Genomic DNA, 72,089 nt, shown 5'->3' on the forward strand with positions numbered 1-72,089 from the left:
GGGTAGACCAGGAGGGAGATGGGGGATGCATATACATGACCTGCACCCCGGATGAGTACGCTAGGGCGGGAGAGAGCCTCTGGGGGGTATGTAGAGCCTGGATGCCAATTAAGAGAACACCAGCGTGAGACGAAGCAGTAGCGAATGAAAAGGAACACCAGAGGTTGGGTGAGCTACAATATTTGTTACTTAAGTAACAAACGTGGGGAAATGTATGGGAGACCCCCCTCCACCACATCCCTCTCCTACGTGAGGCTTATGACTCGTTGGCAGCCTCCTATGCACCTGGGCCCAGGATGCAGAATGGCTTCTGATCGACACGTGAGGCTACACAAATCATCTCGTAGCACAATTTAGACTCCATTTTATAATACACTTAAACTCCATTTTAAGTATGCTTAAAACCCAGGCCTATGTGGAACAATCCGCCTGCAGAAGTTGCAGCTCACCCCCCCACTCGATCGTCCACAGCAAGCCTGCACTTACCCCAGCCTCCTACCCATGGTAGCTCCGCTGAAGGCCCGTTCTCACAAGCAATTAGATGCAAACAAGTAACAGAAAAAACACTGTATCATTTACCTTCCGCAGTACATCATTGGCCTGGCGGTGACCAGACTTTTAGTTGGGGTCTGGCAAATAACAAAGTTGTCTCTATCAAGTATACCTTGACCCTCCACAGACCCCCACATCCATGATATATGGTGCTCATGACCCCCAACCCTGCCCCCCCAGCTGAAGTGCTAAACATGAATGTTATACCCCTGTGTCTCCCAGTTCCATTTATGCCGCTAAGCCTTGTGCGAAAAGGTTCAAAACCCATAATGCTGATTACTCATATTAAAATGATACGACCCTTGCCCACCCCAGTTCATCTCTGTGTAATGATGTCAAACGTATGCACACTCGAAACTGCCCCTTACTGACCAATGTTTGCTGCTATTGTAAAAAGGTTAAAGAAAAAGCAATGTGTAAAATGCTTGTGTGTGATGTGATTGAAAATGTTGTGACGCATGTGAGCCACTTAAGGTACTGAGCCACTTCTGCTGTGATTGAAATGTTAGCTGAACTCGTTGTTTCCTCGCTCTTGAGTATGTACACCAGCCTGATCGTAAGCATAATGTTGTTACTTGTCACTGAGATCAATGCATTCACCAACCTGGTTCTACCTCACGTTTTATGTTTATTTTCCTCATGGTCTTCAAGCAACAGACTGACAAACGTTATATAATGTAATATGAATGAAAACTTTCACTTTATCGATCCAGTAAACATGAGCACACGTGAATTGTAGAGATGTGTAATTTACATAATGCCCCCAAGTCCTAGCCACCCACCCCTATAATAGCATTTATAGTGCTCAGTAGACAGGGACCCATGAAAAGTTACAAGGCCATCTCTGCCTCCTCCCTCCAAGGCTCACCGGGGTTTGCTGTTGTTGGAATAGTACAGCTTCACTTCCCCGCATTCCTGCTGGGCCCACACCAAGTATTTACCTCCCCCCATGCCTTCGACACCAGATGCCATCATAAAATCACGGTGTACCGCCATGGCCAGGCCAAGAGAATTACGAGCTACCCAGTCCCAAATCCAAACTGCCTTTGAGGTGCCAGCTATGTGCCCCCACTGTCCCAATGGTATTTTAGTTTACCCTAAGCTTAGCGGGCCATGGAGGCAGTTATTCATCCCTGTACTAACATACCATAAAACTATCACTCACTTCATCTAACAGAATAGAATGATAAGAGTAGCCTAACCCGTGCCCCCAGATAAGACACCTGGACTCTGTTAATGGCACCTTTATGGTGATGTATTGAGGAAGCCTCATATTGCATACTGTTTTTCTGTGTCCCCTCCCTGGTATAAGATTGATGTGATGTAGGATTTATATGGTAACTTGTCTTAGTAGGTTGGGATGAATGAGCGAATGGTCACAAGGTCGAATTGTTAGCACCGCAGTAATGTGTCTACATGGACAGCTCGTGCCCTGACAACCCACCCTGATGAGCTTAGCTGACCCAAGCACTCCGTGATGCCACCACGTGGATCTCCGCTAATCATGGAGCACCGCACCTACAGAATACATAGTAGCTAGTCGTCGCCACCCAATCCCCAAGACTATGTGCCCCTATAGCGTATCTTGTGCATGATGTGTTTTTGTAATAAATATGACTGTCTTTGCTATTGTCAGACAGAGCACACTCAGAGTTTGCAGAGTCCTTTGCATGCCCTATATTGATTTAGATAAAACCTTTCATATCTCACCCGCACTTGGTCTTGGTCTCATTCCCTGCTGGGGTGTGTCCATTATTGCCTCGCATTGAAGGGGGTTAATTGCCTTATTGAGGGATGCTCACTTTCACTAGACAGTGGAGTCCACTTAAGTGAACAAGAAAAGAACGAAAACCATACCCCTTCATGGGCTCATGGACACCAGGGCACATGTAAAAGAGGTGGCATGGTTCTGCTGGGACAGCCATCCTGGGGTGGATCCTGGGATTGTGCCCTCTGACCATGCAGTGGCGAAGCCTGGTCTTCATTGGCTACGGGCATTTGTGATACAGAGGCATGCAGGAGGACCCGAGTTGCGACGAAGTCCCAATGATTTTTGAGTGGCCACAGAGTCAATATGCATGCTCCCTCGTGATGCATGAAACTGCAGGGAGAGAGGCTACCACAAGATCTCTATCTCTTCTCTGTGGAAGTTCCTTTTGGCCAACATCTCATCATGCAGCGACTTGACTGCTTCATGGTGTCTGTGTTTCGACGGTCGGATGCTCTAGATGCCTACATCTCCAGCTGCTGGCTTTTTTTTTCTTCTGGCCAACTGCGTCCCTTCGCAGTGATTCTGCCGTTATCTGCCTGCTGCTTTTTGATGTGGGCTTCCATGTCTAGATGGTGGGAGAGCCTTGAGGACTGCATCTCTACATGTGTTGTTTCTGTCAAGGTGTCCATCAACTGCTGCTGATGGTCACTAAAGGCAGAAACCTCTGCATCCCATGCAGCTGTTGAGGGGATGTAGTTCTCAATCAGATGATGCGCGTCCCTTGCGATGGAGGTCCCTGGCCATTTGCTGCAGGACCTCGCCATTGTGGGTGGTTGCTTCCATCATTTGCTGCTCCCACTCGGACTGTCTGGCAGACACACGTCTACCACATGTGCAGGGCCTACCAAAGCCGGATGCCGGAGTCCAGGCCCGTCGCAGTGGTTCCCCGATCATTGGCTGCTGGTATGCAACCCTCCATTTGACACCAACCCTGACTGCTGATTCCATCATGGGTGAAGGTAATCTTGCAGCCGTATCCACCATTGACGCAGGTCTTCCCACTGGCGAGACCTGGGTCTCCTGGCTCTCCATCTTGCACTTTGTCATCCAGACTACCAATTGGGGAACCCTCCATGTCTCTCAGTAAGTCTTCCAAATCTGGTTTGGCAGCTTCATCTGAAGAGTCTGCAGTCTTGCTGACAATTGACTGCAGCAGCAGGGGATTCTCATGGGGCACACCACCCCAGGCTGTACTGCACTGGTGGTGCATCCTCCTTTTACCCCTCCTCGACCTCCTCTTCCACCCCATCTGCGACATCATAACCTGCACAAAGACAGACAACAACATTCAGAGGTATGAGTACCTGGCACAACATGCATATGTGAATTACAATGCAAACAGACACAAAAAGGCCAACCACAATTGCATCACACATTGTAACTGAGCACACTGTGACATGTAAGGCACAGATGAATGGAATTTTATGACCTTTGCAACAATGTCAGGGCATATTAGGCCGTGCAACATGTCATGGTTTGTAGAATCAGGAGGACATACATGCACAGAGACATGATTGAGAGAGTGATTCCCACCAGTGGATGGGTGGAAGACCGTACATCTTCAGTGAGCCCCTACTCTAACCAACACTTGTATTCTCGAAACATGTGGAAGTCTGACCTGTACTTCTGCTGACAAGAACTGCACGCAGGCATATGTGTTGCCATGATATCCCTAACCCCCATTGCCACATTGACCTCAGTCAGAAATGTGGTCAGTCATGCTCACACAAATTGCAACCATGTGTGATGAGAGGGCAACATAGAAATGACCAGTACACGCTTGTATGGTCACTGCTCCATTGACACTCCAAATCAGAATGTAAATCACACAAACATCAATTGTCTATCCACTTCTACCCCTGTCTGGAAGACGGCCTGATGCATTTTTGCACCGACATTGTCGCCCAGGCATGTCCAACAGCAGACAGGGCAGGGGAATGGATGACTGTAACATCAATCACACCTTGCTATCATTCCCTGTGCGTCATGATTTACATTCAAAATGGACTATCCATATGCATGACACTGTGAATGTGTGCAATGAGATGTGTCTTGAATGCTATTGTCACACATCAGTGTATTGGCACAGCAGTGAAATCCTGTTTACAGTGATGTGCACTGTGGGATCAACATTAACCACACACGGACACCATGCAACCACCTCCCTGAATGCATATCATGTTATGGAAGTGTACACAGTAGCAATTCTGCAGTGCCCATGGATGACTGAGGAGGACTCCAGCCAACTCTACCACAACATTTGTGAGCATATCATGCAAAAATGGAATGCAGTATTGAAATACACACATAGCACACACCTGATGTGGCGGCATAGGTCTCCACGCCTCCCATTCGAACCACCTGGTCACTGCTGATCATTCCACTTGCAGCCTCTTTAAATGGAGTCAGCTTACCCAACGCATAATGCGCGTTTACAGCTTTGACTTGTTATCCTGGATCTGTAGAGGATTCACACATTTGCTCCAGCCTGGCAGTGTGGAATGGTTAAATTATGATTTGTTTACTCTCCAAGAGTGTTGGCTGTCAGAAGCACCTGTCATCGATGGGTACTCCGTTTTCCTAACCCCAGCCATTAGAGGCGAAAAAGGGGCACCCAGCAGAGGGGCTGTTGATTGCCGCCTCCAAGAATATTTGGTCGTAGATTGAGTTTCTGACCAGCCCTAACCCTTATTTGCAGGGATCTAAACTTGTTCGGAATAAGGATATGTTCCCGGGCCAAACTGATACCCTGTTGATAAATATACATTTCAACAACTTAAAAAATGGACAACAGGAGTTGCCGGAGGCAGTTGAAGAGTTCATGTTTGGCCAGGTTGGCAGATAATTAAACTCCACTATCATCTGTGGTGATTTAAATTGCAGATGCGTGGATTGGCCAGCCAATAAAATGCTCTCTTGCCTGGTAGGACCAGCAGGGCTAGGGGCAGGGTACAGGGTGATCTCATGGAGGAATGGGGGTTAATGATACTTAATGGGAATATCAAGGGGGACGAAGTACCATAAAACACATGGAAGAGGGGTGTCCAAGCTAATATTTTAGACTATGTATATGTTTCTAAGGACATCTACTCAGAATTGTAACTACTAATAATGGTGGAAACTTTGGCGAATGATCATCTGCCACTTAGCATTAAATGGTTAGGCCCCACATTGAAACAGAATCCCTGAGGTTATACCTTTGATTTGGAGGTGAACATGGGAGGTAATAAAATACGATGGAATGACTCTAGAATGACAGCCTTTAATAGAATCCTGGCTACCGGGGAATTTAACAGTTTCTTTGAGGAGCGGTTTGAAGGGAATGGTGTGTGCGTTGTTTGGGAACAGATCTTCAAATGTCTCCCGAAAAGAAACTTGGGTAAAGTGGTGCATAAAAATAAATTCAATAGTGCCATCCTATTTAAAAAGAGAGCGCTATGGAAAGCCCTAAAATCGCTTGCTAAAGTCTAGTAGGTCACGTTTGAAGACGACCTTCAAGCTGTGGTTACATCACTACCATCACCAATTGCTTCTGGGGGATGCCCGTAAAAAGCTGGAGGTCATGGAAATCAAGAACTCGCATGACTTCTGGAAATTACCAAAAGATGATGGTAATCTTTAAACGGGGTCCCTAATACATCTGATAACAGAAGCATGTTGGAGGTCCCACTTTACTGGTATCTATAAATCAGAAGGTGCCAATATGCAGACCTGGAATGGGGATTTGATAGAAAGGCTAGAGTGGGATTTAATTTGGGGTTTAGATGATTTATCCTACCTAATATCCAGGATTAAAAAAACAATGACCCCGGGTCCAGATGGACTGGCCATGTGTGTTCTAAAAAATAGCCTGGACACTTGAGTGGGTTTCCTCGATAGAATATTCAAAACCGTTCTTAGGGAGAACACGTTACCAGTTTCTTGGCAAACAGCTATTGTAGTTCCAATTTTTAAAAAGGGGTCCCGTTTCAGTACTTTGAACTACAGACCATTCTCCCTTTTGTATTCCTCAGCAAAGATCTTCATGTGTCTAGTTCTAAGATTCCTGCAAAAATGGGCAAACGAGAATGGAAGAATGGATATCTTCCAAATGGGGTTCTGCCAGGGAGTTGAAACCGAGATGAATGGTTTTATTTTGGAACTTTTTGAAAAGGGAACATTGAAAAATAACATTCCACTCTATGCAGTGTTCATATAATTTTCTATGGCCTTTGACACTCTGCCAAGAAATAAGTTATGGGCTAAATTAGACAAATGGGGTTGTCCTTCTGCTTTATTGCCAATCTTGATTGTGCTACACATGGACACCACTCTGTGTTTGGACAGAGAGGGGACCCCATCTGCACAGATCTATAAGGCCAGAGGATTAAAGCAAGGTTGTTTATTGGCCCCAATGTTGTTCCTCCTTTTTATTTCTGAGTTGAGGGATGCTTTTTCTAACATCAAATCGTTCCCCCAAAACTGCATGACCGAGTGATTAACTACCGATTGTAGGCTGATTACCTGATTCTACTGGATCATACGCATAATAGGGTTGCAGCATCAGTTGAAGCCCCTAGAGTTATACACCAATAAGAACATGTTATCGATGAGTGTCCCGAAATCAAACATCTTAACGCTGCATAAAGGCCCCGGAAAAGTAGGTGAACCATTTAAATGGTCTAAAGGAGGGTCTGCCTTTGAGAAAGTGGATTCCTTTGTGTATCTTGGTTTTCAAAATTTCCCTAAGGGAACTAAAACTAGGCTGCTGGTGGGGAAGAAATTGAAGATTAAGTGCCTGATTCATAGAATCCAGCACAGAAAAGGCGCAAGCGCCGCGTGCCGAGGAGGAGCATGTGCCAGCCATGGCGCAAAGAAACAATTGCGCGACACCCTTATTCATGTATTTCCCGAGGCATCACTAGCTGTGGCGCAAGGAACATCAAGCAGCACCAGTAACACCCCCAACACGCCCCACGCGCAGTAAAAAGCAAGTAAAATGCCAAACACATCACAAACCCCCGTTCCATCCCGGGACCAGCTTACAGCCCCCCCAGCCAAATCGCGTGAAATCTCAGTGCAGATGTGGTACGTGCTAAGTTTCGACGTGATTTTTTGGCATGCAGACAGGGTACACACTGAGTTTCCACATGATTTTCTGGGGTGTGGACGGGGTACACACTGAGTTTCCATGCGATTTGGCTGGGGTGCATGCAGGGTACGCACTGAGTTTTCACGCAATTTGGCTGGGGTGCAGACAGGGTACGTGCTGAGTATCCACATTATTTGGCTAGGGTGCGGATGGGATAATCGTGTGAAAAGTCAGTGCGTACCGCGTACTCACCCCAGCCAAATTGCATGGAAACTCAGCGCATACCCCATATGCACCCTACTCGGTCCGAAACAACACGCGACACCCGCACAAATTCACAGGAAGCAGACCCCTCCTGATGGGACACCCCAGCCCCCATCACCCGAGCCTGCAGGCAGCCCAGCCACATGGGACACCACAGCCCCATCACCACAGCCCGCAGGCAGCCCCCGCCACATGGAACACCCCCAACCCCCACACCAGAGCCCGCAAGCATCCCCTGCCACATGGGACACCCCAGCACCATCACCAAAGCATGCAGACAGGCCACAACATCTGTGACACCCCCAGCCCCATCACCACAGCCTGCATGCATCACCCGCCACATGGGACACCCCAGCCCCCATAAACCCAGCCCACAGACATCCTCCCCCACCACATGGGACACCCCAGCCCCATCACCCGAGCCCACAGGCAGCCCCACCACATAGGACACCCAGCTTCCATCACCTGAGCCAGCAGGCAGCCCCCACCATATGGGAGACCCCAGCCCCATCACCCCAGCCTGCAGGCAGCCCCCGCCACAAGGGACACCCCCAACCCCCATCACCACAGCCCGCAGGCATCCCCTGTCACATGGAACACCCCAGCCCCATCACCACAGCCCACAGGCAGCCCACAACACCTGTGACATCCCCAGCCCCCATCACCACAGCCTGCAGGCATCCCCCGCCACATGGAACACCCCAGCCCCCATCACCAATGGTAGAAACCTGCAGGCAGCCCCCTCCAGACTGGGCATCACCTGCATGCTGGATGCTGAAATAGTGACACACGTTCACTCCGTCGATGGCGTGTTCAGGAACTAGCTTTCTGCATAGTGACAGCACTCTTAGCCTCCTGTTCACAAAATATCCTGCAAACACCAAAAAAACATACACCTTGCCCACAAGCTTCAGTGTCCCAGCTGATCATACGCAATTGCTGACTGCAACCATATCCCAACATACACATCACAAAAGTGTATGTCAAAGTGAGGCCCTGCATGCCATGTGCCAAAGTAATATCAACAATCCACATGTACAAATAATCACACAGTGACAGAATGCAAAGCACCCTTGATTTGCGTCACATGAAGAGACATTGGCCTGGCGTATTACGGTATGAGCCTCAATTAGTACACATCACCTGAACAGATAACCTCATAAACACACGAGTGACCCTCCCATGTGTGAAGGACATGACATGACATACAACCAAATGACCTGTCATTCTGAATACACGTGTACACAAGTGTCAAAAGGGCCAAAGATTCCCAGGAGGGGGATGAGTGTGAAGACAGGCACAGGAAACGTGCTAGGACAGGTGACATTGAGACGGTGCCACTGCATGGGAAGTGGTAATTGATGAAATGTGTTTGCAGAGGTGCCAGTTCAGCACATGTGCAGGACATCATAACAAATACACCCAAAAAGCCAACAAAGAAAGTCTGCCCAGCCGCTGCCAATTTCAAGCCTAAGTGCAGTCATGAGGTGCAAACTGTTGGTAGTTGTCTGCTGGCATACATAAAAACAGTCTAAGGATTTTGCATGCCAGGGAGCCAGTGCAGGTGTGCAAGTGGCGTGCGAGGGGACCTTTTGTTCGGGAGAATTCTCCAAAATGGCTAATTTCCCTTACCTACTGAGTCCCTCAGCAGTTTTGCTGGATTTCTAGGATTTATTTGTTTCACCTGGTAAGCATGTGAGCCTTTTTCCCACTCTTACATGTGTTTTGCTGTGTGTTGTACATTTTGTGCTCATGGACTATGGAGTCTCACCTACTCCATAGGCATCATCTTTGTACTGTGCGTTACACAGCACCTTTAGTGCAGTGACACAGGGTTGTCTTTTTAGACTTCCCACTTTAAACTCCATTTTCGGGGGCTGACTACTATCTCCCAGAACATGTAAAGTTGCCATTGACTTTACTAGTCTTTTTAAACTTACAGACCCAGTACAACCTATCTTCCTATAGAGTACTGGAAGGGTTAATAGTTATCCCTTTTTGTCTGTTTCTCATGGAACATTATTTCGTTCCACTTTTCACACATTTGGCTGATGGCAGTGGTATCTACCATTTTCATTCTACCGCAAACTGTGAAAATAGCTTCAGTACTGTTAGGGGCTATGGTGGTAGCCTCAAACTCTAACCCGCTGGACCCCATTTAATTTTATTTGGCTCTGGTCAAATTTATTCGCCATTTCTTTTTGTAAATGTCTTTCTCATGTTTTACTCTGTGCACCAAACCAGGTTTGGTTCCTTTGTTCGATGTCCTTTGGCGGGCTTCTGCACAGAAGCCCTCCTTAGGTGCCTGAGTGTCTGGGTGGACAGGATGTGAGGGAGGGGTTTGAGCCCCCTGCACAGGGTCTCCTTGGAGACCCAAGTCACACTCTAGTTTGATTGGCTAGGTGGCTGTCCTGCCAGGACAGCCACCCTGCTGTGTGATTGACAGCTAGGCTGTGTGAATGGGGGGATACTGCTTATAAGCAGCTCTCTGCGACTTGGAAGGCAGAGTGGCCACTCAAACGAGAGAACCAATGAGGAGCTGAGGGAAGACGACTGCTGCAACTACTGGACATCCCGTGAAGCGCTACCGCAGGTTCAAATCACCCGAAACTCCGACGACATAGAAGATCTGCAAGGAATCTTCTTCCCTTGAGCTTGGTGGGACCAACCAGCTCACCAAACACCAAACGCCAGCCTTCCTCTCCTGGTCGAATTTGCTGTGCCTCGCTGCAGTGAACCGGATAGCCAGGAGGAACAGAACCTGTTTGGGTTTTAAGGAGCGCACCTTTTAGTCAACACTTTGCTCTGCTGCTGGCTTCTTCCCTGGGCAGTGCAGGACCCTCCAGTCTTCCTCCTAATTGTCACCATGGCAGTCGCTTCAGGATCCGTGAGCCTGCAGGAACTGCCAGGAACAACCGCCTCAGCTACTGCATTCTTCTTCATTTAAGGTACTGTGGTGAAAGTGTTTGAAATCTATCGCCTCTCCGAAGGCTTGTCCTTCTCTTCTCCTCTGAATAACTTTTCTTCCAACCAACTTCGTTTTGAACTCTTGGCAAAGACTTAACCGCCAACTACTCTGAACTGTGTGATCCTCTCCAAAGGCTCTGAACCATTAACATTGGCCCAGGCCTATTGATTTGAATCATAGTTGTAGTAAGCCTTTTCTAGATTGCCCTGCCTATTAGTTGTTGGTGCTGCTTGATTGTTGATAACCTTGTCTTTTCCTCCCTTTAAATTGCTGGGTTGCCATTTTGCTCACACTTCATTTTTAGCCTAACTTGTCCAGAATTGATTGGGGGTCATTATAGTGTATTAAGATTGTGATTTTCTGCTGCTTTATATTAGTGAACTGTTTTATAACTGATGGTGTAAATAAATGTATATTATTTTACTCAGAAACCTTGAATCAGTGTTTGCTTGAACCATAGTAATAGTTGTCCTTTGTGTAACTTCTGATACTGCTCACTTTACTCTTGAGATAAGTCTGGCTGCTCAGCCATTGCTACCACCTAACTGTGTAGTACAGGCTTGTACCAAAGGTGAATTTGTACTTACACTTGTAGTCTTAATTGTGTGTGGTGTTCCCAAAGGGTACTGCATATGATTCTGACTAACACCTTTTTCCAAGTTCACAGTGTAGCAAACTGACCATAGTAGAATCAGGGCAGAGGAGTACCAAAAGCACAAGCACAGAAGAAGACTCAAGTCATGATTGAGTACATGTCAATCATACTGTGCCATATCCACCAATACTGCAGCGTTTTTCTGTCCATGTCTGAAACCATAGCAATTGAAAAAAGGTATTGCAAAGTAAGATGGCCAACTACATGAGAGACCATGAAATAAGCACAAAGAAATGCTGTTGAAGGGCAAAGCAAAGCATGTGCGTTACACTGCATCAACCAAGTCCTGACCCAAAATTGAAAAAAGTTTACACTCCCATCACTCACCCCACCCACCACCCTCCCAAACACAGTGAGGAACAATATACATTGTGTTGCATATGTGAAAACAAATGCCACTATACCGTGCACACTCCAACTCCAACTTGATACCCATCCACTGTTCATGCAAGCCAGAACATTCCCCATGCAAATGGATGTCAAACATGACACAAGCATGCAAGTGTGTACACACATGACCAACAGTGGTCCTTAGCAGGAACACCTAACAGAGTAAGGAAGTGTCACACTTTGAAAAAATAAAAGATCAAACATCACTGGTAGTAAAATAAATGAAATATATTTAAAAGTAGTATTACGTCATGTATTTAAAAAAAAATAAATAAAAAGGTGCAAGAAACAAATAAATAAAATGTAAGAATGTCCAAATGAAAATCCAGTGTACGTAAAAAAAAGATGGAAAATTCACAAATAAAGTCTATGTCCATAAATGATTTCTAGAAAGCAAATCCAAATGAAAATAAATCACTCCACCGTGGTGAACACAAAAGTAGGGAAGTAAATGAGAATTATGTATAAATGAAAGAGGTCCAATGTCCCGAATGCACACCAAACCAGGAAATAAAAATCCACAAAATGACACACAAAAATAACTATGTACAAAAAGCGTAGCACAGTCCAAACACTCAAAAAGAAAGGATGAAATGAAAAGGAAACTTATACCTAAAGAACTATATACAATGGCAGCGGGCTAGTCCTTCTCCTCACCATGCTCCTTCAATGTCTTGACCAGGGCATCATCGAACACTTCATCTAATTCCCCTAGGTGGGCCTCCGCTCTCACCTCGAGGGCTTGCAGGGACTCCAACATGCTGGTCTCCCACTCCCTGCAAGTCTCCTCGAGGATCTCAGCCAGCCTGTCTGCCCGACGCAGTGAAATCTCCTCCCTGGCCATGGTGAATCTTGCCTCCTGAGTCTGCTGCCGCTTTGCCCCGATCTGCTGCCCCAAATGCCCCAACACGGAAGACATCCTTTGGGTAGGGTCCACGTTTGCCTCCTGCCTGATGGCCGATACCTGCCTCCCTGAGATGCCATGCCCCGAATACTATTGCCTACTACTCCAAGCCTGCTGCTGACGAATAGTCTGGTGCCTGCTCCTTAAGGCCAGCCTCCGTGATGATGACAACCCCCAGGGGCTGACGTGCACATGCCTTGCTCCTAGGTGCCTGCTCTCCCTCCATTTCCACAGTTCCCGTTGACGGCTGAATCTGCGTGGCGACCACTTCGGATGATCAAACTACTTTCACTCCAGACTCTGGCAGGGATGTGATCTCCACAAGACTGGCTGCCGGGGTTGGGACAGGTACACAGGGGGCCCTTGTGGTATCTGGGCTGGAAGGCGGCAGGGAGGACGACTGGCGCACAGAGGAGGAAGATGAGGAGGGGGTCACAGAAGTAGCCAGGAAATGTGCTAGCCAGTTCACACAACGCTAGACCTCTTCATGATGATATGCAAGCCCCCGATTGGAAGCCTGCACATCATCAAGAATGGTGCCTGTGCGCCTCATGATACCGGCTAGCAATGGTTCCACCCTGTCCCGAATGGTGACATCCACAGGTATGGGTGTTTCCATTTCTGTGGAAACATCTGCCACCTGCGGATGGGTCCGGCCTGGGGCATGTCCGCAGGTGCATACTGGTGCAGTCGCAGTACCAGGGGCAGGAATAGGCACAGGCACCTCCACAGCAACCTGCACTGCCTCCTGCCCTAGAGTCTGGACTACACCAGTCACACCCACCTCATCACCCCCACCAGGCACCATGGACTGGGCTGATGCGGCCATCCTGGTTGCCTCTCCACTGTCTTCTGCATTGGATTGCCCCTGTGCGACCTCACCTGTCACTCCCACTGCTGAGGAGTCCACAACCACCTTCGGCCTCTGCGACCATTGTCTCTGATGTGGCACCAGTCTCCTCGCTTACCAAAGAAGAAATAATCTGGGAGCATGACTGGGCCTTGCGTCTGTGACTGGTGGAGGCATCCCCGCTGCCTTGCTCTACAGAACCTTCTCCGCACTCTTCTTCCAACGTCACTGTGGATTGGGAGACATAGAAAGAAATACATCACCATACTGGAAATGTATGTGTATGGCACAAAACATATGCACATGAATTGCATTGGCAAAGGCCACACATATCATCACCCTCCACAACACACTGGTATGTGCAATTAACACACAAGCACATACATGACTGTCCTTCACAACAGTCCATCACATCCTTGGACAAGGCACTGTCAGCACCTACAAATTGTACATGCCCGTCACATGCATAATGGGAGATACACATGTCATTCACACACATCACCTGACAGTCCTGAGGCAGGTCATGGAGCCATCACATCAGAGTACACTCAATGTCAATTTGCTAGCAAGAGTCAATAACACATTCAAATGCTCTAGTAACATCCATCCAGGAGTGTTGGGCAGTCACACACTCACTTCTCAGAAACATGCACATGTGCACCATCCATGTCCATGATGTTGCCAACAGCACTGATGTGTCACACTTCTCACACGGCCACATCCATACACATGTATGCAACCATGTGCACTTCGTTACATACTGCAGTGCATCACACATTGCAACTAAACCACTGTTGATGTCACACATGCTTGAATGGACACACATGCAGCACTGAATGGGATATGCACACATACATCTGTACAAGAGGCATGCCTGACATAAGATCAAGGTGCACACTCCAAACATACATCAACATGCACATGCACTGTGGAGGACAACAACACGGGAGGATAGCTCAGTGGCAATTTGCTCACTTTGGAAACAAGATGACACGAAGCAACACAGGTTCGATCCTCGGGTCCGTGCTTTGAAACCTCGGCGTAATAAGCGTGTTATAAATACGCAAATAATACATATTCCTGTAACACCGCTTCGATGACCCAGGGATGTGTGAGCACTTTAAAAAAGGCAATAAATAAATAAATAAACACATGGACACTTACCAGTCTACTCCAAACAGAGCTGCAAATCCATGACCTGGGTGTGCTGCGCTGGTTAGAAATTCTCCAGGACCTGCATGTTGTCGTTGTTCAACCAGCGCCCCCCTTGGTTCACACTAGCCTGGAGGAAGCACTGGGCCTTGTTGTGGGTCCTGCTTTGAAGTCCTCGCAGTGGTTGTGGACATGGCGGAAGTCCCCAGGTGCCAGGCCCTCCGTGTTTATGGCACCCATACCGTCCTTCCTTGCCGACTTGGGTTGCACCATGGAAGAAGGCATCATATTGCTGCAGGACTTGCTCCACCAGGATGTCAAATTCCCTTGTAGTGAAGCTGACAGCCCTCTGCCTCACTGTTGGGTGGTTGCCACTTGCCTCTGATAATGTTGGTTCAGATATGGCAACCGCTGAGGCATTGGTGGGCAAGGTGGTCCGGCTGCTGGGCTCTGGAGCGGTGGTCTGGCACGTTGGGAGTCTTCTGGATCAGCAGAGGTGGTCACAGGTCTGACAAGAGGAGCACTGGCAATGGCACCAAAATTGCAGGGCACGTGGGCAGCAGGCACACAGTGGGCAGGCAGCAGCAGATGGCTCGTAGGAGGCAGCTCGGGGCACTTGGAGGCAGGTAAATTGGCTGGTAGGGAGGAGCGTGTGTCTTCCGTGTTATGCGCGTGGGCAGCCCGGAGACAGAGTGGCTCTGCCATTGCGTAAACAGTGCATTAGCGTGAAATCAGAGGAAAGGGCCTACGCATGTAAATTACATGACACAGCGTTCAGGATCGTCAGAGACCATCACACGCTTGTGCGAGTTATAGCGGATGTACGTATGGACTTCGTTTCCACGCAATCTCTTCACTACTGCGTCCATGCAAGTCTCTTGGTGGGGGATTGCCTCTATGCACATGCACATGTACTTTTGAGGCTGATGGTGAGTTGCGTACTCATTTTGCATTCTGTGTGTGCCCTTGTGTGTCATGTAACCCCTTATTATTTCACATCACAGTAGCTTACGCGTCCTTCGCGTACATATTTTTGGTGTTGCTGGGAGCCACATGTGGGCTACTGAGGGGTCCCGTACACGTATTTTTCATTTTCGAGGGGCCTGTGCATTACACGGCCCATTTTTTTTCCCCAGGGGATACATTGAGCTTTGCTGGGGTACACCTGTACGTTTAACATCACATACACTGACCCCTCACTCAAATTGCCTAGGACAATTGAAAGCTGCACCACCCATTGCACTAATCCATCAGTGCCAATACTGGGAGGGCAATAAGTGGGAAGGGAGGCAAAGGTGAACGAGGTGGCAGAGGTGGCAGAGGCGGCCAAGGTGGCAGAGGTGGCAGAGGTGGCCAAGGTGGCCGAGGAGGCCGAGGTGGACAAGGTGCCCGGGTCCATGCCGGGAGAGACATGCCCTCCACCCAACAGGGTCAGGGAGATGCAGCTGATGCTGATGTCCCCAGCACCTGGGGTCCTGGTGCAGCGTTGCCATCTGCTGTCCACACCAGGCAGTGTGAGGAAGCTGCTTGGGGCAGCTGCAGCAACCACCACCCATGCTCACAGTCACCCAGCCAGGCCTGTAGTGGTCCCGGCCCAGGCCCGGAGAAACCCAGGGGTGGATGTCCTTGTCTCCAACGGCAGGAGATGTGTGAACAAAAGCCCACGCACCAGCACCCAGGGTCCTGGGGCAGCATTGCCATCTGCTGTCCACACCTGGCAGGGTGAGGAAACTTCAGGGGCAGCTGCAGCAACCACAACCCAGACTCAGGGTCCCCCAGCCAGGCCTGTAGTGATGCCGGCCCAGGCCCGCAGAGACCCAGAGGCAGATGCCCGTGTCTCCAAGAGTAAGAGATGTTCGGACAAAGGTCCAGGCACCAGCACCCAGGTACAGATGCCTGCAAGGATACCTACAGTCACAGCATCAGTGGGTGATGCCACAGCCCAATCCACCAGTGCTCCAGCCCCTATTGACCCAAGTGGTCGCAGCCACTTAGGGTCTGCATGACTTTGCAAGAAGGCAAATTGTGCAGTAGGAACACAGTCACAGCACAGGAGACCCACACGTCGAGGAAGAGATTTAGTGATGAGGAACTTCATATTCTCATGAAATGACATGCTGTTGCGGGCAGGGAGCACACATACACCTGTCCAGTGTATGGCCCACTGGCAGTGCATCACCAATCGTATCAACGCCTTGGTCAATGAGAGGCGCACAGCTTCTGAGGCAGTGTAGCTTTGGAATGACCTCCAGCGCCTAGGCAAAGATAAGCTCGGTGCCAACTACACCTCTACTCTGGTGACTGGATGTGGAGCACCACGAGAGGACAAAGAACTCATTGCACATGAAGAGATCATTAGTGATATGATTGATGTGGAGCAAATCCAAGGCATGGGAGACCTGTCAATTTATGAGGAAATGTCTGGTGAGTGGTGAGGCGTGTTAGTCCAGGACATGAGTATGTTGCTTGGATGAAGTGTAATGATTGTCTGGCAGTTCTGCCTGCATTTACATGACTGCCAGGGGTGAACCATGTCATGGTGGACTGACACGTGCTTGTTGTCCTGCAGACTCGTACACACGATGTGCTGCACACCGTGACAAACCCCATCACCACACCTGCTCACTCCTTCCATGTCACTCTCTTTTCAGCCTCTCTTGGCCCTCTTCCTGCTCCAACCTGTGATGGCGGATAGGCTGTGACAATCTTCCACTCCACACTCGACTTCTCTCCTCACATCTCTGATGTCTCTGAGAGGTCATCCTGCCAGCTGCACTTCCTCAGAGGTATTCTCCCTTCCTATTCTACTCTACCAAGATTGTTGTGCTTCTACTCTCTTCCCTCTGCAACTCATCCAGAACTGGACTGTGGCAATTGTACATTTTTCTTGGGGCCAGGTATTGTATCTCTCAAGGACTTTGATGATGGCACTGGCTTCCAGTGGCTACGACTGTTCATTTACAATCCCTGTGCATTGCCCGTAAGGCTTTATGGGTCCTGGGGCCGCAGTTCCTTCAACTTCATCTCACACATTTGCTTCCTTCTCATGGTCTTTGATCACCCCTTTCAAACTCCCTCAGGGTCAGTTACTTCTCATAGCAATTAGTGGGTGTTTAATGTCTAACTTTGGCTGGGGCCTCCCTCTGGTATGGCATCCCGGCCTCAATGGAACTGGAGGTGAACCTTCTCCGGTCTGGAGGAACTTCTGCTGCTTAATCATGTGTTGTGCTTTCTCTCCTCCTCTCCCCTGCTGGAGTCCTGGATGACAGAGAGAATGCACTAGTCACCTGCCCACACTCTGATCTCTGAATGGCCTTCTGAGCCACCAGTTTAGCCCAGGCACTGCCTCCCTGGCATCCCCCGCATTCAGTGGCTGTTTACTGTATCCCTACAGCCCTCTAGCAGCAATTTACACCTGATGTCTGCGCTTACACTTCCACTGCACCATCCCACCGCATTTTCATTACTGATTATGTAGTATTTTATTTGAATGCCGTTCCCATGTACTGCACTGCCCACCTTCACTTCCAACCACAGGTCTCACCTTCACTGTTCCTATTCACTCGCGTGATGTCAATGTGACCTGGCCTTATTGGATGGGTGTGACTGCCTTCACTCTATTCCACCACCCTTGCATCGTAGCACCTTGTGACACTTGTGTGTTTGAGTTTGTGAATTATATGTCATGTCATGTCACATCCATTGTACATGGCTCTGGGACAGTAGTCAGCAAGTTCCATCTCATGCAGTTTGAAAGATCAGGCATGGCCGTGCTACATGGCATCTGTGTATTTGCATCAGTGATGTTGGTGACTGATCTATGCCAGTCAGGTGCTCGTGTGTGAAGCAGGTGCTATACACCATGCACTACATCTGGTATTTAGCCCTTCCACACACGTCCAAGGCTGCCTTCATGCTACCTTTCACTTCCACTGACACTGCGTACGTGAGGGAATTTGTGACATGGCAGGTTCATGTGTTGCATGATGACATTGTGATGCCTATGTCTGTGGGCTATGCTATTTACATGGGTGTACATGTATTTATTTTTATGTCCATGTACAGGTGATGAGGCTCTGAATGCAGAGGGGGAGGTGGAGGAGGAACAGAATACTGATCCGCAAACAAGTGCCAGTGGAGGATGTGGTGTGGCAGCCCATGGTGAACCAATGTCCATCCCCGGCCTGACTCAGTAAGAGTCTGCTTCTGATGATACCTATGGCTCTGGTGGTGAACCTGAATTTGATTCATCTGTGCTGTCCCAGGTGAGTGCATCAAGTGTGGGTGCTGTTGTATCCCAAATGTCTGAAGAGGGGGACGACCCCTCACAGGGCCAGTCAGTGCGGCCGTCCATGGTGGTCATGCTCCACAGTATTGACTCCTGGTCCTGGGCCAGCTGATCAAGGGAGGGATGCAGTCCTGCAGCCACAGACAGCTCCATCACATCAAGGGCTAGGTTCCCTTGGCCCAGGCAGGTGTGGGGTCTGCCAACGAGGTGGCCGTGTGTTAACTGGCGATACTGTGTGGGAGCAGTCCATGTATGTTGTTGCAAAACAACAGGCTGCTTCATATGAGATGTTGGCTCAGGGCATGGATAGGGTGGCCAACTCTTTGATACACCCAGCAAGACAGGTGGAGCACGAGCAGCAGGCATTACAATCCACATGCCGCTCACACAGGCTGAACATGGTGGCCAGCAACAGGAGCCGACGAGCAGAACTGAGGGCTCTGCGTGCATCCATGTCTGCAGAGGGTCAGGTGCACAGAGAAGCCTTTAGAGTATAGGTTCCTCAGAACTACACTGGCTGCACTCAAGGCAGCCAGCAGTAGATGATCTGAACACCAGATGCAACAGTTGACTCATGCCATCACGGAGGAACTCTGTACATCCCGTGAGACATCATGTTGCAGATACAATCATCTCAGTCCCGCATGGCCACTGCCATGGAAGACCAGGCCAGGGCTATGTGTGGTGATCTTCTCTTACTACATTCTGATGCTACACCAGAGGGTGGTGACAGCAGCGACAGGTCTCCCAATCCATGTTAGCCGTGCAGCCCATTAATGCATGGAGTTATTTTTTTCTTCTCAACATCCACACATGTGGGTGTTGATGTGCAACCTGCACCTCCTCCCTCATCGGTACCCTTCTCCCTGTCCCCCATGGGCATTGTTTCTTTTTCTGTTAATTCTTTTTTGTCTAGTGTGAACTTATGTGACAGTGTGTTGCTTTGTGTGGCACGTGAGGGCTTCCACTGTAGATTCCAGCTGGACCCATGAAGGCTTGTCTCATGTTGGTACCCTCCTTGTCTGTGCCTTAGAGTCCAGACACATATGCCACTCCTGCTTCCCCTTTCTCTGGGCTTGCAAGGAGTGCAGCATGTAAAAGTAACTTACACAGAGGCATTGGGCTTCCATTATATCTCAAGTCCGACCATATACCCCTAGTGGGATTCATGATTTCAAGTTTGTCCAGTGCATGGTTAGCATCCCTTTTTGTTTGACCATTGAGATCCACCCTTTGTTCATGTTCCATCTTCATGTATTAGCTTGACTGTCTCCATTATTGGTTGCCTTCCAGCTGTATGCACTTCCCTGCCCCCTTTAGTTAGCAGAGCCACACAAAAAAAAGAAGGGTGCCATGTGCAAGTTACAACACATTGTGGCACTTTTGCAATTATGATTGGTCACTGTCAGACAGATTCACTGTTGGGTCATGTGTTTCTGGTATGTTGTACTGGCCAATTGATGTTCATGAGTACAATGTTGTTTTGATGTGTGAGAATGAGTTATTTCTGAACCTGTTATGTTGAGCGCTGTGTGGGAGAGTGTAGGTGACATACCAGCATTCAGATGAGTACCTTGGCATGGTGTTAGTGGCATACTCCACCTCCATGTGTTCCCTTTGTGCTCACGAGATTGAGCTATTTTAAGTTCTAAGGGATGCACACAATGTGGTACTTTCTAGGACACATTCTTAGGGTGGTAAGGTTGGAACAGATGATTGTCCCTTTGTCATCATCAATTGTCACCTGGAATGTTCCAGGGCTGTGTGCATTCCACAGGGGTTGAATTTTAGGTGAAAAATTGTGCCACAGCTGGGTACGGGCAGCCTCGTCACATGCCATTTCCCCTCCCATGTGCAGGTGCCGTGCATGTGGTTGGGGGTGTGGAGGCACCAGCATGTCTACTGGTACGCCACGCCATGTTGCATCGTTGTGCAGGACACATGCTGCCACAATGATCCTGCACACCACTGTTGGTGCATATAGTAGCTCACCACTGGAGTGGTCAAGGGAACGGAACCATGACTAGCACTCGGAATGTGTGCTCTACTATGGCCCTAGTTGCAATATGGGCTGCATTGTATCTTACCTGGAGTGGTGTGGTGGGGTTCCGTATTGGCATCATCATGTAGGTGCTCAGAGTGTAGGCACTGTTCCCTGTGGAGGTGACATGGTTTGTCAGTAGTGTGGTATTGTCTGTGTGAGACATGCATGCATTTGCAGGGCCATTTGTACTCACCAATGAGCCATGTGTTGCCTTGCCTCCCAGCTTCCAGGGCCCAGTGTAGGGCTGACATTCTGAATATGAAACTATCATGGGTGGTCCCTGGATAGTTTATGCATGCCCTGGCTATCCTCCTCCTCTTGCGGTGTCCCACGAAAACTGCTGCGAAACATGGTACATTCATTGTAGCTGTATATGCATGTTGGTTTTTCGCGCACCCTTTTTATGCATTGTTTTTAGTGCACAGTGATGCTTATGCCTGCTTTCGCGTGGTGGCCGTGTTTCCAGATTTGTGCGTTTTTTTCCACACGTCGGTGAGCCCTGTTCGATTCCATGAATATGTGTTGTTAGTACGCGTGTGGGCGTTGCAGGTATTTTACGGTGGTACTTCCTATGTAACGCCCACATTTATGCTTGTTGTCCCCCATTCCACGTGTTCCGCCCCCTTTTAGGTGACTGCGCAAGATGGTATGCGCCTTCGCTGGGAGTCTCACGCAAGGCGTTTGTGGTGTCGCAGTGACATGTTGGACCAGCAGGGATTCACCGCAATTCACCGGTAAACCCTGAAAATTGTGTTCCATGAATCGTCGAACGGGCGCTTGCCCGCGTTTTGCTCGCAAGCGCCCCTTTTCTGTGCAATTTAATTCTATGAATCGGGCCCTAAGGGTTTAGCTACCCAGGGTATTACCCTAAATAAGAAACTGGGTCACCTCTCGATTTTACCAGTCCGAGAGTTCTATTCTGAAAAGGTGGTGCTGGTGGGGGCGAGGCGTTATTTTTTGCTCTTAAAGGACAATGGTGTAAGCAAAAGGGAGCTTCTTGGAGGAAAGTATTAGGGTTGCCTCCTGGTATCCCAGCTCCTGTTTTAAGGTAGGAATTAGGCCTGGTTTTGTTGAAAGCACTGGTCAAAACGAAACATCTACACTTCCTTCGAGAGATCCACCTGGCGAAAGTGGGATTGGCATTGAGGTTGCTAAAGAGCGTGTTAGAGTCAAGCTTCCCGGCCCGTCTCACAGAATGGTTGATCCAGTGCCATGAAATATTAACCAGGATTGACTCCATTGTGGAATACTTTCTAATGTACCCATTGAGGGCAAGGGTACAAAAGGGGTTACGGAAGGTCGACTTGATTGACACGATAGACCATGTCAGGAAGTATAATTTATTCAGGGATATACTCTTGTATGCCAGGCCTTACAATTCCTTGCCTTATTACTTGATGAAATATCTGAGACATCACTGACATAGTCAGTGTTTGTGCCTTCTTTTAAATTTGCTCCCTACGAATGACATTTTAGGTGCACTTGGGGGCATAGCTTGTAACTTAACGTGCTGCAGATTCTGCAAACTGGACAATGCCACAGAAACTCTTTAGCACCTTCTTTTACATTGCTATAAATTGGCCATGGCCAGTAATACTTTTTTCTTGCACCTTTTAAAATATTTTAAGGTAACTGTCCTGGGTTGGGTCTGGCAACATATTTTAATGGAACCAACCAATGTCTTCATTGTGCACTCCTATTTGTGATAACTAAAAGGTATTTTTATGCTCATTTTTGTAGCACATATGCTTTTAATGGATTTAAGGTGCAGGGGAGATGACAGTCAACCCTGGCAAATGGGTTGTGAAATATATGAAAACAGAATAAGTTCCTAATAGAGGAACTCCCGTACCCTGCACTCTTTCATTAGCTCAAACATTTGAGCCAAACAGTTTAGGGTGTGCTTTGACACAATTTTATGTAACCTGTACAGTTTTTCAATTAAAGTTGAGTGCAGGGGACGGGAGTTCCTCTATTAGGAACATATTTTAATGGACAAGTCCTTTAAATGGTCTCTGGCCACCATACATTTTATGAAAGAGGTTTTAGTCCTTAAGAAAGATTATTATATAGTGAGCCCCATTTCTAATGTGTAAACTTGTTTTTCCAGAAGTCTTTTAGCATGTTTGTTTGTGTTTAGTTTACTGTAAAAGCTTTCATGAATTTTAATCTAATTCTTCTTTTATGTGAGATGGTGTGTATTTGTGAAAAGTTCCTTGTGAAATGTAACACAATAAAATAAAAAATAAAAAACAAATGGAGTCAACTCCTCCTCCTATGGCAAACCTCCTCCAGTCGCTTTTGCAGAGGGCCGGTACTGATCGAGATTCTCCCTGGTACATTACAGGAGGTCTGCTATCCTCTTGTGGGCCACTGTAGCAGTGTGTCTCTCTGTGCCACAGGCATTGATGATGTCTGTGACCTCCTACCACATTCTCATCCACTGAGCCGAAGAAAGTGTACTGCCAGCTGAAGGGTAGAGATCCAGATAGTGCCCCTCTGCATAATCTGTGAGGATTTGCAGCTGCTGATCTGTGTATCACTTCTTCCTCAGTGGGCCCTTCTGCTTCATCTGTGTCTCTACATGTGTTGGTGCCTCTTCCAGCTCTGCAGGCCCTCTTGACCATAGTGGACTTTGGTGGTGCAGGGACGCCTGTCGGCTCACCACTCTCCTGCCTTCTTCTTTGTCCATGTCCTCGTCCTCTCCCTCTCCCTCTCTTCGGAACCCTCCCACTCATGGTGCTGTCAATCTGAAATACACCCTACAGAAATGCTGGCCCGGCTGTCTCCAACATTTGTATGCATCCAGGCTCCATGAGCCCCCGGTTTGTGGGGGCTTAATAGTCATTGAGAAGGTGATATTGAGAGCCATTCAATGTTGGTACTGAGACATGAGCCCAGGTGCACTTCCCATGGCCCTGCCTGCAGGTTACACTTGTGTTACTTTGGCATTGGTTTTGTGACACGTGATGATTTCTTGCAATGTGTATGTGGCCACACATCAATGTTCTTGGTTGACATGTGTGTGTCGCATGTATGTGACTCTTCATAGTCCCTACACTTGTGTGGCAGTATTCATGCTGATTACATTGGTGTGTGTGTGTGTGTGGCAGTTGTTGGTTGACTCGTGCTGTATGCATGGTACTGTTAATGTTGTGCATGTCCAACATGCATTGTCACTGTTGACTGATATCTATGTTCTTTGTCCGCCTTTTCACAGATGCTGCAGTTGGTCGAAGAGGGTGGAAGCAGTGCTGTGGAGCAGAGAAACAGGGGACAGGTCTCCTGACCCAGGCGCAGACCCCACCCATGCCCAATTGTCACTCCCTCATGCGAGAACGATGTGGCTGGAGGAGGGTAAGTCCCAGGAGGTGATTGTCATGGGGTACACCTCAGCAGCAGTGGGACAGGGTGCTGCAACAAGGATGGAGGTCTCTCTTGAGTCATCCGTGTTGATGGAGGTGGAGGTGGAGGAGGAGGCCTTTGCAGTTCAGCCCACTTGGTCAGGTGGGGCCTTGAGGAGAGTGTTCAGGCTGCACCCCTGGCCTATAGACATGATAATGTGAAGTCCACCATTGAAGGGTCTGCACAACATCCTGTCTCTGGCCCATCTGCAGCAGTAACCTCCTTCCACAATGCCTCCACCCAGACTGATGTCCCATATGTGGCCAATGTGTCATCCGGGATGTGCTGCAGTCCCTTCTGGCTGTATCCATTTGTGATGCCATGCATGTATCTCGCAAAGAGATTGTACGGCATCACAATCAAATGCGCTGCTTCCTCGTACAGTTGGTGATTGCACTGCTCTCAGGTCGTTTCTCTGGGCTGGCCACTGCAATAAGACCCCTTCCACTTCCTCATCTGTGCCCCAGTTCTCCAGTCAGGCATACGTGCCATCTACCACCATGGACCCCTGTGAACCACTCCCACCATTTACCAGTCTGATAGTGCCTTTGTCCTTGCCTGAGGTGGAAGTCTCTACAGCGGCACATGTGATGGTCACTGGGCCTGCCCAGGTTCCAACGCATGAAAAGGTAGAGGATGGACAGCAGGAACTTCAGGGAAGTGCAGGTGTCGTACTCTCAGACAACTGTCATCTACCCTGAGGGAGTCCATTTGTATGGTACTCACTGCCAGGAAGCAGCAGCAGATGGTGCTGGTGAGCAGGAGGATTCTACAGGGTATTGCCACCTGAAGGAGGCACAGTGTACAACAGGTGGCACAGTTGAGGCAGGGGGAACGTCTGCAGCTGGAGACTCTGGTGTCGGCCTGGGCGCGATATGCGTGACAGCAGGATGTGGAGAGACAGTGGACAAGAAATGCAGCTATCAAGAGGGCCAGGGCCGAGGGGGAGAAGAGAGTGGTGAGGGGCGGCCTGCCATCCCGGAGGAGTCTTGTAGGGTGTCATGACCCACATCCAGCATAGGTCATTCTGGAACAGGTGGAGACAGGTCCATTGTGTGGTGCCTCCTTCTGTGCAGGCTATAACCAACATGGCGACATGTGTGCCATGTATCGCTCTAATCTCTGTTGAGCTGCATGCTGACATCATGCAGTGTCAGCTCCCGAAAGCAGAAGTCTAGCTAGTTAGTGAAACCCAGGATGTCAGTGTGTCGCCACTTTCATAGCATAGGCACTCCATGAGTCCGCCTCTAGGCTTTCCTTCTGATCCTTGCTTTTCTGTTTTGCTGCCCTTCTCATGTCTCATGTAGGGTTTATTTTCCTTTCTGACACTTTTGTATTGTTCCGCAATGTCTTCCTGTTTGGCCTCTCCTGAATTGCCTCCTTGATGTTCTGCATTTGCCTAGAGCATTTCAATTCTCCTTACCTGAAACCTGCTTCTTCCGCTGCTGAATGTGTGTCAGGTGCCTTTTTTTTTTGCTTACCTGAATCCTGCCGATCCCCTACACACCTTTCTCCACTGCTTCCTGGACTTTATTCCAGTTATCTTGCTGACATAACTCTTCTTCTGCTAGCAAATTGGATCCGGCTTCAGCAACATCCATTGCCTTCGCCTTCAGGGTTTTCTTCCCACAGATTTTTTCCCTGAGACTTCTGTTGTTCCTGCATTTTATCCATCAGGGACACAGAGGTCTCGAGACATTCCTTGCTGCCTACACTATGATTGTTGCATCAGATCAGGTTGGTGCATTTTGCTTGAATCTTGACATAGGGAGGCAGAGGAGGCGAAGATGTACTTGATGAAAACCCTGAAAGCCCTTCAAGAAAGAAGAGAGGCCCACCTACAGGATGTGGTGGTTGAATCGGCCATGGTCAAAGCCTTAGCCAACATCCCAACAGACCAGCCTGTTGCATTGTAAATAGTTTCATAGTATTTGCTTTCATTTTGGACTTTTTGTTACTGTTCTCCTTAGACATTTAAACCTTTTCCCTCATTTTTGTGTACATAGTTTTTATTAATACAAGTTTTCATAATGTTTGTACCACACTTCTTGCAGTGTCTTTGTCCATGTGCACATTTACCTTTTACATGATTCCCAAGTGCATATGTCCTATGGCAGTCATGTGGGTTGGTGCCCTCACTGTTTGTGTCACGCTGTTACTGTGATATTTGCTGGGGGACGTGTGGCATGCTCCATGTGTGTGATGGATGTTGCATTCATGCTCGATGAACATGCGTGGTCTTCTGTAGAAGTGGGGAGGTGACAAGCTTTGGTATTAACTTTTTTGACAGCTTTGTCATGCATATCTTTTTCTTACCTACTTGTGTGCTTTGCAATACAGGAATGTTGATGGATTATGTACATGGTGTGAATGTGTATGTGTGTGAGTTGTATGCTGTGGTTGAGTTTGTACTCCATTGGTGTGTTTATGTGTGTTGCTTGATGTTGTGTTTTTTTAGTGTTTGACATGGTGGCATTCTTTTGATTGACTTGGGCATGTGCACATGTGTTTCACATGTAAGAGTGTGGCCATCAGACAGCTGGAGGTGGAAATGGCTGTTTATCTGATTCCGTTCTTTGTTCAGGGGCACTGCATGTTTCCTGTCAGTGTGTTAGTGTTGTTTGAGGGACTATTTTGGTGTGTGTGTGTAATGGTGTGCAAACAAGGATGTTTGTGGCCATGTGTGAGATGTATCATTCACCTCTACCCATTCGCTACTGAGGATTGAGTTCATTTTTACGATGAGTTCCTTTCTGGTCCACTGATGTTTTGGTGTTCCTTTGGCACTTGCTTGTCAATGTGGTTGTGCCCGAACTTCATTCACTGGGATGGGTATTTTGCATTTTGGGTGTTGAGGAAGGATATGGCCTGACGGTGGATGAGTGATTGATTGATTGTTTAGTTATATAGCGCCTATACACAGAGTGTTTCAAAGCGCTTCAAGGAGGGAGGGAACATGGGAGAAATACATGTACATTCTTACAAGTCCTGAAACAGTACAGAATGTGTAAAATGTACTATCAAATCATAACAGATAGTACAAGTGCATAGAACAATAAGGGAGTGAAGGGGGGGGGGGTAGGGAGACAAAACTAGCAGTAACATGACTATGCCTGACGACAATTGTTGCAGTGCAAGAGTGACATGAGGAGGGGGAGGGAGGAGGAGGGAGGTGAGAGGAGGGAAGGGGTGAGGAGAGGAAACAAACAAGTGACTATCTATTGAAGGTCAATGACTGTCAATATAGTGCTGGGGCAGGAGGGGGAGGAGAGAACATGAGGAAAAGGGGGGGACCGACAAGCTGTTATCAATGGTCAAGGGACCGGAGATAAAAGTAAGTGCTTAGGGAAGTGAGAGGTATAGGGGAGGGGGTGAGGGAGTGGAAGACGGCTGCAAAGACAGGCGCTACGAATTACTATGCCTGACGGCAATTGGGATAGTGCCAAAACATGACAGATGGCCATAAGAGAGGGGAGGAGGGGAGGGAGAGGGTAGCGGAGAGTGGGGAGAGAAAGAAGTGGGGCATAGGGCATAGGGGCAAGAAGAAAGACAGTAAGGGAGAGAGAGGAGAGAGAGCAATGGCAAGGGGCAGAAGGTAAGAAGAGGAAAAAGGAGGTGGAAGACAGGGGGATAGTGTAAGGGAGCAGGGGAGACAAGTGGACACTGGTGGGGGGCAGGAGAGAACACTCAAGGTGGACAATTCAGAAACTTACAGGGGCATTAGGGACACACAGACACTCATGGGGGACATAGGGAGCACACAGACACTCAAGGGGCCAATTGGGGGCACACAGACACTCATGGGGGCATAGGGGGCACACAGACACTCATGGGGGCATAGGGGGCACACAGACACTCACGGGGGCGATTGGGGGCACACAAACAATCACAGGGGCATAGAGAGCAAACAGACACTCACAGGGGGCATATGGGGCACACCGACACTCACGGAGGCAATTGGGGCAAACAGACACTCACAGGGGGCAATTGGGGGCACACAGACACTCACGGGAGCATAGGGGGCACACACACACTCACAGTGGGCATATGGGGCACACACACACTCGCAGGGGAAATTGGGGGCACACAGACACTCACGGGGGCACAGGGGGCACACAGACACTCACAGAGGCATAGGGGCACACAGCCTCTCACGGGGGCAATTGGAGGCACACAGAGACTCATGGTGGCATAGAGGGCACACAGACACTCACGGGGGGCATAGGGGTCACACAGATACTCACTGGAACAATTGTGGAGGTATACAGACACTCACAGGTGGAATAGCGGGCACACAGACACTCAAGGGGGCAATTGGGGGCACACAGACACTCACAGGGGGCATAGGGGGCCCACAGACACTCACGGGGGGAATAGGGTTCACTCAGACACTCACAGGGGCATAGGGGCACACAGACACTCACGGGGGGCATAGGGGCCACACAGACACTCACAGGGGCAGTTGTTGGCACACAGACACTCACGGGGGCAATTGGGGGCACACAGACACTCACAGCAGCATAGGGGCACACAGCCTCTCACGGGGGAAATTGGGGGCGCACAGAGACTCATGGGGCATAGGGGGCACACAGACACTCATGGGGGGCAATTGGGGGCACACAGGCACTCACGGGGGGTATAAGGGGCACACAGACTTTCACAGGGGCATAGGGGGCACACAGACACTCACTGGAGCAATTGGGGGCACACAGACACTCACAGGGGGGATGGGGCACACAGACACTCACGGGGGCAATTGGGGCACACAGACACTCACAGGGGCAATTGGGGGCACACAAACACTCACAGGGGCATAGTTGGCACACAGACACTCATGGGGGCAATTGGGACAGCGAATGCGGTGTACCGTGGTGAACAGGGGTAGGCAGGGCCTTAGAAGTGGGCCTTCGATGGTGTGTCTGGCTCCCACCTCCCGGTTGCTGCCATTGGTTTAAGGGGCCAAGGGAACCAATGGGAGAGGAGCCAGGGGCTGGCCCACAACAAGAACAAAACATTTGGCAAAGCAACTCGGAACACAGCCATCTTGGAGTGGCCTACCAGCAATGGTGACACAGCACAATTTCAGTATTAAAAAAGAAAGGTCCAAGTGCAAGTGACAAAACACACCATGCTGGTCACACCAGCCAACACAGACGCAGCACAATAAAATGGGCAGTTTCTGGTGTAAAACAGGGTCGCTCGCCAAAAGTGGAGTTCATTTACGCAATATGTTCAGAAGCCTTACCCCCAGCTATGCGCATCTTGTTGTCATTCCAGGTGCAATGGAGGGGCTGTGGGGCAGAGGAAAGAAGGCACCGTCCAGGCAGAGATGCAGAAAGGAAAGAGCAGGATGTAGTCAGGGCCCAGAAGTGGACCTTCGATGATGTGGCTGGCGTCCGCCTCCTGGTTGCTGCCATTGGCTTAAGGGGCCAAGGCAACCAATGGGAGAAGAGGCAGGGGCTGGCCCACAACAAGAACAAAACATTTGGCAAAGCAACTCGGAACACGGCCATCTTGGAGTGGCCTCACAGCAATGGTGGCACAGCACAATTTCAGTATTAAAATAGAAAGGTCCAAGTGCAACTGACAAAGCACACCATGCTGGTCACACCAGCCAACACAGGCGCAGCACAATAAAATGAGCAGTTTCTCGTGTAAAACAAGGTCGCTCACCAAAAACGGAGTTTATTCACGCAATATGTTCATAAGCCTTACCCCCAGATATGCGCATCTTGTTGTCAGTCCAGGCCCGGTGGATGGGCTAGGGGCAGAGGGAAGAAGGCACCGTCCAAGGAAGAAGGCAACGTCCAGGCAGAGATGTAGAGGGCTACACTCATCACTTGTGCACTCAATGCTGTATTAATGTATCCCTCCAAAGGTACGGCCACCCTCCCACACCCATCTGCAGTAAGCCGCTACATGCTCTCATATCACACAATATCTCTGCCACTGGAATGCAGCTAACTGCCATGATTAATTGTTCGTTGTGAATCATTATCAGTCTCCTTGACTCGCACACTCTCTGACAGCATTCAAATCACCCATCCACAAACCTGTACTACGTGGGTCGCTACCATGCACATAGACAGCCCTCCATACCTACCTTTAGACAGGCTAAAATGCACACACGCATTCTAATTGACTGAGACCGATATCTAATTCCTCTGACTTTGGTCCTTCAAAGGCATTGACCTACAACACTTTGAGTCCATTGCAATGGCACCAAGGCACAATGAAAAAGTCACATTGCATTGCCCTCTCAAATGCACATGGAGTAGTCAAAGTGTAGCTAGTGCAACACTATGCTGTCCTGTTGTTGTGCAGCTGAGTTTGGTCTACCAGGGAATCATGGAAGAAGCTACAATGTGGATTCAAAATCAGTGCTCCCAGTTGTTCATGTTGGAGGAGGATATGTGGCAGGTGTACCTCATGGTGGAGGCAGACTAGAGAAGTTGAGGTTGGTTGTTGCTCCATATTGGACTTATAAGGGAGCGGACTAGCTAGTGGGAAGTGGTAGTAATTGAGGGGACTACCTGGGGTTGGTGCAGAGGACAGTGGTGGGTGTGGGAGGTGGCAGGATTTGAGGGCCCTGCCTGGAGTTGGGCGAGAGGCTTATGGAGGGTGGTGGGAGGTGGCAGGACTTGGGGGCTGCCTGGGATTGGGGGCAGTGGTCAGTGGGGGTGGTTGGAACAGGGCAGACTAACAGAGGGCTGACTGGGTTTGGGGCGGAGGACAGTGGATTTGTATCAAGTTTGGCCCCAAAGTCCCCTTCACTCTCACATGAAGAAGAGGTAACGTCGGATTGTCTGGAATCTTCTGTATCCTTGTCCTTGGAGATTAGCTGAGAGGTCCCCTTATTCTTGAAGAGATTGGGTCTTTTCCTGGAGGTTGCCACAATTTCCTAGGAATGGGATCCGGTGGAAAGAATGGCTAAACCTCCGGAACAGCCCGGGAAAAAGCCATAGGCAAATGAAAAACCAACCCAGATGGTATTTTCAGTGATGTTATGCCGGACGGATAAAATCTGTATGTCCAATAAGGTTCTGCAGCATATCAGAAGCAACAAGGGTCAGTGTGAGATCCAGGATAGTCTGTGAATCCGAGTAAGACCAGAGGCCCTGAAAGCTGTGTAGCAGGTAAGCAGGTAATCAAGACGGGAAGCACCTTATATTCCATTACATGGAATAGATGTCAGACCCTCTGATCCCAATGTGTAAAGGGATAACCGCTGACGGAGTTTGAAAAGGTTAGCATTTAGCAACTGGTCTATAGATAATAGATGCATTCAGTTCTATGTTCGCCCTGAGACCTTTGGGCGCGTACAAAAAATAAAAAGAAATAAATACAATTATAAAGGATATCCACCTAGAAAATACGAAATATTAACATGTATAGATAGACTAAGCTTTAACATATTGTGCATAACGATTACTTTTCATCTCAGCACCGATAGATAACTTTTTACCCTGGGTAAATAAATGGCATTTACAAAATGTTATCTCTCGTGAGTCAACTCTTAAATGCGCAATACAAAAAACAATATTTAATATTTCAAAGACATATGTTTGGTTAGCCTACCCTAAGCCTGCTTTCGTGCGGTTCATTTGAGCTTCATACAGTAACATGCCTGAACCATCTACCAGCATGGAGGTCTTCATGAGAAACAAACTAGTCAGATTCATCTCGATCACAACGACTTTAGACAATTTGGACACACCAGATACGTAACCAATGAAACAAGTTTAAACGGTACAGAAGGGTATGTCAACACTGAATAATTTGCGAAAGTAAAACTTACAATAGACATCAAGGGTCTTATTTATAAAAGCAGTTTTGAATGGGAAAACCCCATTGAATTTCTTTTTTTTAATTCCACCTCCTATATTTGGCAGCCACGCGGTAAGTTAAATGTTCAAGCAATTTATTTCAAACAATTTTGATTCAAAATCTAAGCTTGAAGTTAACTGAAAATGGTTTGATGAAACCGAGTCCGTTGCCTTGTGAATCGCCATCAGGCGCCGGTCCAGAATTCGGTGTGCACTACTGACTTGTGGGGGAAAAAAGGAAATAGGGTTCAGACCAAAAATGCTGCCATGTTCAAAATAGCAAATGGCACTGCAGTGCAGGGACTGCTATATCAATGAAGCTAGATTCCTTGTAAACTCTCCTGGTGTTACCAATGATTCTGCGTCTTTTGACGTATCCCAGTGTTTAATAAACCAGTCATCTCGGGAATAGAAGACTGCATGGACATTTTGCCTCTTATCTTCTGGCTTATATGTGTCATCCTTGTGCGAGAAACCTTTTAATACAGGGAACAGTAAACCATCATCATCTGTTTTAGATATTGGGCCTCATTACAAGTCTGGCGGTATTTTACCGGTGCCTGGATTGCCGGAAACACTGGGGCATTCCAACCTTGGCGGTCCGGGAAGTCATGCTCGGGTAAAATGCTCTTCCCCTTTGCCGGACTCTATGGGAGGGGGAACACACAAGAACCGCCATATTTAACAATGCTGCCGGTGCTTCCGTGAAAGTCTGCCTACCATGGGCGCTGTACCCGGCAGAGCCAGACCTGTTCGGCACAGTGGCTCCAGCAGGCAGACTTGTACTTTGCCGGTCCGGAAAGAACACTGCCGGTAAACTTACCGGCACCGTTGTTTCCGGACCGGCAAAATTGTAATGAGGCCCTTTGTGTTTTGCATGCTTTGAAGACGCGGTTTTCTAGTGTGTTCACGTTTGTTACATAGTTATTATTGCACAGCTTTTTTTATGGTTATTTATTTCTACATTGAATAATTGCATCAAAATAATACCAATTATATTCAACTCACTGCTTGATTTCAACAAACAAACGACCTATAACTCTTAGCAAGTTATAATAGCTTCCCAGAAACCCTTTTGTTCAATGAGTTTCCAAGCCTGCCAAGTCCTCCAGCAGTGGTGGTGGGGGGTCAAGCAATTAATTATTGCTTCTGGTTACTTTCCATTCCCTGATTAAACTCTGAAACTAGGTCAGAGGAACTCGTCGAAGAACAGTGTTGGGCGTATTAACATATGTAGCTCCCAGAAACCTACTCACTGAATGAGTGTCTGAGCCCACAGGTATATAGCTGAACTGACTTCAGAAACAAGCATTGGCATGCCAACAGTTTGGGCTTTTGTGTAGGCATGGGTAAGGCAATTGCCAGGCACTTCAATAGTAGTATTAACTGGCTGGTAGCAGGTGTGAAATGGTACAAGTACCAGGGCATCTAATATCAGTGCCTGGCAAATGCCTACTACTTATACACAAGCCAAAATGGCTGGCTTTGCCAATGCTTGTTTTAACATGACTTCAGTTAAGGACACACATAGTACTTATAAATCGAGTGGCTAATGGCAGACTGTGTTAAGTCATTTTTATTACACCATTAGTGGGTTTACAACTCCAATTAAATAATGAACTCTCAGAAGAGTTTTGAGAAAACAATGGCAAGCACTTTGCGTGCAAAGTCTGATGGTAAGGCTTGATTAAAGTGAGCTCACAGAGTGCCCATTGGGAGGTGTTTTGGTCGGGGAGGGCCAGGAACTGGGTGGGCATGGCTATAGAGATTAGCATAACCAGGGACAGTCAATGGGTGGGCAAATAACCAAATAACACCTCCACGCTGTGTGCCCCTCCACATATGCCATCTGTCACTATCTGTACTCTAATGCAATAGTTTTAGCTTATAGGTGGTGCAAGCGCCACCTAAAAGCCAAAGTAAAAATGAGCCACAGTGATTGAATGGTCTCTATATGGAGTGTGATAGAGCTGTATTTACAGACAGTGATGTATGTACCACTGGGCCAGAGAGATGTATTGCCAATATGTAGATTGAATTCAAACCAGACTGCAGGAGACCATACTGCATGACCCAAAGTACAGCTACACTCAACTTGACATCTACTGGATTTTGTCATGTATTACCATAGAGAACCATTTGTAAATTGTATGGCTTGTTACTGCCATTTTCTGAAAAATGGTGCTGTAAAATGCGCCAGTTCAAAATATTGTTGACTATGCTCGTAGACTTGTACTAATTTGTGGGAGATGTTAATGCCCCTCCACTAAATATGTTCCCCTGCTGCCATATACCTTGAATCGTTTGAAATACAAATGCCCTCTAATGTGATGCCCCCTTTCCCTGCCACCATAAAAAGCTACCTCTGCCGTTGGCATTCACATAATAATGTTACTGGCTGTGAACAGTGTTGGCTGGTATGTTTCGCCTAGTGCAGCACACAGTAGCCCAACATAAACATATGTAGTGATAACTATACATATCAACAGTGATACTCAACTCCCCACATTGGTTGAAGAAGTGACATTTCACAAAAGTGAAATGTTGCTCTACTTTTGAAACTAGTCTTGATTTTGCACCAGCAGTTGGGACATCCCTCTTAGGTCTAGAATTTAGGAAGTAAATTTAATAATTATATATATTTTTTTAAAAACACGAATTATAGAATCGCCCTTTTGGATGTCTTTCTATGGAAGGAATTAATGTGATTAATATTAAATGTATCACCCATTGTTTGATGTTCTACTGAAGGCTCATACACACATGTAATAAAGGCTTCAAAGTCCCCAGTAACAATAATTCCATTGCCATATCTGACCTAAGAGGAAGCTCTAAGTACCAAATCGCCTGAAAAAAAGGTTAATATTTGAAGATAAAGTAGTTAACTATATTCTTTGACTGCTGTGTCCCCAGTTTGTCTCCATTGCAATCCCAGTTTTAACTCGACTTCCACCAGTTTATGTATTACAGTGTGCCTATTTAAAACACTCTGCAAAGGTATTGATCCAGAGACTTGTTCTCAATAAATGCAAATGCTAAATATGAAGTCCATTACATTGCTCCGAGATAAAGTCAAACGATGGTCAGCATCAGCCCCGTTGCAAGTCATTCCAGGCATGGTCTAACAAAGTGGCATTTCCTGATGCTAACTAAAGACATTTGGCCTCATTACACGGATGGCGGTAAGGGTTTACCGGTACCGGTAAATCCTTACCGCCTTACTACGAGGTCCCTTTGCGGGTTGGGGAATTTAACGCCTGCTTTTTGCAGGCGTTAAAAAACCAACCCGCAAAGGGACCAGTGAGCTAATTACGGTACCGCAATTTGCTGTACCATAATTAGCGCCTTCCTCATTCCCATAGAGACCTATGGGGCAAAAATGGGAATGGGGAAGGGCAATGGTGGAAGGGGGAATTACCGCCCCGCCAACCTTGGAATGGGTCAGTAATTCCCCTTTCCACCAAGGCGGTGCCGGTATTTTACCGGCATGAACCATGGCGCTAATAGCGCCATGGTTCACCGCCATCCGTGTAATGAGGCCCATAGGATCTCATTTAGATTTTGTCAGTGCAGTAACAATTACTGCCACTGTTACTGCTCAGTCAAATTTAGAGTTTCACAATGGAACTCAAAAATTACACATGGTATTGTATGGAGGAGATTTGCTCGACAAAATAAAACATATTGCTGCAAGCAGTACTTACCGCCTGTGGTAATTACCACATGCAATATTACCCAATCTCGATGAAGTCTTACAGCCGTCAAAAATAGCAATAACTAAAGGGTATTCATGACTCATGGGGTCCCTTCCCATTACCACATGCTTAGCACATGCAGTAACTGTATTGGTGTTTGACAGTATTTCCTTAGTTAAATGCTGCTTAAGGTTGTAACGTTATTTACACAGGTACTAGAGCCCCATAGGAGCCAGACCCTATACATACATGCAAGATGCCTTAAGGACTAAGAAAAGCTGTATGCGTAACATTCAGGGACAAAATGGAAGAACCCGTTTTTAGGTGAGAACCTGTGTCCAAGTTGTCTATTAATAACATTGTTGTCAACTATATGTGGTCATGATCTGGTCTTTTATATGTTTTGCTAATCTAAGGTTTACTGTGGAATGGACTGAAGAATGCTTAGTTTTTGCATTTGATGTACAACCTATTCTCTACCGCATCAGGGAATCTGTGAAGACTAACTTGGTTATGTTAGGGAAATATGGACCTACCACTGTGTATTGGCAGGGAATGGAAATAAAGCAGAAGGGCCACCTCTATTGTAAGAATTGATCTATATATTTGTGCTATAACATTTATTAGGTGCAAACCCAGTGTTTTTGTCAAGAAAGATACAGATGATTCTGCAAAATATAATTGTTTCTGGGGACTCCTCATGCCACACTTATAACAAAAATAATATACAGTAAAGAGTCTGAACATTATTTGTAATGTTCTTGCTATTAACATTAGAAAATGTACAGAATATGAATGAAGCTTCCAGAATGCAGTTAAAACAAGGTTTAGAGCATATTTCTGGCACCTTTAATCTTGAACCTATCAACACAGTTCAGAAGCAGCGAAACTGCCAGCAAGCTTTGAGCAATAACCTAATACTGGTTAAACAATGTCTCTGAATCCTGCTGCAAAAAAGTTGAACACTTCACCAAACAGACAAACAATGTTTACTTGGTATTACTGGATTGCGTTTTTTGTACTGATATAATTTTTAAAATATACATCACTCTAATTTGAAAGGTTTCTATTTTATTGTGTGTTTTGCATACATATGAAAAATCTATATAGTATTCTTTTTAATTGAATCAGTGTTTTCATAAAACACATGGAAAGTTATCCAAAACGTGTTTCAAGTCTATTGACTCTTCCTCAGGGCTCCAGGATAGACACATGGAAGCAGGGGAGGTGAAGAAGACAGATTATGTGTTGGAAAACAAGTATGTCTTGAGGCTCTTTCTGAAAGTAGTGATGCAGGGTGCAGTGCAGATGTTTTACTCAGTAAATATAATATACACACTTTACTAATCACATCTATCTGCATCGTATTGCAGTAGGGGCCTCCTCTGTTCAATTAAGGCATCTATTTAGACATTTCTTCTTCCCTGGTGTTGCCATGCAACCACAGAGAGCTTCCGCACACTGTGTGCTTTAGGTGTTCTCTCTTGTTCACTGAACACCAAAAGTACTTTCTCTGGCTTGGGACCTGGTATTGGTTTTGGGGGAACCACAACAACATGATGTTTCACACTTGTGTCTCTCTCTGTTCTAGGTTGTATTCCTTAAGGTGCTCCTACTGGTAGCAATTACTACAGAAAAACATTTTGAGGGAAATTAGGGCATTTTTGGTGGCTCCTCAATATCTGAGGATATTGAATCTCATAATGCATCATTCCCGGGCTTGGTCAGAGCCTTCTGAAGAACATGGCTGATTACTTTCAAAGCAGTGACAGATAGGGGTTATCTACTGTGGTGGAACGTCTTCAATATCTGGATATGAGGAAACCAGTTGAGGTTAATTTGTAGGTGGGCCAAAGAAGAATACAGGCTTTATGAATTTTGGGCCCGCACAGAAGTGTAAGAAGTTAGCAATGGGTATCAATCTAGATGGATCAGGGTATTATTTTCATTTGCATATTCTGGGGCGAGTACAGGGATGCGCCACTTTCTGGTTACTTTCTGAGCTAGTGTGCTTCCTAAAAGAACATCTTCATGCTGTCCACATGTATCTTTCTTCCATCTGTTATCTCGAAATAGAGGTGATGTGAGATGATGTGTCCTTCTGGACCAAGGTGTTCGAATGGAATGCACTGTATATGAGTGATATGTGTACTTGCAATTCATCATTTGTGTTCCTGCATCATTACAGTGTGTTAGAATGGAAGCACGTGCATGTTGGTTGGGTACATCTTATGTAAGTGACGGGCTGAGGAAAGTTGGCCGTAATGGTCTCATTACTTAATTGCAGTCTTCATCACAAGAGTTCTCTAAGTTTCCATTCTAGTGCAGAGAATACCATAATTGCATGAAAATTGCAGAATATATGAAATGCTCCACTACTAAGAGGCCAGTGTTCACCTTGCTTTATGTACCTATTGAGCAACAGTTAACGGCATCCGCTGGTCTGCATTTTATTGCGTCTCTATATGATATGTCATTACTCACTAATACACAGTATATTTTATTTTAGTGTATGACCACTTAAGTGCCAAGCACGAGTTTGCTAGTCCTTTTGCATAGACTTGCATAATAGCCTGGCACTATAGCGTGGACCTAGCTAGAGAGCAGCAGAGCGCTGTATAAGGTGTAGGTTGCCAGCGTTTGGGCGGGCATCTTTTAAGAGTTGCGTAGTTCTGATAGTTGTGGTCTGTGCGTCCATTAGGATTAGTCCTTGGTCAGGACATTGATACATTAATTCCCCGGTATCGGAACAATAGGAGGCATCTGGAGTGCATCATTACACTGCAAATTGTGGTAGTTAACAAGCTGGAGCAATTCAGTTTGAGCGATAAACGAGCGTCTATAATTACAACGGAATAGGATGAAATGTCCGGAAAAAAATGACCCACCAAAAGACCTAAAACACACACCACAAAAAGTTCTAACTACCAAAAGTTCGAACTTTTCGTTCTGTTTAGGTGTTTTGGTGGGGTCCGTGTTTTTTTTTTTTTAAAGTCTGCAGGGGGTTGAAGGGGGTGTCCCCTGCAACATCCCGCTCACTACGGGGGTTCATATGGGAAATGTACGAACATTTGTATTCGTGCATTTCCCATGCAAACATGTCCGTCGCAGCAAAATCAGCCGTGGAAAAATCACATAGATCCATGACAACGACCAGCCTCCAGAATATTCCTGATCTCAAGCACTGGCACCCCTGACATTTCAGCAGTGCAGGGAGCTATTCTTAGAACTCTGCAATGAAGAAAGGGGAAGCAAGCCGCGAATATTAGTCCAGAAATGCGAACTTACCTAATTAATGTTCCTAATTAGGCGGCATATGTATCCTCTTAAAGGTTCTGTGATCTTCGTACACGTGCAGTGCACCGAATAACAAACATGATGGCTGCCCTTGCAACAGCAGAAAAGTTACAGGGCAACACACAATTGCTCATCATGTGTCCTATTCCCAAGACATCAGAAATCGCATTGCTTTTTTGATGGACACCTTCACTGAAGAAAACTCAATTCACTTCTGCAGCGCGCGCTGCTTACTTTTAGCTGTCATCCTGTCAAGTGATGGCCTTTTTTTTATCTCCCTGCTCTCGGAAGAAGCTCTTCTGTCACTGGCATGTTTCATTCCAGTTTGCCATATGTCAACAATGTGCAAATGACTCCTTCAACCTCTTGTTTCGCTTCCGCTTGCATATTTGATAAGCGCCAGGCTGCACTGTGTTCACCTATTGCGATAACTATAAGCCTCATTTGAAACCGTTGTTTTCACAAAAACCGTGGCTGTCAATGGTACATGAGGATTTCTGTAAGTAATACGTTATAACGTCTGGAAGAGACCGTTAAAGGCAACGGCCTTCAGTGAAGGAAAATAGAATGTGCTGGCCGTTTCATTTCTAGAAAATATATTTGATGAGTGACTATCTATACAGTTCCACACTGTTCCACCAATCTGCACCGGATTGTGCAGTTACCTGTGAGGACCCTTCGGACGGCACTGGCTACATTACGTGTGGACACCTCACCCCGTTGTTTGGATTTCAGCCCATGCACACATGAGACGGTTGCCTGGAAGCAGTGAAAAATTAAGTTGGGTGGTTACAGTTTCCGGACGCGAGGAACTTCAAGGCTCTAGGACGCACCATTTCCAAGATATTTGCACCGCAACGAACACAATTCGCGTACCATCAATGTGGTCGTTGAAGGACTGGACACAGCTCAATGTCAGGAACAATACTCGAAGGGGTCGCAAAACACATTTCAATGCCCTAGAATGCAGTTCATAAATATCTGCACCACAATGCACCACGCCATGGTGAGGCGACAGGTGGGAAAGTGCAGAGAAGTTCCCATCATGCTGCTGCACGCCAACTCTCACCTCCCCGCCCCTCCACGTCTTCTCGGGAGTATGTAAGCCAGCCACACACACCCATTCTCAGTTCAGTTATTTTCAGAGTGCAAAGCACATCATAAATGCCGGTAAAATAGCTCAGCGAGTTTGGCGCTGAGCGTGATCTGCAGGTCGCAGCTTTGAATCATGGCAAGGCCAAATCAGCCTTTCATCCTTCCGAGATCCAAAAATGAGTACCAATTTTGGTTGCATGATATTGTATGTAAATATGTTCTCTGTAAAGCGCTTTGGATAAAGGTGCTATATAAATAACACATCATTATCAAATGATAAGCAACTCCGAACAGGGACCTACGGGACCTTTATTTACATACATAAGCAACTCACAACAGGGACCTACCTACAGAATAATTGTTCGGTAACAATTGATGAGAGTGTTAACATGTCTGTCTATTCTAACAAAAAATATATTAGATGACAACTCGCCCGCAGGCCTCAAGGCACTCACAGACAATTCAACAAAAAACATACAGAAGGGGAGCATGGCCAGGTGATTGCAGTCAGGACCGTAAAGCATGTCTAAAGAACCCATACAAAGTATGGGTACTTCTTGCTTTTATGTCATATTCTTCTTAAAATCTTTGTTACCCACATAGTTGATTGATGCACAAAGTTTTGCAATGATCTACGCTAATGTAGAGTCACACAACTGCTTGAGTTAAGAAACAAACCAATCTGAAAGTATGTATTAGCTCGCTATCTTATGTTTAGGTAATTATTGAAAAGTGTGAGCATCCATTTACAAAAGTGAACTGACCTAGAGTCTATATATCTGGGCAAACAGGGCAACAATGCCTTTTCAATGATTTTACAGCATTGGGTATTTGCATTTAGTATGTGTATGTATTTATGTGTATAGTGCATCAAGGCCCAGAGGCAACTGAGCGCTGTTCTTTACATATAATAAGGTTGTACAACTTAACAGATAATTATAACTGGCATAGTGATGAAACAAGTTGAGTATTCATAGCAATGGGTAATAAACAGATATACATTTACATGATAATAATAGAGAATGATAATCATACATTGATACAGGTAATGGCAAATAAATGCAGTTTTTGATTATGTACAGTGGTAATAGTAATGTTGGCTAATGTAATTAAGGTGTTGGAAGGTTGTGATCCTGGTTTAAAACCCACGTTTTTACCTTGTTGCGGAACACAGTGAAAGATGTTTCGGCCCTTATGCCTACGGGAAGTGTGTTCCATTTTTTTGCAGCCAAGACAGGGAAGCTGACCCCACCTTCTCGTTGTTGGTTAAATCTTGGTATAGTGACACTATGGGTCTGTGCGGATCTACAAGGTCACACTGATGTGTGTCATACTATGGTGTCACAAAGGTATCGAGGTGCATGGTTGTGGAGGCATTTGTGTGTTATAGAGAATGCTTTGAGGTCTATCCTTTGATTGACATTAAGCCAATTTAAGTTCTGTCTAGCTGATGTGATGTGCTGTTTCCTCTGGATAGTGCAAGCTGATCTGACTGCATTATTTTGCATTACTTGCATTTTGTTAATGTTGAATTGTGATGTTCCTAAGTAAATCGCATTACAATAGTCTAACTTTGATAATACTAAAGCTCTTGCTATTGTAATGAAATTGTTAGTGGATAAGTAAGGACAACATGCTGTAATAAGTTTACATGTATATGATGTAGAAGAGGCTAGGGCGTTTGTCTTGTGAGGGACAGTGTAGAATCAAAGTAGATATCAAGTGTTTTCACATCATTGGCTATTTTAATAATGTTACCGTCAATGTTGAAGGCTTTGAAGGAGGGTCCTAGTTTATTCAGTTTTTGTGGGGAGCCAAGCAGGTGTCATGATGCCTACCCCCGGGGACCCAGACCAAGTCCAGCAACTCCGGAAGCAGGCATCAAGTTATCCCAAGCAAGCCCAACAACCCCTGCTAGGGGCTATTTGGGTCCAGTCCTGGCGCCTATGGCGCCAGGCTCATATGGAGAGTCAGTCCTGGTGCCATAGGCGCCAATCTCATAGATTAAAACTTACCTGATGCAGACCATGCTGCAGATTTACCTGATGCAGACCATGCTGAAAGAGCTCCAAGCCAAAAGAGGCTTGGAAGGGACTACTTTACTTAGGGACTATTTTTTTACTCGGGCGGGGCTGGGGAGGAATACTTACCTGGGACTACTTTGGAGGCTATTTAAACTACGCCCGAAGAGCAGCACACGCTTCGCGTTATTCTGCATCCAGCAGCGTAACGCTCACCGTGCCTGCAAGTCTGCATCCAGCCTTCTGCCACGCCCGCCTCGAGTTTGGAGCTCCTAGAAAAAGGGAGAAAGAAGGAGAAAAGGTTAGAACCAGAGCAATACCTTTGATCCTTACCTGAATTCCCGATCCATTGCGCCTTCGAGCTGGAAGAAAGAAGCTATTTATGCGGGTCGCCTCGCCTGCTGCAGCGCCGCTCTGAACTCACCGGCCTTCGCAGCATCTTCACATTCCACCTCATCCTCCTGCATGTTCCCGCCGCACTCCGGCACCTAAGGAGAAGACAAGAACAGCAAGGTGAGCCAAGGGAATACACAGAGGAATATTAATTACCCCCCCATAGACTTACCTGATTTTACCACCGGGGGTACTATTCCTCTTCTCGGGTTGGCGCAGCTTCCACTGCATCTTCGCCGAACCCCGGCCCCTAAGGGGAAACAAAAGGACAGCAAGTTGAAACCAAGGGACTAACAAGGGGAGCCCTCCTCACCACAATAGATTTACCTGATTTTACCGCCGGAGGCATTATTCCCAGAGACTTCATACTTTCTCTCAGCGCCTGAATAAGGGAGAAAGCAACAGGTTACATATTGACATTATTTTATCGAACTGTGTTGGATAATACAAATCCTTACCAGAGTTTTACCGGTTGCCACGAGGAACTCTTCACTAGGGTCAAGCTGCAACCTGCAAGGAATCGGACAAGAGTGAAAGTCAGGCATTTGAACTCTTACGAACTACATTCTTGCGGCGTCTTGCTGGGAATCTCGGAGTCAATATTGTTCTGGAACTCACCAATTCCTTCAAGCCAGTGAAGCAACTGGTTATCTATGTGCCCCTGCGCTCAATGCAGGATGGAGAGCTCATCTTTTCAAACCATCACGAGAGACTATAAGAGGGGACATCAAAGGTGATCAGTGGGGAGAACAGCGGGGATGGGGGGATTTACACTCAACTCCACGGGTGGTTAATTCCCTTTCTCCATTTGCAGAAGAATATTCCTACGGGCCAAGCAAGCGAACTTAGGTGGGCCAGTCCAGTCCGTCATCTCGGCCCTACGCGTCACATTGGTGGAGACCGCAACTGTCCAGTTCAGATGGACGCCTCTGTGGGAGCCAGGTGAGCGTAACAGCAGGAGAAGTTCAGTTTTGTCGTCATTTAGACATAAACCATGCTTGGCCATCCATATTTGTATAGTACTATATATGTCATTCAATTTTTTACTGTCTACAGCATAGTCACCAGTGATGGGTGTGAGTACCTGAGTGTTGTCCGTGTAAATTGTATACATAACGCACATAACGCCCAGGTAGTCAAGTATTTCAAATAAAGGCTTGGTGAAAACGTTGTAGAGTGTTGGGGACACACAGGAACCTTGTGGGACACCACAAGAGAATGGTGCGGGAGATGCCGATGAGGTAGGTGCAAAGACCCTCGTAGATGTATTGCTGAGGAAGGATTTGATCCAAGCGTTCGCCTGATTAGAAAAATGAGCTGCAGATGACAAATGATTGCAGAGGATTTCATGGTTCACCAGATCAAATACTGCCGCTAGGTAGAGTAGTAAGAGGAGGGCAGACTTTCCTTTATCTTTTAGTTCTTGGATTTGTGTCTTTATGTTTATGAGCGTGGCTTCCGTCCCATGCCTTGGTCTGAAACCTGATTGTCTTAGGTCTGGTAGATTATTAATTTCCAAGTAATGCTGTATTTGGAGGTAAGTTGCATGGTTCAATATTTTTAGCAGGCAGGGTACTGTTGTAATGGGTCTTTAGTTAAACAGGTTATTGGGATCTAGGGTAGGTTTTTTTTCAATAGAGGGAGTACCCATGCAGCTTTCAGATTGGTGGGTACAATACTTAATTCAAAAGATGCATTAATAAATGTAGTGATAAAGGGAGCAAGTGCAGAGGTAGCTTCCTTAATAATCATAACAGGGCAGACATCACCCCTACAGTTAGATGGTTTAAGTTTAAGTATGGTTAACTCTACTTCTTTGATGGATAGGGGTTTGACTCTGAATTGTGGCAGGCTATGGCTAGGGGTGGGTGGAGGATTCTGTGTTAGGGCATATATAAGGTTTTTTTGCAGATATTTTATTGAGAAGGAACGCAATTTTATCTTGTAAGGCATTCTGAATATTGGTGCACAAAAGGATATCCTAAGTTCAGGCGTCAGGAATGGGAGCGGGTGATTTCAATTCTTTCAGAATTTTAAACAATTCCTTGGTATTGGAATTAGCTTTCTCAATTTGATCGTTGTAGCTATCTGTTTTGGCCTGGACAATGGCCATTTTGTAGTTGAAAGAAGCTGCCATGAAGAGATCTTTGTTTTGTTTAGAGGGGGATTATTTCCAGGTAGTTTCCGCTGAACGTTTCTCTTTCGTGAGTAACTCTAATTGAGGTGTATACCATTTGTTGATGTGGGCACGGGGTTTGGATTTCTGTAGTTTGAGTGGGGCTATTTTGTTGATGACGTTGAGGATGGTGTCATTATATTAATTTACTAGATCCGAGGGATCCGTGGGATTTTTGTGGGGTATTAGTGTGTGATATTGAACTGCTTATGCTAGTGTAATGTTTTCTAACTGACTGAGTAAATAAATGTATATTCATTTACCATGAAAACATGAATCAGTGTTTGTTTTAATCACTGTATTTGTTGGTCCTTTTTGTAACTTGTTCTACTGCTCACTTTAAACTCTTGAGATAAGACTGGCTGCTCAGCCATCGCTACCACTTTACTGTGTAGTACAGGCTTGTACCAAAGGTGAAATTCTGCTTACACTTGTAGTCCTAATTGCCTGTACTGTTCCCAAAGGGTACTGCAGGTGATTCTGCCTAACACTGGTGTACAGCAGTGAGGATAAAGTATACTTGTTACATTTAGAGTGCTACTTTTACTTTTGTTCAAATAATCCTCCCAAGGTAAAGCAACACTAGTAAAGCAATTATTTTATCATGATTGATATGGAAAGCTACAGACAGGAGACCCTAGTGACTTTAACTGTTGATCAATTGAGAGATATGCGTCAAGCTAGGAATCTCACTATAAAAGGCAAAAAGGTTAAATTGATAGAAAAGTTGTTAGAATACCAAAGTCTGAGGCATGGGTCTGAAACCCCCACCCCTGCAGCAAATGTGGAAAATGTTGATGAGGATGATATTATCTCAGAGCCCAGCTCTAATATTGTGGATGAGTTAGATAAGGCAGAAGAGTCTCAGAATGTAGGACCTGTCTTACCTCTACCTGATCAAGGGCCTCAACCTTTGACCACAGGGACCCCATCAGGTCCAAACCTATGTCCTGAATTTTTCTCACTTGAAAAGATGAGACTAGAGTTAGAATTTAAAAGAATCCAAGCTCAAACTGAAACAAAGCATCAAGAGCTTAGACTTAGAGAAATGGAATTGAATTGTGCACTTGAAATGAAAAAGCTGTCTGTTAAAACTGGTTCTCTCCCACAGCCTCTAGGTATTCCAGTCCTAAGAGGCAATGCATGCCCAAATATGCAGTAAGTATGTATGAGGTTAAGCTTTATATTATGGATTGATTGGCTGCTTTTGAATATAACCACAGGATTCAAGACATTACAGGGAATCAGTTATTTCCTTGGCTTTTTTCTAGGATACCCCCTGTTGCAACTGATGTGCTAATGGAGTTGAGGGATATAGACAGAAAGGAGTATGAATATGTGAAGCTAGCTTTGATCGCTAGACTTGGGAAGACCCCTTCTCAGTAATTTAAGAGGTTTAGAACCCCCAAAAAGCATGATGGTACCCCTTGATGGGCTATCTGGGTGACTGAATGATTGAACAACTTAGATGGATGGGTTAAGGGTTACAAAGTGAACACTTATGAAGGTATGAGAAATCTGTTTATGTTGGAATCTATTTATGATGCCTGCTCTCCTGAGCTGAGACAACACATGGCTGACTCTAAGGAAATTGATCCAAACAAATGAGCAAGGGCTGCTGACTTGTGGGTTGCCAACAGGGCTACTCACAAGGATTCTGGGGTAACTGTTACGCTCACCTGGTATCCACAGGGACACCACCCAGCTGGGTTACTCGCTGGTATGCTTCTCAGCTTTGCCCTGATGTGGTCTGCGGGGAAGGTTCTACCTGAAAATACAGGAGGACTAGGTTCAAGACTGGCCGACTGGGGTAAGTATCCTCCCTCCACTCCCGTATGATTTCAGTTCCTCTGGTGCCCTCTCCTCACTCAGATGAAGACTGCAGGTAAGATGTTGCTGATAATGATGTTCCTTTTGTCTCCTTGCAGGTTCTGCTTCTCCGAGGTTCGAGGGAATAGCTGGATATGGTGAGCTTCACGTTGCAAGCTGCAAAGTAACACAAAGCGTGTTGTCTTGCTCGGGTATGCTTTAAATAGTCCCAACAAAATAGTCCCGGAAAAGTAGCCCTAGGGTACAACACCCAAAATACTAGACCGCACAGCTTGGTTCTTAGGAACCAAGCTATGTGGATGCCTCCATGTTGGCTGGTAATATAATAAAGTAGTCCCCAAGCACATTGTTTTTCATGGTGTATGAGCCTGGCGCCATAGGCGCCAGGACTGGCCACATGAGGGCTTTTGAAGAGGATGCCAGGCTCTAGAGGCCCGAGTCCTGACTCCACCTGGCCAATGGGTTTGCCAGAGGGGTTTTGGGCGAGGGTCGTGACAGTAACTCAGAAAAAGGATGAGGGGAAGCAGCACAAGAAAGATACCAAACAGAATTCACATACTTCCACTCCAAAAGAGGGCCCCAAACATAGCAAGGGTAAGCCACAAGGGAAACCAAATCAGGCTAATGTACCTTCTAGTGACAAACCAGAAGGAGGTCAGAGCAAACCCCCATTCATAAAAACGTTTGGTAAATGTTATGCGTGTGGGTCAACTGACCATGTGAAAGGGTATCCCGGATATAAGGGTAAACCTTCAGGGGTCCACACTCTCCTTAGCCTTCTCCCCAGTGGATGAAGTACCAATGGCAAGTGGACCCATGCAAGTCTCAGCCAGTGTTCCTTTAGTATGCACGGGTCTGTGGGAACAACAGAACTTAGAAGTGTATAACTCCATTCCAGACAATACTAAAGAATATTACAAAGACAGTGTTCTTGTGAATGGTCAGGAGACCCCTGCCATTAGAGACACCGGGGCCAGCATAACTGTAGTTGATGAATCATTTTTTAAGGAAGAGGATGTTGCTAAGGCACCCACATTCCTAACTAAGCTTGCTGGAGGCCCTGTCCAAATGCTTCCACAGTTACCAGCTGTCATCCAGTGTAATGATATGACTGTCAAGATACCTGTAAGTGTGAAGAGTGAAGTACCCTGTAGAGTCTTGTTGGGGAATGACTTAAATACTCTTGGAGTTGTATCAAGCACCCCCAGGCCTCCCAACAAAAGGGAACAGGAGCATACTAGGAAGGCCAGAGAGAGTACCTTAAGGAGCTCTATGGAGGAGAATATAGAGGAAACTATAACTCCCAGTCCTCAGGACTTACTGACTGCAATTTCTAAGAAGAAGGAGGAAAAGGGACAACCTAAAACCTCCAGGAAGAAACCAGCCAGCACTCCTGTGCTACCAACAAGGACATCCCCAAGAGGACTGTCCAAAGTCACACCTGTGACTCCTCCACCAGACTGAGTGTTTGGAACAACCTTGTGTGGTTGAATCAGCTGCTGAGGAATCAGAGCTGGAAGAGGACCATGCTCCTGTTGGAGATCTGGATTCTGCAGACCATCCTGAGCTGCAGTCTTTACTGGCAGAAGGTGGACCCTGTAGGGCAGACTTCAGCAGAGGTCAAAGAGAGTGTCCTTCTCTTGAAGGTCTTCGCCAACAGGCAGTTTCCCAGCTGGATGGGTAAGAGCCTGGGAAGCATAGGTTGTACTGGGAGAATGGCCTCTTCTACAGTGAACCGACTGAGTCTATCCCAGGGGACTACAGAAGACTTGCAGTGCCTCTTGAAAACAGACTCCAGTTCCTACAGTTAGCCCATGAGATACCTTTGGCTGGTCACTTAAGTTTTAAGAAGACCAAGGAATGGCTCTCTCTATGTTTCTACTGGCCTCAGTTGGGGTCTGATGCAGATAAGTTCTGTAGGAGCTGTCACACTTGCCAAACCTCTGGCAAGTGAGGAGCTAAGAATGTGGCACCCTTGGTGCCTCTCCCAGTGGTGGGAGTTCCTTTTGAGAGGGTAGGAATCAACATTGTTGGTCCCTTAGACCCTCCCACATCTTCAAGAAACAGGTTTATCCTGGTTGTAGTAGACCATGCTACTAGGTTTCCTGAAGCAATACCTATGAGAACTGTTACAGCTCAGACTGTTGCTAAGGCCCTACTTGGAATTTTTACCAGAGTAGGTTTTCCTAAGGAAGTTATCTCTGACAGGGGTTCCAATTTTATGTCCCACTACATGCAGGCCATGTGGAAAAACTGTGGAGTAATTTAAATGTTCTCAACTGCCTACCATCCTCAGACAAATGGATTGGTAGCTAGGTTCAAACGTGCAATGAAGAGCATGACAGGTGCTTTAGAGGAACCCCTTTTTAAAAAAAATGGGACCTTCTACTGTCATGCCTTCTCTTTGCTTATAGAGAAGTCCCTCAGGAGGGAGTTCGATTTAGACCCTTTGAACTTCTTTATGGCCAACCAGTTAGAGGCCCCTTGGCCCTAATTAACGAGGGGTTGGAGAGTGCTCCTTCCCCCAAGCCAGTGAGAGTCACTGACTATGTGATAGGTCTCCAGAGGAGAATGTCAAATATGATGGCAGAGACAGCAGATAACTTGAAAGCAGGTCAACTCTGGTGAAACATTGGCATGACCAGAAGGCCAACATGGTTGACATTACTCAAGACCATCTAGTTCTAGTTATGGTACTTACAAGGCAGAGGGCCTTACAGGACAAGTGGATAGGGCCATTCAAATTTGTGGGTAAACTTGGAGAGGTCAACTATCTGGTGGACTTAGGCAATCCTAAGGAGGCTCCCAGAGTCTTTCACACCAACCATTTAAAAGCGTATGTCTCGAGACCAGAAGTGGGAGCTTTGCTTCTAGCTTCAGTTCAAGAGGAGGAGGAGAGTGAAACTCTACCTGACATACTCAGAGGCCAGCCTTTAGATGAGAAAATAGAAGGAGTTATTTCCTCCTCTAATTTGACAACTGAACAACAGGAGGAGTGCAAGTTTCTGTTAAATTAGTTTGCCTCCCTGTTTTCACTATCACCAGGCTTGACCCCTTGGGGCCAGCATGATATTCAAACTGGTGACTGTTTACCTGTTAAAAACAGAGATTACAGGATGTCACATTATGTAAGATCCCACATAAAGGAGGAGGTCAACAAGATGCTTGATCTTGGGGTAATAGAGCCATCTACTTGTCCATGGTCTAGTCCAGTTGTTCTAGTACCAAAGGCAGGCTCCAATGAGTTGAGATTCTGTGTGGACTATAGAGCTCCTAATGCAGTCACCAATACTGATGCCAACCCTTTACTAAGGACAGATGAACTGGTGGATAAACTTGGTTCAACCAAATACCTCAGTACATCTGATCTCAGTTCAGGCTATTGGCAAATAGCACTGACAGACCATGCCAAGGAGACAACTGAATTCTTAACCCCAGCAGGCCTCTACCAGTTTAAGGTAATACCTCTTGAACTAAAGAATGCACCTGCTACATTCCAAAGGATGGTCAATCAAGTTCTGAATGGGATGGAGGACTCCTGCATGGCATAATTGGATGACATTGCAGTGTTCAGCCCTACTTGGAAATACCATGTTGACCACTGAGGATATGTTTTGCAGGCTCTTGAGCAGGCCCATCTGACCATAAAGGCTTGTAAATGTCAAATTGGTCAAAGTAAAGTGGTCTACCTTGGACATGAGGTAGGAGGAGGTGAAATCAGGCCATTGCCTAGCAAAGTACTAGCTGTACAAAACTGGACACCCCTACTACTCAAACCCATGTGAGAGCCTTCCTAGGCCTCACTGGGTACTATAGGAACTTCATAGAGAACTATGGGACCATAGCTCCTCCCTTGAATGTGATCTCCTCTCCCAAATTCCCTAAAAAGGTGAGGTGGAATGAGTAGTGCACTCAAGCATTTGAAGGCCTAAAGAAAGCCATTTGTGAAGCTCCAGTCCTAAGAGCTCCTGACTATAACCACACCTTCATTGTGCAGACATATGCTTCAAATACAGGTATAAGTGCAGTCCTTAGTCAACTGGATGAGAAACGTAGGGAGCACACATTTGCTTCATCAAAAGGAACACCAGAAACAAGGTGGGCAACCGTTGAGCGTGAGTGCTTTGCTATTGTGTGGTCACTGAAGAAGTTTAGGCCATGCTTGTATGGATCTACTTTTGTGATTCAGACTGACCACCAACCCTTGAGATGGTTGATACAAATGAAAGGGGAAAACCCAAAACTACTGAGATGGTGAATCAGCCCGCAAGGGTTTGATTTTACCATTGAACACATGTCTGGGTGTCACCACCAAAATGCTGATGGTCTCTCCAGGATTTTTGACCGACTGGAGTAAGGAGATTCATCCAGGAGTGGATTAAATCCTCCTGTCCCTTAGTCTGGGGGGGGACGAGTGTTAGGGAGAATTCTCCAAATGTGCTAATTGCTCTTACCTTTTGACACCCCCAGAAACTTTGCTGGATTTCTAGGATTTTACTTTTTTACCTGGGAAGAGTGTAAGCCTTTTTTTCCCACTCTTCCATGTATTTTGATGTGTGGTTTACTTTTGGTTTCTTTGGTTATGGAGTTTTAAAACAGCTCCATAGGCATAATCGTTTTCTGTGTGTCACACAGTACCTTCAGTGCAGTGGCACAGGGTTGTCTTTCAGACTTCCCAAGGTTTAAATATATTCTCTGGGACTGCCTGCTATCTCCCAGAGCATGACAATTTAAATTGACTTTACTATTCTCTTTAAATGTACTGACCCAGCACACCCTATCTTACTATAGAGTGCTGTCGAAATACTCATGTAAGAGTAAAATGTTACCCTTTCCTACTTTAAATAGGTGGTGGCAGTGGTTCAGATCAAACTACCATGATTTTTCCTGACCACTAACAACGGTAGCTAAAAATCGGGTTAGCCATGTTTTTCAATATGGCGCCCAAGACCTATCTGTAAAAACTGACTCTGGTCATATTTTCTTGCCATTTCCTTTAAGAAAGGTCCTTCTTGTGTTTTTCTCTGCGCGCCAAACCAGGGTTGGTCCCTTTGTTCATTGGCCTTTGGTGGGCTTCGGTACTGAAGCCCTCCTCTGGCGCCTGAGTGTCTGGGGTGGACAGGATGTGAGGGAGGTGGATGAAACTCCCTTTGCTTAGTCTCCTAGGAGACCTGAATGCACTCTGGCGTGATTGACCGGCTGGCTGTCCAGCAAGGACAGCCACCCTGCTGTGTGAGTGACAGCCAGGCTGGAATGAATGGGGGAAAACTGTTTAAATGCAGGTCTCTGGGACTTGGAAAGCAGATTCGACCACTGGAACGAAAGAACCGAAGAGGAGAGGAAGGGAGAGGACTGCTGCAACTCCTGGACGACCAGTGAATTCCTGCTGCAGGTCCGAATTGCCTGAAACTCCGACGGCGGAGAAGCCCTTCAAGGTTAACTTCTTCCCTTGAGTTTGGTGGGAACAACCAACTCGCAAGCCACCTGGACACCACCCCCATCTGGTTGAATTTTCATCAGAGTGTTGTTGAAAACCGGATAGCCAGAGGAAAGGAAACCATCTTGTGCACTTTAAGGCACTCACACCTTAAACCGACATCTTGCTACAGCTTTTGACCTCTTCCCTGGGCAGTGCAGTAACCTCCTGACATCCTCCTTCTTGTCCCTACAACTGAAGCTCAGGAACAGCGAGATCTGCTCGAACTACCAGAAACAACTGCCTCAGCTACAGCTTTCTTCATTGACAAGATACTGTGCAAACGCGGTCCAGAAATCTTTTCGGCCATCGAGAAAGTGCGTGAAACTTTCCTCAACTACGAAGGCTTGTCCTTCCCTTAACATTCGTCAAACTTTTCGCCTAGCCAAATCCTTTAAACATCAGTGGCAAAGATGTAACCGTTACATAAAAGAACTGTGCTAGCATATACAAAAGACTCTGAACCATTGACTTTGGCCCAGGCCTATTGAGGGGAATTGCTGGTTGTATTTAACTGCAACCCTTTGCCCTGCCTATGAATGTATTTAGGCTGTCTATTCTCATAACCTTGTCTTTACCCTCCTTTATTAAGTATCTGAAGTGCCATTTTGCTCCTACTTCATTTTGTAGGTAAACTTGTTCATTTACTTACCAATTGGATTTGTGTGGGGTATTAGTGTGTGATATTGAGCTGTTATGCTATTGTAATGTTTTCTAACTGACTGAGGAAATACATGTATATTCTTTTCCCAAGAAACCTTGAATCAGTGTTTGTTTGAATCACTGTATTTGTTGGTCCTTTGTGTAACTTGCTCTACTGTTCACTTTAAACTTTTGAAATAAGTCTGGCTGCTCAGCTATTGCTACCACTTTACTGTATAGTGCAGGCTTGTACCAAAGGTGTCATTTTGCTTACACTTGTAGTCCTAATTGGCGGTACTGTTCCCAAAGGGTACTGCAGTTGATTCTGCCTAACAAACCCACTACATTAAATCTTGAATGAAGTCCCACTAACGTCCATGCAAGCAAGTGTAACGCCTAAAGGGGGGAGTATGGTCATACAGAATTACCATAAGGCATCAATGCTGTATCCACTCACTTCCACATTTACGTGTTAACTAGCCACAACAGCTCAGGGCCTATGGGGGGAAGGCCATACAAATGAACGTCTGCTTCCAGCGTGCCTTTGTTGTTTATGTAACATTCCATTCACTTCTGAAGTTCGCATGTCCTGTTATCAATAGCAAATTACATGCTAAGTTAAGGAATGCCACCGCTTTTCCAGTTTCTCAAATATAACTGGATAATAAAGAGCAGAGGATGTTAATACGTGGCAAACTAGGTCGTTTTTCAATAAATGATGCATCAGGTGTCGCATGCTCTCCTGCGTAGGAACACGGTGGTGATTCATGAGACTTGCCGAATATTGCAGGCTCGGCCTGAGCGCTGTGAGTGATATCTTCATGTTTGAGCAGGGGCACTGACAGGTCTGTTTCTTCGGCAACTCATCCATCTTGTCCATCTTGCAGGGAGAGATTGGACATTCTATACAACTCATTTTGAGGCAGCCCTCATACAGGGAAACCATTAGCAGTCCCCGATTTTGACATTAAGTCTGAATTAAGTCTGGATACCATTGGAACAGTGAAAGATGCTCAGAAAGTGACAAATCCAATATTAGCACTAGTCCCCGGATACGGCAGCTGCGATATTCATATGATCAAGTGCATACTAGCCAATGCCACCAATCAATAGTCTTCAAAAAGTGCAAATGAACAGAGAAGGATGATGTGAGAATAGCCAGAGCCGCAGTGCCAGGGCTGCACACGCTAGTGCTTTATTTTAATAAATCTGTTTTTCGATCATACCTTTCACATAACAGAATTCCATGCAGCTAATATCCAAAGCCAGAATATTAGTGGGTGTGCTAGCTCTCATGTTCAGGTCACTTGCAGTACATATTGGAACACAGGAATATAAAAGTAGGTAGGCCCACCTATTTTGGTACACTGGAATATGATATGATAGGTGGATAGATAGATAGATAGATAGATAGATAGATAGATAGATAGATAGATAGATAGATAGATAGATAGATAGATAGATAGATATAATTCATCAGAGGCAATTACATCACTCAGTTTACAGCTAATTTGAACTCTGTATTAAACGCGTAATACTTACTTTATTACTTTGGCTATTGTGGACCTAACTACAAGAGAGTTTCCAAACATAAAGTTGAGCGTCTTTGATTTGTTTTCAAAACATTTGTGATTTTTTCATCTGTGGGTCGGGGTAGGGGAGATAAAGGAGAGTTCTGGGGGCTGCATGAATCCTATTAACACTCCAGTAAGGAAGGTCAGATCTCCAGGTTCGGACTGGCCGATAAAGCAGTAATAATAATAATAATAATTTTTGCATTTATATAGCGCTACGAACCCTCAGGTATTCGAGCGCTGCTTATTATTACCCACGGTGTGTAGTCCTCATTTATCGACCTCGGACGGATGAAAGGCTGAGTTTAGCCCTGCCGGGACGAACCTGCGTTCTCAAGCTCTGCACGGATGTCAAAGCAAGCGCTCTACTCGCTGTGCCACTTGAACGGCTGAGCAGAGTCCCCCAATATGGCAATGGCCAAACCAGAAATGCAAAAGGCTAGTTTTTTGGTCCAAGTGGGGCCTTTTTTGGCCAATGTGGGCCAGTTTGATGAGTTACTTCACCATGTGGCTAATAGTTTTGACCATTGTTGCTGAATGAATATTCTTTAAATTGCACCATTTGTATCACATTTGATTAAAAAACTCCTCCTTGGGTACTATTCAAAGAGCCTGTCACAAAATGAATGAATTGCCATTTGCAACTGTGGGCCAATTTTTCATTGGTGTCCGAGTCAATTGTATGCCCTAGTGCGATCCTGCAGATCTCACCCATGACAAAAATGGGTAGTTGATATAGACCTAACTTGACAAAATGTTGACATCTACTTTAGTTTGCACACTTTGCTTGGTTTGGTAAAAATTCAACTTGATTTTTTTTTTTTTTTATAATAGTCATGCACAAAACACAAAAAACAGAGCAAATGAAAGGAGTGCAGAAAATGTGCTTGCTTCATTTGCTCTGCTTTTAATAATTATCAGTTCACATTATACTCAATGGCAACCTGAGCATTTCAGCAGGGCCTGGAAAACAGCGCAAAGATGTACTGTCCAGCCCCCTTGCATATGTTAGCATTTGGAGAACCCTCGCAGCAACCACGCTGGGTGCACATTGCGCCGGGATGGCTGTTAAAGAACCAGCCCGCCTCATTGAAAAAAAAACCTTTTGGGGGATGGAAATACAAGTGTGACAGCCACGGTGCAACCAGCAGATGATATGATATGATATGGTATTTGTAACGCGCCTATACACAAGTGTGTCAAACTTAAAAAAATAAATCTTGACAGGGTCAGAAATGAGCAATCATTTAGATACCCTTTGTGAATTAGGATTTTCCTTTTTTGGCACAGTAGGAGGCTAATAACTATAAACTCTACGGATAGAATTGTGCACAGCTTTCCTAAATAGATGTATGACCAACTTTGAATTCATGTTGAAAGCTTTTGAGAAGTTTCTAACGGGTGTTCAAATAATTTGAAAACCGGCATGTTACAGAGTTGATGATAGCAACTTTATAGTTATGGTTAAACTAGACTTCCATAGGTAAAGCATTGTTCAGAATATTATAACTTTAGCCCCCCACTGGCATTTTCCAAAAACGGTGGCCAACCCACTCTGATTTTTTTTAATTTAACTTTTCGTAACATTCGGTCAATGTGCATAAAAGTTTTTTATGGTGTACCAGCAGATTTATTTTACATTGAAACTCACGTAGGGTTTTCTGCTCTCACTTAGGACAAAACAACAGATGGATTAAATTAAAATTAAGGAAAGGAGTTGTGGAGAGCAAAGATGTGCCCCAGGGCAGTGGGAAATGGTGCTTTCCAGAAAAAAGGAGCAACTTTGATGGTGGGATATGTTGCGGTTTATTACGCGGTCACACTCAACTCAGGGAGTTCCTTTCCCCCAAGCAAGGTGGCGCACAACAAAGCACTCTTATTTTAGTTCAGTTTGGTAAGGCCTCCAACCCGTCTTGCACTCAACAACAAATACCCAGTGTCACAATGGACTCGGATCCAGGCCGGTGTTTAGTAAAAATATTTATTTATTAATATATTGAATCAAGATTTGAAAGACTAACATCAACTACCAATGCTGTGGCAACACAAAAACAAAAATGACTTCCGTAATGGCATCAACACAGAGATAATATTAATATATGCAGTCACAATTTCCCACAGCTTTCCTTTCAAATCGCCCACCAAAACAGGAAAAGAATAATTCAAGGCACACAGTGATTGCTTATTTGGTTATAATACTTTTTTATACCAGCAACCCCCAACTTCCAAACATCAATTCAACTTGACCCCTCTGAATTGTGGCAATACAATGGGAAAATCGTTCTGGGTTCTGATAGAAAAATGCACCCTTTCGAAAAGGGATTCAATGGAAAAAATCATTTTGCACTTATTACTAAAGATGCAATATGAGGGAAAGAAAAGCAATGGAAAAGATAATTTTGCATGTATTACTACGGATGCAATATGAGGCAAGGAGAAGCAATGGGTACAATCATTTTTCCCACACATAAAAAAAAAACAAGCAGGACTTTTTTGGTTTGGGTCAGATCACAATGGGAACAAAGGGGCAATTTTGTTTTTTTCCACCACATATGCAAAGGAAATACAATGCTTTACACTTCTGATATAAAATGAAGGGGGCTGAGTGGGGAATTTTCGTTTGCACCCTGCACACTCACTTGGAAACACGGTTTTGGGGATTCATTCTTTTGGATTCAGCACTCCCATTTATGTAGTAAAGCGAGGGGTTTTCTTACAAATAGTAAATCAAACCTTTATGTCTATACCGGCTCCAAACACACTGGTAGGACCTTGATAGTTTTGAATGCTAACAAAATATATCCCATGATTGCTATAGGGGAATTAATTGATTTACTTTAATTAAATATGCTAAGGATCTACACAGACTAACAGGGCATTTTGCTATGGGGAAATAACTAGAGCAATACCTGAGAAAAATGCAGGGCGTACACAGTCTCTCGCTTTTGTATAGTTTTACTTACAGGAGAGGCCTTGTTGTGGGCATCAGGGAACAGCAGGGCACCTTTGGGACAGCAAGGGTGTCAGTGGGGTTTGGATAGTCCCCTCTGGCTCCTGCAAGAGGTCCCAGTCAGCTTCTATGTCTCCTTGTCCCTGTCTCCAATGCAAGATTTGGGGTCTCTCTTCTTGGGTTTTCCTCGCAAGAGTTCAGCATCAGGTTACCTCCTGGAATAAAGTGGAAAAAGCCAGTTCTAATGCAAACTGGTTCTCTTATAGGGCAAATGACATCAAAAACCTTTCATGATTCCCGCAGAAGGGATTGGTTGGTTCTCTCCACCCACCTCCCACCTGTGTGTAATAGGACAAGGAGTTGAGGGGTGTGGGTTAGGAAAGCTAAGGGAGGAGAAAGCTTTGTCATCCCAAACTGACAGGTGGGTTTTGCATGTTTAAACTCTTTAAATCTATCAAAATGGCAAGTACCCTGATTTTTTAGATCTTTACATGTCTGGATATATTTTTAAGAACTACATTTTAAAGCAAATCAGATGAGGCTAATCTGAAGTTGGCACGCCCTTCCTATGAAGAGGTACAGTTTTTCTTTGTTTACTCAGGAACCGCATATGTGAAAAATATGACATTTCATCATAAAAAAGTTCATTTTGTCCTCCAACTTCACTCCAACTTTCAAATATCTCCGAATCATTGGAAGGCCCAAATCATGTTTTCTTTAAATAACTTTTGTTATGTTTATCACAAAAAATCGTTTTGGCATGGTTCAAATTAGATTTTTGTCACCTTTAATGAAAGTCTGGAATGAGCATTTTGGCATGTATGATATGCTCTTTAAGCAATAAAATGTGTGTTTCTGTTAATAAAACTCCTGCCTCACAGGTCTCGCTCACTCTACTTGCCCCCACTTTTTGTTAAGTTTAATTTATCTTTAAACATGTGACCAGCAGCATGCTGACTCATATTTATATTAGCCTATCCTTCTTTGGCTTCTCAAGGGTCCTGGCTATAGCTTAATGCACATTTCATGGGAGTTGTGACCTCAAGGTCGCTTCTGATGAAAAAGCAAGCAGGGCTTTATCTATTTCCACTGTGGTTCCCATCTCGGGCTATGTATTTCTTTGTATTTTTAAGCAATGAACCTGATTGATTTTTGACAACCAGACCTCCCTCTCGGGACAAACAGAGGAAAGGTCTTTGAGGTTAAAGCTCCAGTTCAGTAGAAATGCCCAGCTGCATGTACAATTCTGCAAGAAGTGGCTGTTAACTCACACACAATGCATTTTACATGAAGCATTTTATAAAGGCATCCAGGACTTCTGTCCATTTGTAATGTATTTCTTTAATCTCACAGTTGCAAAAGACATGAGTATCACTTCTCGATCGTCCATCAACAGTCCAGTTATATGAAAAAAACATGTTCATGTTGAAACCAAGTGGGCACTTCTCTTTGTATACTGACATTTGGAATGAGGAAAAGGAAGTTCTTGTATTTCTTATAAATGCAATAGGCTTGGTTTCACTTGACATTTCTGGATCACAATCTTGTTATGTAACTTTGATTCCACATGCTGCTATTTCTCTTAATTCCATTTCAACTGGTGGCTTTTCACAGTCTATGAAACCCTCCTTTCAGCCACATGTCTATCTTTTTCCTTGCTTAAATGAATTGTGCTTATCTTTGCACTTTTGAACTTCCAAGCACACTTTCCTTCATTTGAGATGTAGGCCTGATTTTAGTTCAATAGGCCTCATGTTTGACATCACCATTTCTGTGCTAGCTTTAGACTTCAATGGGACACCACCTTAGCCAGTTTTGTTAAAATCACTCTGGCTTCTTTAATCCGGGCATTCAGGGGCTATATTGTACCCCAAACATCCTCCCTCCTGTATCTTTGATTCCAATGATTCAGAGAAAAGAGCAAGGAGAGAGTGGGGTTTCTGTTTCCTTTTGGCCTTGTTTCATTCCAGGAATTCCCTTGTCATAGCACGTCTGCTCTTTTCCCCGTCCTGAGGGAGTAGGGCTCTGGGCTGCACTCCACTCTTTTCAGATTGTGGGTCTTGGTCCTGGACTTCTCCATTTCTGGTAGCTCCACCTCAGGCCTGTAGAAGCAAGGAGTTATTTAATCTGCTGAGAATGAATGTCAAAACAAGAGAAGAAGTGATTGATCATTAGTGTGGCAGCAAACGCTGCCTTGCAATTTTGGGGCAGGAAGACATTCCAGCCACTTGGCAAACAAGCATGTCACGGTCAACATGTACTTGTTTCCTCATGAGGAGCAAATCACTGGCCCAATAAAATTGACTTGCAAATCTGACCAAGGAAGTGTCATTCCACTTTTCTGTAGGGGAGCCCTGTGTGTGATGGAACTTGGCTGGAACTGCTCATACACAAGACACCCCTTTAAATATAGGTTGAGGTTTTGTCCCATAAATAGCCAGTATGCAACCTCTCGCAAGATTTCTAAGGTTGTATGAAACCCCCTATGACCAGCAGTGGGCATGTCATGGGCATGACTTAACATTTGGTTTTGAAATGAGGTAGGTAAAACCCACTTGTCACATCCAGATATGGATCTCCGTACCTGCATACTTCATCAACACCCGGAGTTCCTCTTTCCCGTTATAATTGGGTTATGTTAGAGGAAAATTCACAGGGTCTTCAATACGTTGATGACATTTCCCAATATGTGGGTCTTCTTTCTGTGCAGTAATCAAATCTGCATCTGGGGTTTCTTTGCTCCATTGGACAGTTGAGAGTTAATTTTGGGCATTGGTCTGGGACCTGGTGACAGCAGCGACTTGGATTTCCCCCAACAGGAATTTGTTTTCTATGAGATTCCGGTGGATGGCTCTGGTTTTCGCCAACTTGTCAGCCAGTTTTGTCTGGTCCATCTATTTTAGAGTTACCTCTGATTTTTCCAATCGATGGTCATCTCGTAAGAGGTGAGGAGGTCATCAATGGATTGGATTAAGTTCCCATGCATGAGAGGTTTGTTATTCGCACACAGCATGCCTCCATTTTTCCAATTAATCAGGTGTTCCACAAACCCATTCCTGACATAATCTGAATCAGTGATTATGACCAGTAGCTCTTTCAGTTGATGTTGCATGGCAGTGAGGATGGCTTGATGTACCGCCATCAACTCTGCCACCTGACTACTTCAGGGACCTATTTTGTACCCAGCAGAGGGTTCCAGGGTGTCATTCACCCAGGCATTACCAATTCCAGCCACTAGGTCTTTCCCCCCATGATTACATGGTGGGTGCACCCATCCACATAAACTGTAGGTTTTCCTACATAATGCTGGGTGCACCCATCCACATAAACTGTAGGTTTTTCCCTCCTCCTCCCATCTCCCTCCCTCCCTCTTCCACCTAGATCTATTCCACTTTTCTCCCCTTTCTTCTATCTAATTGCTCTACATACTGGTTTGTTGACTGATTCAAGTTTGTAATGCTTCTATTGTTACTGTTAATATTATGTTAATTGTAGCCTGTTGTTGTTATATGTGCAGCGCTTTAGTGAAAAGCGCTATATAAACCTAATAAATACAAATACACATTTTCCCCTGGCACTGGTCTTCCTCATAGACTTTGTGCAGGGAAATAAGGTATGCCTCTATATTGTCTTTGGTCTTTAGACTTTCTTCCTCGAGATAGTTTTCTTGAGCACAGTCATGCAAGTCAGCCAAACCTTGCGCTAGGGGTCCCTTCCTGTTTAGACCATATCTGATCTCCAAAGGAAATCCTTGCCTGGACAAAATCCAGGATGTAATTCTGGAATTACGTCCTGTTCGGATCCAGTCACTTTGGAGATATTGCAAGGGCTGGTGTGGAGTCTCGACAATGATTTGCTCCCCCTGGATGAATGGGCGTTAATTCTTCAATGTCCACACCGTTGCCAGCAGTGCCTTTTCGCAATTGTTGAATTTTTCCTCCACAGAGGACAACGTCTTGCTTACATACGAGATTACCTCATTGACCTTGTTGTGCTTTTGATATACTACTGTTGCTAAGCAAGTATTTGAGAACCCCGTCTGCAAGAAGAACTCATTGTTCTTTATGGAGTAAGCCAAACAAGGCCCATGGGAAAGGCTTCTGTTTAGTTGTTTTACTGCCTTGGATTGTTCTGGACCCCACTCCACCTTGACCCCAGCTTTTAATAAATGGACCAAGGGTTGTGTGACCTCTGCATAGTCTTCAATGAACTTGTTACTATAATTAGTGAGTCCAAGAAGGCTTCTTAGTTCTCGCAGAGTAGTAGGGTATTTTAATTTCAATAATGCTTCCACCTTTTTCATCTGGGGTGTGATACTCTTAGGGGTGATTTTATGCACTACGAAGTTCACGTGGGTCTTACACCACTGTGCCTTCTGAAAGGACAGTTTTGTTTCAGCTTTCTGCAACTGGGTCAGAACATGGCGTATTTCAGCTACGTGTTCCTCCACAGTTGAGCTCTTGATTAAGACATCATATACATGTGCTAGGTTTCCCCTTTCGCCCAGGTCGGGCATGTCCTTATGTAGGAAGATATTACATTTGTTGCCAGAGTTTATGTATCCAAAAGGGATTCGGGTCCACGTGTATTGCTGCCCCCTGAAGGTAAAGGCACACTTGTACTGGTCTTCCCTACTCATGGGTATGGTCCAGTAACCGTTGGTCAGGTCAATGGTGATATACACCTTTGACCCTTGGATCTGGGCCAGTCCCTGATCGATGTAGGCAAGAGGCCATCTTGACATGTAGACCCATCTATTTAACTCCCTAAGGTCTGCACAAATGTCTCCATTGGCAATTGGGTTTGTGTATCCCCAGTACTGTGTTGTTAAAGGAACTGCGGACTTCACAAGTTATCCCACGGCATTCTACGCTTTTAATAATCTCTGTGAGTGAGTACAAAGACACGGGAGGCAACCAGTATTGCTTCACAAATATTGGAGCTATCTCAGGGTCTGTAGGTATGGAGGTTCAATGTATCTCTGTGCGTCCACAGTCATAAGAGTCCACTGCAAAGACATCCTGAAAATCCGAAAACACCCTTTTCAGCTTCTGCTTTTGCTACTCAGTCTCACAGGCATCAGCAAGATTGATTCATTCTTTGACCATCTGCTTAAAGCCTGGAAAGACCAAGGGTTCAGCAATTTTGGCGGTATCCTCCAGCTTGGTGGAGAGATTCTTTTGTTATGGTGTTGTCCTGGACATGAGGTTTCCAGGATGGGATGTAGTCATTGTTGACTTGAAATACCACCTCATCCTTCCTGATGTCACTGGTCACCTCTTCCACACGATAAGGACAGGAAGAGTACATCATGCATTTCTCCCTTTGCCTTGTGAAAATCTTTTCTGGAGGGATACCCTTGTTGAAATTGTAGCAGTCATTTGGATTTGGTCCCATGATCTCATTACCTAAATCGATAGAATAATGTTGAGCATCAACCGCCATTCCAATAAAAAGTGTCTGCACCCAAAGTGATAGTTCTAGGGTCGCCGTTATCCACCAATATTCAAATGGTGTCATGTTCTAGGTCAACTAGGGGAGTCTGATGTAAATACAAACCTTGCTGTCGGAGGTGATGATTGAAAGCCATATAAGCATCCTTGTTTTTGAGGTTCTGTTCTGCTTAATTTTAGGGTAATTGTAAATTGTTGCACCTGTCCTGGAATGGTAACCTTTTCTGCCACTTGGACTTCGACCGTATACAGCAGCAATTGAGCTGACTGAAATGTTTTCTCAGTGTTGTCAAAGGCCATGGGGTTACCCCCAGTCAGGAACAGTCTTTGTAACTAATTAGGTCCAAATTAATTGCGAATCGATTGAGAATGTCACTGCCTAAGTAAAAGGCGGAGGGGGCTTCTATCATAAACCAAAAATTATGTTCTATGTTTTTGTCGGCAATGGACATTTTAAGCAAACACCTGCTAGGCAGATGTTTGGAATTTGGAGTTTCCAGGCCCATTTCCAACTTATCATTCAATCAAGTTAAACATGGGAATAGTCTGTTCTTTTGGGAGTTTTCTGAATAATGTTTTGCTAATGAAGCCTCTTCCATTATTCAAGCATAATCTGCCGAGAACAGGCTTCTCACCCTCATTTAACTGAATGGGGAAAAACAGCTGTTCACCATTTATCTGGATGGCGGTCACATTTTGAGCTGGTTTTTCATCATCTTTTATCATGGGATTTGGGTTTTCTTCTGATTGTGGATTGGTATAACATTTCACAGTATTTCCTTCCAGTGTGGAATGCCACTTAAAACTGGGAGGGAGGTTAATTTTCAAATTTGGAGATGGGTTCCCATCACCAGTTTGTTCTGCTACAGAGATGACATTGATGTCTGGGACTTGGTTGTTCCTAAAGTGGAATTATATTTTGTCGGACCATTGTTCAATCATGTGGTATGTGCCATTTAAACTCACATTATTTGTACTTTGTTTTAATTTGATTGGCTGGTTAGCCTGAGTCCAGTGGACCTTGTTCACACAGTCAAACAGGGGTGATAACCTCCGAAGGAGGTCATTCGCCAGTAGACAAGGTGTGCCCTCTGTAGTTACGGCAATCACCCAGTGTTTTACCCTATGTCTCTCAATTTTCTACTCCAGATCTGAAGTCCCTTCGATGGAAATATCTTTCCCATCAGAATGTTGGAGTTGTTCAGGAAGAGGTGTGAGTGGAATTTGGTGGCTCTCAACCCTTCCTGAATTTAGTTGGTCAAAAGCCTTTTTGGACAGGAGGGTAGCTTTGGATCCATTTTCCACCAGCGCTGATAATGCACATTGACTTTGTACGTTGACGGAGAAATAACATCTTCCTTCTCTCTCTTCAAGGGGACAAAGAAAATGTGGATTGTGTGCGAGATTGGCAGTTAATTTTTTATACATTGAACTCCGACACTCTTTGATCTTGGACAATTTTCTGTGTTGGAGTCCGGGAATCTGTAAAGAAGATTTTGCACTCAGTAACAAATGGGATGGGGAAGACCCCTTTTTCCCCTGATTCTTTGCTGTCCCCCTTTTCCTGGAGACAATTACCCAAACTTATTTGTTGGGAGGATACCTCAGTGCTTTCAGGGTCATCTGGGTGACATTGTTGGGGTTTAAGAATGTGTTGCTCTGGGTTAGTCTCCATACTTTCCCAGTATAAGTTAGGGTCTTTTCGGACCCATTTTTCCTTGGGAGGGATCCTTCCATCCCTGAAAGAATGGATTTTCTTCCCTGAACGCTCTAGAGATTCTTCCACTTCGAACGGGCTGATGTAGACTTCCTCCACAAAGGGAGTTCTCATTTGCTCCTGATTTCTCCTACTTACCCTCTGTTCCCTAGGTTCCAGCTTTTCAGGGATAGGAGATGTGTGTTCAGGTTCAGAGGATTCCAGGGGTTTTGTTCTGGTGAGAAAGGAACCTTCCTCTCGGGCCTTGCATCTCCCTTCCCCCGGGCTCCATCCTGTGAAACCTGTTGGTTGTCGGATTTTTCTTCCCATCATTGCTCCGCGGGTGTCTAGTTGTTCTGGGCAGCAATTTCCAGTTGAGGAGTCTGCTGAGCCCTCAACATGCTACCCAGGTCTTGGGTTAAGTGTTGGACCTGGTGTTCCAGTTGAGACATCCTTTCTAGTTTATATGGGGGTCTGGATTCATACTGGAAAATAAGCTGTCCCTTCTCACAGAGTAGCTTGGGTATTTGGAGTTTGCCTGATAACCCTGCATCCCTCATCTGCCTTCACCCTGATTTGGGAATCTATTGTCCAGAAAGCGAGGCGAGAGAGGAGGATTGTTTTGGAAATTTGGGTTTGTAGGGTATCTGGGAAATAAACTTAGGTTGGGGGTGGAGTATTTCTTCCCTTCTGAGGGAAGTACTGAAGGAAATTTGGAGGGAGGTTTCCTGGGGCAGTACTTACCTGATTGCCCCCCTTGTGCCAGTGGAGTCCATACATACCCCAAGATGGGTCTGTTACCCTTGTATCTTGGGCATATATAGATGGCAGGGTGAGATGGAGCGTTGGTCTGATACCCTGCCTGACTACCACCCAATTGGGTTGGACCAGAGGGTCTCCTCTGCCTCTCATTCTGCTTGTTAGTGCTAGCGGGAGGAGTATTTTACACCCCCCCCAATTCCATGGCCAATATGGGGCATTTTTCACCTTTGCCTTGCCTTCACATTCATGGTTTTACTGGCTAGTGTTTGTGGCCATTGATACATTGCACACCACAAAGTCATTTGTTTCTTTGCTGACTAATAGCAAAACCACTTGAAAACCATAGCTTCTAATTTACTTCCACAATCTATGCAATCTGTTACATGGTTGAGCACTTTTACTTTTAATGAGGCTGCTAGTTTAGGGTTTGTCACCTTTTTTCATATGGCTACTTATCTGTGCCCTGCATTTGAGCTACACCTTTCTCGTGGCTGCTATTGCTAAAAGGTTTCCTGTGCCTATGCTTGAACACAGCTAGCCTTGTCTTGGACTGAAAATGTTGCCCTTCAAATGCAGCTTGATTATTATTGCGATAGCAACCAGTCTGAAGAGGGTAAGGATGACTAGTAGGGAGCCCTATGCATATTTTCATTGCTGCAGGACAAAATATCAAACAGTAGGTTTTGAATGGGATGCGGGGCGCAATAAATTGGTCAAAAGCAGCCATTGTTAACTTATTTGCTTCTGCGATTTAGAAACATTGGCATGACATTAGCATAAAGTAGGTTTCCTCACATCTAGCTTGGGGGCGTCACAGTCAAGAACTTGGATTCGGAGGGCTAATCCATTTATTTACCAATCTTCTATTACATGGCCTGCGGTAGCGGCCATGTAGTTATGGTTAAGTTGCTAAACCCATAGGAAGAGCACTTCTTTGGTTGGCTTATAACTTTGCTCCCCCTAGACGATTCCTCACCAAACATTGCAAAAAAAAAGGATATGGCCCACTCTGAATTCATTTGCAAAGTTTGGCGAGGTTTGTTCAAGGGGGGAAAATGTATAGGGGGGGTCCCAAAATGTCTCTGTCCCGAAAGCGTGCTTTTGATAAATTGGTGTAAATCCGTCAAGTGGTTTTTATTTAAACGACCAAAACGTAAGGCAAAAAAAAATGAGTGATATCTATGTCTGCTCTGCAGACACACTTCCCTGTTTGCTCCGCGGACAGGACAACATTTGGATAATCGTCTTGTGTCATTTCCGTGGACACGTGTCGTGTTCTCTGATTGGTTGGGATGAGGCGTGAGGTGCGTCAAATTGTTTCGATGCGCCCCCCATATTGGATGCACGGACATGTGCTGGAAGTGACCATAAATCCAATTTTGGGGAGTGTGTTGATGTGTATGAGTGCTTGGAGAGGGTGGGGGAGTAAGAGATGAGTCAAATGCTATATTTGTTTAGGTGGGAGAAGGTTGTGATGTGTTTGCAGTGTCCACTGACATAATAAACACTGGGCACACTACTGGCTATTTTATTTTAATTTACTATTATGTTGGTTTTGGGTCGTTAGAAGAGCATTGGGTGAAGATGGTATGTATTAAAGAGTTTCTACATTGGTTATAATTATTTTTTAGAATGTTAATTGAAGTCGGTAGGTTTTGAGGTGGATGTATTATCTTTTTGGGTTGTGGTTATTTGGTAGGTGTTTGTTTCTATGGGTGTGTGATTCAGCGGTGGTTGTGGCCAGGGCTTAGAGTTTGGGTGCATGGGTGACGTGCCATAGGCCTTCCGCCATGCACCCAAGACTCTAGGCCCTGGCTACAACCACTGCAGTATAACACACCTATGTTACCAAAGATTTTGACTGTGGTATGTGGGCTGCTTAATGGATATGTTTTTAAAAATGTATGTACTGATTGGTAGTAGTGTAATAGTGTTTATAGGACAGTGAGATGATGTGTCTTAGTTTATTTGTTGGATTGTGTTCAGAATGTTGGTATTGAAGACTCTAGTCATTTTGGGTTGTATTTATCTGTGAGGTGTTCGTTTGCATGGCTGTGTTATGTTGTGGTGGTGGTGAGTTTAATTATTATATACTTAGTGTTTCTTTTGCTGAGGCTGTATGAAGAGCTTTGGCCAGGCCATGTAATCAAGATTGTAATGTTTGGCAAGAAGGGCTGCAGCATAAGATACCCATGGAAGCAAACATTTTGGATTGCGGTGTATTGTCAGTTGTTTGCTTGAATGGGTGTGCTGTGGTGTTTGTGAGTCCAATTATTATATACTTACTGTTTGACTTTTGTGGTTGTATGCAGTTTTGTCATGCAAATTACCAAGAGGGGTCCTGGGAGTCCCTCAGCTAGACATTGGTCCTGGTTACGAGGGACTTATCCAGAGTCTTCATCTCACTATCTTCCACAGCAAAGAAATATACCAAACAAATCAGTCTTTGCCCTGCCCTGGGGCAGTCCAGCACCAAAATGCTAGGCATTTCCTCTGAAGAACAGTACCAATAGCAATCCCAGGACATCCCTTATTTTTTGCATATTTAAGTAACTTTGGGTCTCACCCTAAATTACTTGGGGAATCCAGACGTTGACCCCTTGGTCACTGTTCTTAGACAGGACTGCTCCACCCTACTGATGAGGTGCAACTAGACTGAAACACATGTCTGGGGTTGCTGTTGGTACTCTTGTTCAGAGTACAATTGCCTAGCTTTTCAGTGCTGGACTGCCCCTGCGCAGGGCAAAGAGTGATATGATTGGCATATTTCTCCTCTGTGAAAGATAGTGAGCTAAAGAATCTGGGTGAGGCTCTCGCACCCAGGACTAATGTCTGGCAGAGAGACTCCCATTATCCCCCTTGTTTTTTGCATATTTAAGTAACTTTGCGTCCTACTCTAAGTTAGTAGGGGAATCCAGACATTACTATTACGTATTTACTATGAGTTTGTATTTGTAAGGTGGCAAGATCCCCACACCGTTCACCTCGCTAGTGACCCAAAGTGGGATAGTACAAACATACATGTGCACATTATAGGTATCTAATATATAACTGTGGTCAGGGGGCCACGGCCTGGCTGGAGGGGGTTTTAGCAGGGCTTGTTCGGACATTCTCGTACAAGCACATTTTGTCAGGGCTCGAGATTTGCTCCTTGCAAAAAATGTTCACGTGATTTGGCGTGTGAATAGGACATGGGCTGAGCTGATAGGTGGTGTGGCCTGCCTGTGGGAGTCACTGAGAATGGTGAATGGTAGCAAAAAAATCATATCTTTTAAAAAAATATTTCGAATGCACTACGGTCTGAAGGGCTATTGGCTCCCATTCTGAGTGAAGGTCAGCGAGGTTGAATTTTTGCTTCTGAGCTGAGGAATCCCACGCATCGTACACAGTATAAGGTTCCATTGTTTTTTGACATTGAACCAAAGCGAAGATCCCAAAAGGAATGCATGAAGGGAGGGATGTAACACTGTCAAATATGATAAGGTTCACCATTCCAAAACTGGACAAAGGAACATGTAATTTCACTTGATGAAAATTCTTTGCCTTGAACGGCGTGTCAGTGTTACGCCGAGGGAATGGAAATGCCAAATATTATGTAAGTTTTACTTTTGACGATTTATAGACCAACGAGTCAACTTATCATTCGCCGACCATCATTGCTGCATTACATTGTACTCAGTTGTTGTTTGTGTCATAGTGCAATGACACTCAAATACAACCTGTGTGTTTAGTTGCCTTTGTCACGCCCACATGGGCAGTACAGCATCAAGATGCGTGTAGTCCACTAGTGGGTTCTCCCACATTCGAAAAACATGTAATTCAATGTTAATATTTAATTAACATTCTGTCTATTGTTCTTCTTGCCCTTAGCTTGCTCCCTGATTGTGGCGTCAGCGTCCACATCCCATTTCGAGTTGAACATACTCCAGAGCATTAACCTCTGAAGCAAATTGTAGACTATTTTCCACGTTGTTTTCTCTGTGTTCGAATTGATTTGACGTCCGTGTTCATCATTGTTCATCATTGGTTTTAACACGGGGCCAAATTAATGGGTAAAATAATAAACTTTACTGAAGTTTGGCTACTGAGACACATTTCTGTTATCATTTTCAAACAGCTATATCCTGCCTTTCTGCGATTGTCATCCATTCCAGATACCAACTGACAGGTTTTTCAACCGGCAGCTGCAGATACACCTGAATGGCGGGATAACAGTGACTCATTTTTGGGACGATATGCCCTTACGCGGTGCAGTGATAAGGAGCAAGCTGACATCATTTACGGTGGCATAGCATCAAGCTGATGGCAAAGCCTTGCGAATCACAGTGCGTCCAACACTGTGTGACTCACGATAAACATTTGTGGATCGAGAACGAAGAAAAAAACTACGCATTTGCTTGAATATGGCAATCGCAGGATGTTCTCGGAGTGTTTATTGTGAAATAACAGTACTTTAAAAATGGAACAGTTTTGCTATTTCCTTTAAACGTATGGTTTTATATTCAAAATTGGGAAGCACTGTTCTGTGAGAAGATGTGTGTTGATATTCCGGGTTCTGCGTCAACTAACGTTATCACATAGGTGATGACTGGGTGCATTTACATATGCTGCCCAGTAACATTCTTGGGATAGATGGAGAATATCACTAGGTTTGGTGATGTCAACTTCAGGGGCGGGTAATATGAATTAGTGCCACCAGGGCAGTCCACCTTGGGCGATGCAGCAACGGATAAGATTATCACAAGATGGCCGCGCCCTGCTGCCTGATTTCGCATGTGTAAAAAAGAGGAAAGCTATGGTAAGGTGCTTTGTACACTCGATCAACGTATCCTTAGAAACACATGCCTGACCCCTCGGGACAATAATATTTCTGAGCGCACTATTCATTTAATAGATCGATTTTTTGCTCCATTCGCTGCAGATGATTTTCTAGGGTCTCTGTTTCTGTATTATTTTTAAAGTCTGTATGGTGTGTTTAGAACAAAATTTGGTAAGTACACATAAAGTAATGGGTAATAATTGGTTTGTATAGAGAAGTGTAGTGTCTACCATTAGTATCACTGTTTTCACTCATGTCACGTTATGGTTAAGTTGTGCTACTAAAAACATATGAAATTCAGTAAAAAAATGTTGTTAAAGGGACGTTATGGTTCCAAGTAAAACCGAAAACCCCCTGAAATTTGCCAGTTATGGTAAGCTAAGCAACACACCACCACCGTGCACTGCTTAGACTTACAACCAGGATATCAAAGATGACATCACAAATATCATTGATGACATCACTGATGACATCACATGTCTGGCTCCCTCTTTTTTCCTTTACTAACATATGTAGGCCAGTAACAGTCAGGAACTAAACATTCAAAAAGTACTATATTTATAGACTTATACTTCAAATATGATCTTACAGTAATTCACTTAGAGTTCACTTACAGCATATGAAACATACAAAGGGGAAAACACAGACTTGGAAGGCAGAAATGCTTTCTATGTATGAAGATGGTCAGTAAGGTTATCAACACTTTTTTATAGTTCTGCTATTTTTGTATTACTGTACTTTCCATGGATATGCTCTTATTTGTATACATTGTACTCACACTACTTTCCTTAGGGTCCAGTCACATTATTTTATAGTTACATAGGGAAGTGTCAGCTTTAAAGCAGAGCAATCATTTCTGTGCATGAAGATAATCAGATTATGAAGATTGTCTGGTAATACAGCTGTTTTTTTGTTTATTTCATTTTCCCTGTATATGCTCATATTTGTATGTGTTGTAGTCTGTTTGTGTTTTGTTTGCAATAATGCAATTATGTAGTAAGTGGGTTTTATTAGCTACTTATTAAACGTTTCACAGTACGCAAACCTGTAATAAGAAAGCTTTTATCATTTTACTATTCAACAGGGCAAGATTATTAAGATTGAACCTCCATCATGTATACTGCACGCAATGCCTATGTTTCTACATGAGTAGCTTAGTATACTGGAAAGAACTTCATAATACAATGCTATTTGTATCAATGAATTGCTTAATGCACTACGTACCTCATTATATTTATTCCAATGATCCTTGACACTTTTTTATCAACATTACAATAAGAATCCCTTGTACAGACTTTTCATGAAAAGCAAATGCACATGTGATGTCATTAGTGATATCATCAATGACATTTGTGATGTCATCTTTGATGTCCTGGGTGTTAGTCTTAGCAGTGCACGGTGATGGCGCGAGTTATGGCTGCTTAGCTTACCATAACTGCCGAGTTTCAGGGGTTTTTCAGTTTTACTGGGAACCATTACATCCCTTTAACAAAGTTGTTTTCACTGAATATCATAGGATTTTAGTAGCACAACTTAACCATAACATCCCTTTAACAAAGGTTTTTTACTGAATCTATCTACATATATATATATATATATATATATATATATATATATATATATATATATATATATATATATATATATATATATTACACGGCCACAGTAGTGGGCGTGTAGTTATGGTTAAGTTGCTGTTTCCATAGGAACAGCACTTTTTGGGCGGCTTATAACTCTGCTCCCCCTGGACGAATCCTCACCAAACATTGCAAAAAAAAAGTATATGGGCCACTCCGAATTCTATTGCAAAGTGGAGAAGTTTGGTGCAGGGGGGCAAAAATTATAGGGGGGGTCCCAAAACGTCTTTTTGTCCCATAGACTGAATAGGGGGAAAACTGCGCACGGCTACAGGTTAAACCGCTGGACGGATTTTGACGAAATCTGCGGCAGGTACAGGGGCTTGGTCCAGAAAGCGTGCTTTTGTAAATTTGGTGACCATCTGTGCAGTATTTTTCTTTATAATTATCAAAAAGTAGGTCTGGAAAAATTTGTGATATCTATGTCCACTTC

Source organism: Ambystoma mexicanum, chromosome 4q (genome assembly GCF_040938575.1).
Source record: "Ambystoma mexicanum isolate Mex_15411 chromosome 4q, UKY_AmexF1_1, whole genome shotgun sequence".
NCBI classification, from domain to species: domain Eukaryota; kingdom Metazoa; phylum Chordata; class Amphibia; order Caudata; family Ambystomatidae; genus Ambystoma; species Ambystoma mexicanum.